The 57500-nt window shown below is 44.5% G+C and overlaps 1 protein-coding gene across 1 annotated transcript; it reads right to left on the bottom strand.

The window, feature by feature from the left end:
• Window positions 1-13142: 13142 nt before the first annotated feature.
• CD96 (CD96 molecule) lies at window positions 13143-50272 on the bottom strand. Its single transcript, XM_071572580.1, is given in 17 exon segments — window positions 13143-13396; window positions 14456-14579; window positions 15144-15200; window positions 15203-15229; window positions 18086-18159; window positions 20961-20964; window positions 21430-21504; window positions 22391-22435; window positions 25450-25626; window positions 25975-26065; window positions 28766-28822; window positions 41148-41369; window positions 42805-42914; window positions 46426-46560; window positions 46563-46808; window positions 46811-46840; window positions 50215-50272. Coding segments are annotated over 17 exon segments (1641 nt in total). The 3' UTR covers window positions 13143-13287.
• Between the last annotated feature and the right edge of the window lie 7228 nt (window positions 50273-57500).

Below are 57500 nucleotides of genomic sequence, written 5' to 3'. Positions count from 1 at the left end.
CAGCATGAGTACGCCCTGCCTCTTCTGGTTAAGATGCTGTCCAGATCTTCAAGCTGCAAAGGACATTTAGACTACGTGGGACACTACCAGCTGAAAACCAGAATGATGAGGGAATGCTCAGCACTGCAGCTTGAGACTTCAGCTAAGAACATCAATATATGATGCACAGATACTGGCCAGCAGTAACCACTACCAAAACTTCTTTATGGTCCAAAAATCCTTTGTGTGCTTTTCTAGGAAAGAAGAGCATTAAATTACCTCTTCCCTTCATCAAAACCTCAATGTCTTCATCTCCATAAAACTCTGTAATTTTCTCCTGTAATCAGTACCAAACCCTGCAATGATGATCATTAATTTCAATGGCCAGAGGGAACAAATGTTCTTTAATAATACAGTTTTATTTTTCACAGACTAAACTCACAAATTATGTAGGGTCTTGCACTTGAGACCATTCAAATGCTCCATTTCAAGCATGTGTTTAAGTGGCTGCAAAATGAATGCCTGAGAAAGCAGAAAAAACATCATATTATTAACATTTTTTAATTCTATATCAAGGTCACTTCTATTTCCATATTGCTTGTGCACTCACATAGGAATATCATTCAGCAGTGAGGATGGCCTGACTAAAGCTTTACTATGAATTTTCTCCACAGATTATATAGCCATATTTATATTGCCATATTTATGCCTTACAGGAATTTACTGAGAGCTCAGCTCTTTTGCCTTGGTGCAGAGCACAAACCAATGTCACAGGCAGCCCAGAAAATCTAGCAGCTCAAATCCCATTCCCACACTCCCAACCCTCCTGTTTTTGAATGCGTAGTCAAAAGATTAGCTGTGCAGATCAGGCTGATGCTATTTAAGTACCGAGGCATATGGTTTTCACTGTTAGTCAATTCCAAACACACAAATGTGGTTTATTTCAATTTTAACGCCTGGTTTTTGGGCTGTCATATACAGAATATAAATCTAGAACAATGAACTTTTAAAAGAGCTTTAAAGCAACTGAAAAACTAATAATATCAAGCTTTGCCTCCTTCTCCTTGCCACATTCTGAATACCCTGATACACGGCTTATTACACAGGATGCTCTGCCACTGTTAAAAAGCTTTCTGTCAATGTTTTCAAAATCTTCCATTTCAGCCCAAAATCTACTGTGCCATGTAAATTCCAAATCCTTACATGCAATTTATCAGTAGGCAATAGTTCAAATAAGTTATTGAAATGGCTTATGTGTCATCTGCATATTTTAAAGGTCATTTTGCTACTTATGAGAAGAAAACTGAAGTATTCACTCTCACAGAGAGAAGCTAATTGCTCATCATTTCATGTAAGTATACTTAGGCTCTTCCAAGCTGTTCATTACGATTTTTACCCTGATGGCAGTGGAATTATTTAACATTTAAAGCCATCAGACACACTCAATCACAAAGCTCTGCAGACATCACTGCATTTAAAACACCTCTTGTTCAAGTGCAATAGACCAAAGAGTGGTGTTTATTTTTCATTGTCATAAAACCACTGTGACTATTGCAGCACTTTTTGCACTTCCTAAGTCCATTGCAAATACTTAGATGTCTGTCATATAATATACCCTTTGTAATATTGACTTCCTCCCACTTTTTCTGTCCACCACTCATAGCCTCAGTGTCAGTTCATATAAATATATGACCTGACTCTCTCTCCCTCACCTTTGTTTACCCGTTCTGTAAGCCAGTCCCTTGCATTGGTGAGTCCTGTGTTTGACAATACGGAGCTATTTAATACTTCGTTTACACCACATGAGGGTGTTTCAAGCTGTGAAAGGAAGCCAGAGTCAATCTGGAAGTCCTCCTGTTTGAAAAGGAACCAAGGAACAAACAGATACATTATTTTTCCACCGATTAAAAGTCTTATCAGGGCAACCTGGTACAGGAGACTGTGAAAGAAAAGAGATGAAACATCATAGGCTAGAAGACAGATGGAAGAGGACTTTTAAAGACATAATCGGATGTTCCCTGAAATCAAATAATCTTTACTGTGGACTTCCCTGAGCTTTGTCTTGTCCTTAAGGAATCATTTAAATATAATATGATTTTATATATTATTTCCATTAAAATATCCTTAGACAGAATTAAGTAGTATTATACCTCTGCAGATCTTTTTAGAAACTTTCCATTGGCTTTGTGCTCAAAGTTCATTGCTGAGTCAGGAAGAATTACTTACTAACGTATACAATAAATAAAATACACTTTCTCCTTTGTATCCTGCTTCTTATGTAGTTAAAGTGTACACAGATTTTTCTAGTGTTAAATGATGGGTTTAAATTCAGCAAAGGCTACACAAGGTAACTAATACCCTGTGCAAGTTAACAGGTATAATTTCTGTTCACAGCTTTGTAAAACAAACACATGGATTAAAACAAAGCTATAGCACTTCTCAAGGCTTTCAACTCAGTTGCAGTGAGGAAAACACCTCCCTGAAAGGGATAACTTTGTAGGTCTTTATTAAGATGGGCTGTTTCCCTAGGAAATCCCAGGTGACAAAGCCTATTATCAACAACTGCTGTCTAATAAGCCTGGCTCTGGGATGGCCAGGCAGCGTGTTCTCTCCCACAGTCCTGTGTTCTCCCACAGCCTGCTCCCAGGCACTGCCACACCTCTGCCTGCATGCCAATGACTGGAACACACTGTGCAAACTATAGAGGTGCTTCTTAAATAAACATGCCAGGCCTAATTAATTTACAGGACCAAAAGGTTCCTTATAAAATAAGCCATTGCAATGCTGTTTAAAAAAAGACGTGATTCAGAATGAGGCAAAAGGTAATTCAGGAGGCTTAAGACTGGTGGGACAGCTGTGCCAGGGGCAGGGCATTCTCTCAGCTCACAGCTGTCTCCTCCACTGTCAGAGCACCTGTCTGCTCTGTACACCCTATGGGCTTGGGGTTGGCAGCCTTTCCCAATCCTCCATCACCAGGGCCCAGCACCACCTTCATGCAACCAGGAAGAACACAAACTGGGGAGCACTGAAAAAGTCACTCACTCCACTGAAGTTCCCAGGCCCTGGCAGTGACTTCACAAGGGACATTAGTAACTGAAAACAAATCCTGAAAACAAATTCCTTGCTTTTGTCATTTTTTACTTCACCCTGCAACACTCACCATCTCCTGAGAAACAGATGAAAAAAACCACTTGTGCATAAAACCACCTTGGCTGCTTAGCTTTCCAGTGTGTTGCTGTTACAGCTATGTAAGGCATATATTAAAGACAACATACAGCAGATCCAACTAATTTCACAGTATTACTTTACATGTTATAGATCACCTCAGATTCTAACTCAGGTCTGCTTTACAGGTTTCATTCTGTCATGGATTTGCATTTAGCAATGTGACATTGTGGTTTTGGCTGGGGTAGAGTTCATTCTCTTCATAGTAGCTGGTATGAGGCTGTGTTTTGGATTTATGATGGAAATGGTGTTGACAACACAGAGATGTTTCAGTACTTACACAATGTCAAGGACTTTTCTGCCTCTCACCTCCACCACACCAATGACTGACTGAGCGGGCACAAGAAGCTGGGAGGGGACACAGTTGGGACAGCAACCCCAACGGACCACAGAGATATCCTACACCACATGGCATCATGTTTGGCATATAAAGATGGGAAAGAAGAAGGAAGAGCGGAACATTCCAAGTGACAGCCTTTCCAATTCACCATTATGCATAATGGAGCCTGGCTTTCCCGGAGATGACTGCCATGGGAAATGGTGAATGAATTCCTTTTTTTGCTTTGCTTGTGTGCAGCTTTTGCTTTCCCTATTAAAGTGTCTTTAATGAGTTTTCTCACATTTACTCCCTCAGTTCTCTCCCCATCCCACTGGTTGAAGTGAGCTGCCAGCTGGGGTTAAACCATAACAAACATTCAAGACTCTCTTAAAATTTTTTTCTATACCCATACAGCAAGCTTTGAACATTTTGTTCTTACAGAAAATCTTTTATCTAGCATTCCCATAGCCATCTTCAAGCATCTGGTAACTTGATCTGGGCCAAATTATTCCAGGTTTGCAGAAACCAAGTCAAAGCTCAATGATTCCAGCCGCTGCCAAAAATAATCACAGAATCATAGAACAGTTTGGGTTGGAAGGGATCCCTAAGTTAGCATATAGTTCTGACTCCTCTTTTATGGACATGGATACCTTCCACTAGATTAGTTGCTCAAATCCCCATCCAGCCTGGCCTTGAACACTTCCAGGAATGGGGTAGCAAGTTTGCTGTGGCTAGTGTTTCATTTGGGTTTTTTAACTCTTTAAAGCAGGTGTTAATTTTGAACCTAATCACAATCCTTGAGTAAACTGCATGTTACATTCTTATCCTGGTGAGGAGCGAATGGAGTAAAACAGAAGAAATATAAACTATCCCACACTAAATTTAGCTGCAGAAAACCATGAAGATGAGGCTGGAGGGGGTGGGCATTTCCTGTTTCAGGTCCCACTCTGACGGCTGCCCTTTCCCCTCTTCCCTCTCTGACGCCTGCAGGAGAGGGCAGGGACCCTCCTTGTCGCCGCTCCTCCGCCCCGGGCAGGCAGGGGGACATCCTTGCACACCCGCGCTGTTCCCGGCGGAACGGGACTGGGACGGGACGGGACGGGTGCGAAGGGACCTCGCTCCCCGGCGGCCGCGGTGCTGTGGCCCCACCTGGTGGTCAGCAGCGGGATCGCAGCTGCGGTGCCCGGCGATGTGTGCCCAGCGCGGGAGGCTCTGTGGAAAAATCCCGGAGAGGCTGGAAACGCTCCTCAGCCAGGCAGAGTCCGCAGGGGATCGTGAGCTTGCTGACTCCCATTTGCGGAAGGTACCAGCAGCAGCATCCTTCAGGGATGGGCAGGCCGGGAGCGGCGGCACCCGTGAGCACTGCTCAGGGGCAGAGAGAACATCTCCGGCCAGAAGCAACCTTGGGAATTATAATATCCGAGATAATAACATAACCTCCTTCGACAGCTATGCTACAGACAGTCATCCTCGTCTAACGGCAGGGAGGAAAGTCCTGGCTCTTCACACTCCATAGAATATTGTTATCCTTCAGGGTTTTATTTCTTTGCTTTTTGTTTTGTCTTTTGCTTGTTTGTTCATGGCTTTTTTTCAGTTTCTTTTTTTAAGTACAAAAAGCTGCCTTCTTTTGCAGTGATAGATTGTATGACATAAGTTAAACTCCGTGGCTTCTACAACCCCACACAGACAAGAAACGCTAAAATTAAGATTGAGCCTTCCATGCATGCAAGGTCGGTGTAGTTTTCTAGGAAAGAAAGTGTTTTCTGTTCAAGACAGGTGATAGATTTAGATCTGCTTGTACTATAAGGTAAATACTATAACAAAATATTCCAAAAATGTGTGGTGGATCATTCTTTTCAGTAAATCATTCATTTAATCTAAAGTCGCAGGAAATACAGTGCTCTGAACCCTGACACTCAACCAGTGTTTAGCAGTAAATAAAGCAAATCCCATTCCTGAATCAGAATATGAATTTTAAGCCTGTCATGATTGAATTTTAGAAGATTTGTATTAATTACAGAAATACATTGTGCTAACAATACATTTTCAAACAACCTTAAAGGGACAGTTTCTTGACTGCCTGAAGGTATTGTATGATGACACAGCTGCCAAAAGCACTGCTCTTACTGCAGTTCTGGTGCCTTGCATTAGTGATCATACAGCTACTGACCTGGCTGAGAATTGTGTAGTGGAAGCTGAGGGTGATCCCACCCTCTGCACCATAATTTATTCATTAGTGTCAATGCAAGGAGATGTGTAGCATGTGTAGGACGGGGGTAAGGCTAGATCATCTCTTCCACAGGCTTAAGTCACCTGGGAAACTTCCCCTGAGGTCTTGAAAAATATGAAGATAGCAAATGACAGAAACTCATTAAGACAAAATGAGAAGAAAACTATATTACTTCCTCCCCCCCCCCCCCCCCCCCCCCCATGGGTACTAAAAATATAATTCCACAAAAGCAGACTCAAATTTGAGTATTGTTTCAAATGCATGGCACCTCCAAAATTACTAGAATTTTCTATTATCTTTAGGTTCCTTATTCACTTCAGTCCTTAAGGCTCTGGCCCACAGGTGGCCTGTGCATGAACCCAAAACTTTTTTTGTGACTTCACCAGTGGCAACTGAGGCTTCCTCACAACCCCTTTACCAGGTCTATGCCATGTCATTTTATCCCACCCTGTGCTTCAACCCTGTGCTGAGAGATGCAGATACTTTCTTTCTGTGTATAGTGCTGATTATTTTTTGTTTGGTTTCACAATGATAGAAAGTTATATGTTGGCCATGTTAGTCCACAGTAAAAAAAATAAGTTGTAACAACAACTAAAGTAGATATCAAAAAGCTTGTTTTAAGCCACTGGTTCCCATGTAACCATGGTATCCATATGGTGGAGCTGTCATCTTCTCTTTACACTCAGTTAAAGAGAAGCTTAAACACTCTTCAGTCAGGCTAGAGGAGTGATGTGTTAATCTACTGCCATTAAAAAGACAGCAAACTCCCAGTTGATCACCGAATTTAAATTAAGCATGTGTAATCTCTCGGTGACACTGTATTGGTTTAAAGGTAAACCAGCAGGAGAAATGAGCCCAACTCAAAAGAGATTATAAGTCAGAGTTAGAATTTAATAAAAATATTACAATAAATGCAATGATACAAAGAGAAATTGATTTGACCCACATCACACAGATGTATAACCCAGCACCCAGGGACACAAACAGAATAATGTTTGATGGCCCCTGTGCTGAGCCCAAAGTGATCCCCTTCAGTCTAAAGTAAAAGAAAAGGAAAACCCGTTGGTGTAGATGATGGTTGCGGTCTGGTTGACAGTGGTGGTTGCAGTCCTGTTGAGGTTTTGGTCCTCCTCTGAATCCAATGAATGGTACCAGAAGTCACCAAGCCCCAAGATTATACACACTCAGGTTCAGATGGGAATGCCAAGTAACTCTCTCAGGGTGAGGAGTTTCACAATGGGTGATTTACTCTGTGAGTCAAGGGATATTTTTGGAATCCTTGATGGTAGACATGACCCCTCAGGCTAAGTCTGTAGGTGCTAATGACTCCTCAGAGGGGAGTTATCACACCTGGGTCATTGGTGTGAAGACCCTATCTCACAGGGTTCTCTAACACCCAGCTTGTAGCCTGATGGGTCTGGTGTGCTCTGGACAGCTGCTGCAAATAATCCATTATTAACAGTTTTTTAGAAATGATATAGAGGGTGTAGGATATACAGCTTTGGTTACATCCATAAGCTGATGCCGGCTGCTCTAACAAGGACATTATCCCCCTCTTACTCTATAAAATCTATGTTGTGGCCAAATTGATACCCTTTTAAACTATATACATATATATATATACACAATGAAACATTACAGACAGTTCTGACTCAAAATTAGGTCCCCTTGTGGTACACAACGTGTTTTCCCATCTTTTTCCATTATGCACCAAGTGCAACGAGGTCCTTGAGCATGTAGTGCTTGCCTTGGCCTGTTTGGGGAAGTGTGATGTAGTCAACTTGCCAGGCCTCCCCATACCTGTTATTTCAACCACCGTCCACCATACCATAGAGGCTTTACTCGCTTGGCCTGCTTGATGGCAGCACATGCCTCGCAGTCATGGATAACCTGTGAGACACTGTCCATGGTTAGATCCACCCCTTGGTCACGAGCCCATCTGTATGTCGCATCTCTGCCCTGATGACCAGAGGCATCATGGGCCCATCGAGCTAGAAAGAATTCTCCCTTGTGCTGCCAATCCAAATCTACCTGAGAGACTTTAATCCTGGCAGCTCGATCCACCTGCTCATTGTTACAATGCTCTTCGTTAGCCCGACTCTTGGGTACATGAGCATCTATGTGATGGACCTTCACACTCAGCTTCTCTACCCGGGCAGCGATGTCATGTCCTGCCACATCTCAGCCACCCAGATGGGTTTCCCTTTGCGCTGCCAGCTGGCCTTTCTCCAAAGCTCCAGCCATCCCCACAGAGCATTGGCCACCATACACGAATCAGTGTAGAAATAGAGTCTTGGCCACTTCTCTCGTTCAGCAAAATCCAAAGCCAGCTGAACAGCTTTCAGCTCTGCAACCTGACTTGACCCACCTTGTCCTTCAGTCACTTCTGTAAGTTGCTGTGTGGGACTCCATACAGCTGCTTTCCATTTCTGGTTTGTCCCTACAATGTGACAGGAGCCATCTGTGAAGAGAGCATATTGGTTTTCTTCTTCTGGTAACTGGTTATATGGTAGGTGGGGCCTCCTCAGCTCCTGTCACCTGCTCTTCTTCTTCTCCAGAAGATAGTCCGAAACTCTCATCTTTGGGCCAGTTGGTGATGATTTCCAAAATCCCAGAGCGATTCCCTATCCAAGTTCCCTGTGTGATTGGAGCAATCCACTTACTCCAAGTGGATTCCGTAGCGTGATGTGTAGAAGAAGTTTTTCCTTTGAGCATCCAGCCCAACACTGGTAGTCGGGGTGCCAGGATGAGCTGTGCCTCAGTGCCAATCACTTCTGAAGCAGCTCGAACTGCTTCATAAGCTGCCAGGATCTCTTTCTCAGTTGAGGTATAGCTGCCTTCAGATCCTTTGTATCCCCGATTCCAGAATCCCAGCTGTTGTCCTTGAGTTTCCCCAGGTACTTTCTGCCAGAGGCTCCAGGATGGGCCATTCTCCCCGGCTGCAGTGTAGAGCACGTTCTTCACATCCTGTCCTGTCCTGACTGACCCAGGGGCTACTGCATGGGTAATCTCCTGTTTAATCTGCTCAAAGGCTTGTTGTTGTTCAGGGCCCCACTGGAAATCATTTTTCTTCCGTGTCACAAGGTAGAGAGGGCTTACAATCTGACTGTACTCAGGGATATGCATCCTCCAAAAGCCCACGGTGCCTAGGAAAGTCTGAGTTTCCTTCTTGCTGGTCGGTGGGGACATAGCTGCTATTTTGTTGATCACCTCTGTTGAAATCTGGTGATGTCTGTCTTGCCACTTCACTCCAAGGAACTGAATTTCCTGAGCAGGTCCCTTGACCTTACTTCGTTTAATGGCAAAACCAGCTCTTAGGAGAATCTGGTTTATCTTCTCTCCTTTCTCAAAGACTTCCCCTGCTGTGTTCCCCCATACAATGATGTCATTGATGCACTGTAGATGTTCTGGAGCTTCACCCTTTTCCAATGCAGTCTGGATCACTCCATGGCAAATGGCGGGACTGTGTTTCCACCCCTGGGGCAGTCGATTCCAGGTGTACTGCACCCCCTTCCAGGTGAAAGCATACTGTGGCCTGCCCTCTGCTGCCAATGGAATGGAGAAAAAGGCATTGGCAATGTTGATGGTGGCATACCACTTGGCTGCCTTGGACTCCAGCTCATACTGACGCTCCAGCATGTCCGGCACAGCGGCACTCGGGGGGTGTGACCTCATTGAGGCCACGGTAATCCACTGTCAGCCTCCACTCTCCACTGGACTTCCACACTGGCCATATGGGGCTATTAAAGGGTGAGTGAGTCTTGCTGACCACCCCTTGGCTCTCCAGCTTACGAATCATCTTGTGTATGGGAGTCATGGAGTCTCAGTCGGTGTGGTGTTACTGATGATGCACTGTTGCTGTGGCCAGTGGTACCAATTGTTCTTCAACTTTCAGCAGTCCCACAGCAGAAGAGTCCTCTGAGAGGCCAGGCAAGGTGTTCAACTGTCTGATCTCTGTCTCCACAGCAGCTATGCCAAAGGCCCAACAAAGTCCTTTTGGGTGTTTGAAATACTTACTCGTCAGGTAATCTATGCCCAGCATACCCGGGGCCTCTGGACCAGTCACGATGGGATGTCTAAGCCACTCCTTCCCAGTTAGGCTGGCTTCAGCTTCCAGTACAGTCAATAGTTGGGATCCCCCAGTCACCCCAGAAACTGAGATGGATTCTTCCCCTCCATATCTTTTGGTATCAAAGTACATTGTGTGCCAGTGTCCACTAGAGCCTTGTATCTCTGTGGGTCTGATGTGCCAGGCCACCAAATCCACACAGTCCAATAGACCCAATTGTCCCTCTCCTCTACCTGGCTAGAGGCAGGGCCCCTCTAGTTCTGGTCATGGTACTCACTGCACTCTTCTTGTAAATATGACCTGGAGGTCCTTTCAAGAGGATCTGATGTAACATCATTGCTCCTGTACTGTCTGGAGTCTTGCCCATGAGAGACCAGAGCAGCATTTATCCTTGAAGAGTTTCTTGTGGTAGTTGTTCCACTTTTCAATTCATGTACCCATGCTGCTAAGGAAGAGGTGGGTTTTCCATCCCACTTACTCCTATATTCTTCATGCTTTTGGAGGTAAAACCATAGATTGCCACATGGAGTGTACCCTTTTGCTTTAGCTGGGAGACTCCTGCTCCTGACAGCAGAGATTCTTGTTTGTTCTGGTGAGTTATGGAAGATTCCTTCCTTAATTTCCTCTCTTAGCTTCTGGTGGCCCTCTTTAATCTTCTCTTTCAGGCTTCAGATGTGTTCGGCCAGTTTTGTTTCCACACATGAGGTGTGGGCTTGTAATGGGGCAGTGACAGTGTCTTCATAAATCCTGACTTTATTAACCAGTGCTCCCACCTTGTCCTCTCCCTCTCTCCACTGCAATGTTGCTAAGGAGTGAGAATACATTTCTGGCCCAAGTTGTGCAAATTTTAACCACATCTGGGATGTGCACTGGACACTGGACTTTCAGGGAATCTCTGTAATGGTTTGATCCATGGCTTCCTCAGTAACCATTGTATCTAAGGAAATTACAAGTATTCCACACGTGTCTTACACGTAGCAGGGGAGGAGGAGTTTGGTCGGGTTCTTCCTCCTTGGCCGAGGAGCTGGTGGGAGGTGTTGGAGTCTGGTCCCTCTGGTTGTTGGTGGTTCTCCTGTCCTGGATGAGATTGTTTCATGCTTGTTCCCCATCCTTGAGGTTTTTAATTGTGTTTGTCTGTTTCATTTGTTTTTTTTGGGTTTGGTTTTGTTTTCTTCTCAGTTTTCTGGTTGATCAGTCCCCTTTTCCCTTTTCCCTTTCCCCTGGGGATGGGATCCTATGTACTGTGTATATAGTGTGGTTGTAAATGTTAGAAAATATGATTTATTCTTTTTATTCAGTTTGGTTTCTTTTGAGTGTGTTTCTTTTCAGTTTTTTTTCCTTTCCTTTGCTGGGAAAGTTCTGGGAGGAGGAAGGGGGCCAGTCCAGGGTTGGTAACAGCTAGGCCAAACCTGTGACACTCTCGTCCTCTGAAAATATTATCTCCAGTATGGCTAATTCCCTTAAGCACCGGATACCTTGTTCCATTGTGTTCCACTGTCCTTCTGTACGTGGAGGTCCTCCTTACAAAGATATCTCTTTCTCACGCTTGACAACAGTCACTGCCAGATGCTGAGAGTTTCCTGCCTCTTTCCAATGCCCTGGTCAATGACCACATCTTGAGACAGGGATCCCAGCTGCCTTGCCTCACTCCCACCTAGAACTGTATCACTGGCTGCAGCGTCCCAGATTCGGAGCAGTCAGGTCAAGATGGACTCATTTGCCTGTCACACGAACTCTTTCCACAGCTCACACAGCTCTCCCAGGGATAGGGACCAGCTGATTATTTCTGTCTCTGTTTCTTCTGCTGGATGTGAAGGTCCTGGCTCTTTGTCATCATTCACTATACAAACTGATTTGGTCTTTAATTTTCTTTTCTGGACAAGGGCAACTGCTATCAGTTTTGGTTGTGCTTCTGGTTCCTCCATAATTTGCACGGACATGAATCTGGTTGATTTGTTTGCTTTTCTCTCTGGTTCAGCCGTGGTTTGGGTGGACATGGTGCCTGGGTATTTGCTTCTTTTCTCCTCCTCCTGACAGTGCTGTACCACACCAAGCAGTGTGCGGTAGGCAGTGGCCAGGGCCCATCAGGTTGCTGTGAGCTGCACACCTCTGGGACTGCCAGAGCATTTGCCTTTCACATGGCTTACTACTCTAACAGGGTCCTGCAGTTGTTCTGGAGTGAATTTCCAGATCATTTGAGGAGAGAAACTCTCCAAATACTGGCCCACGTCCTCCCACTTCCTGTGCCACTCAGCAATATCCACTCCCAGGGCAGGCCTCCAGAAACCCCCCCTAGAAGGCCCTGTTCTGACTTCAAACATGATGTAGATGGTACAGAGGAGACAAAGCAACACTAACAACAACTGTCCTTAACATCAAAAGGAAACTCAATATTCTCAAAAAATGTTTTAGCAGGTCTAAGGGGGAAGAAGGAGGGGAAAGAGTGGAAACAACCATTCCCTCCTGTTTCCCCCATAGGCTGGGTGCAATTTTTAATGAGGCTCAAGAGGTAGCAACCCAAACCAGGATAGGCAAACAAGACTGGATATACATTCACAATATACTCACTGCTTATGATGTTATGACAACATAAACATAGTATATTAATAAAGCAATTTTGATCCCTCTCCCTGGTCTTATAGAGAGCACCAAAACAGTCAAATAGTTCCCCATATGTGCAAATATGAACAGGCTCAGATACAACATCCACATAAATGAATCAAGCAACATGATGATCAGGGAGTTTCTGTATCCAAATACACAAAGGGTTAAAATCATGAAATTGTAATTCTGACTTCTCTCTCTTGCTGCATGTTGGGCACCAAAAGATGTGCTGGTTTAAAGGTAAACTGGCAGGAGAAATGAACCCAACTCAAAAGATATTATAAGTCAGAGTTACAATTTAATAGAAATATTACAATAAATGCAATGTTACAAAGAGAAATTGGTTTATCCCACAAAACCCAGATGTATAACCTAACACCCTGGGGCACGAACAGAATGATGTTCGATGGTGCCTATGCTGAGCCCTGGAAGGGAGTTATCACATCTGAGTCATTGGTGTAAAAATCCTGTCTCACAGGGTTCTCTAACACCCAGCTCATATCCTGAGGGGTCAGGTGTGCCCTGGGCAGCTGCTGCAAATGATCCAGTATTAACAGTTTGTTAGAACTGATTAGAGGGTGTAGAATAAGACAGTTTTTGGTTACACCCACACAGTAATAAGCTGGTCCAGGCTGCTCTAACTAGGACAGACACTTACAACTGTGTGAACGTAATGCATACATAGAGATAGACAAGACAAAGTAAGTGTCCTAAGGAATGCTCAGCTTCCAAGAGTAATGTCATGTAGCCACTGAATTTTATATGGGTCATTAACATCCAACTCCTGTAGTCCCTGTTCTAAAGATAGAGCCTTTTAACTGTGTCAGTCTTCTGTGTGCTACACAAGAGGTGTAGGCAATGTTACAGGTTTTCCAGTTCATGACAGGAAGGGGGAGTCCCATCAGACTCCACCATGGAGGTGTACTTTATTGGAGGTGGTGGTGGCTTGAAAGAGGGAGGTCTGTTCACACTGAAATAGAAGAGAAAAAATGCACTCTCAGGCAAAAACTGCATAAAAGACTGTTGTAAAATGATCACAGGAGGAGGTAGATTGACACTAAGTCATTATAAGAGCACCTGATATTAGCTCTTACATACTGCAACTTCCCTGATTCTGTTTTATAACCCCAGCACGCCTCCTGTTATTCATTTGGCTTTCTCAGCTCACATCTCACAATTTTACTTTATTCATGTTTTAAAAGAACAGAACATGGTTCTGATGAACCATTCAAAACCCTTGCAGAGACCTTTTGCTCACAGTACTCTCTGAAGGTATATTTAAGGACTTGTAACTTTTTTTTTGGCAGTTTATAGGCCAAGATAATTAAAAGTCCCATCCCAAATCAGTGAAAAAAATAAGTCCTGTTTTTCCCTTCAACATACAAGATTTGTGGTTGTATTTCAGAAGGTTTTCTAGAATGAGAAGTGATTTATTATCATCATGAATTTTCCAACATTTTAGTAATGTTAGATAAAAAATAATTGTCTCTTAGATAACTACTTTTACCAGTAGATCTCTGAGTGCTTAGTAGGGAATTAAACTTTGGTAATAATTACAAATTTGATGCTTCTTTGACTGGGATTAAATTTCAGGTAGCCTACTTTCACATATATTATTCACAATTCAAATAGAGCTGCCCTAGAAGTACAATTTTATTAAAACATGTCCTCAAGTAACCATGGAAAATGAGAGAGCAAAAGCAGCTGGCAGGAAGGCTAATAGAAGTTGGGGTCTCTGGGGACAAAAATTGACTGTTATTCTTCCCTTACACCCTCCAGCTGCACTGCAGCTCTTTTCTTAAAGTTTATTTTAAAGATAACCCACAGAACAGATGAAAGGACTGAGAATACTCCACTTTTCATATTGCTGTATGAAGAAAAATAGCATTAGCAATCCATGTACTTAAAGGCCTCATGTGCTCTGAGTTGTCTCAAATGAAAAGATGTAAATCCAAACAGCTAGGTTAGAGTTTATGCTGTCCTCTGTGCCACACCTCCCATCTCTGTGGCTCCCCTCACTTCTACTTACATTTCTTTCTGGTACTGACACCATTTCCTGATGCCCATAGCTACTAGAGAACTGCAGAAGAGGAGCAGGACAGCTATGACTGTTGGCCAGGGGAATTGACTGGCTTTTGTGTTCCTCTCATCACCTGTAGGGACACACCAATCAGAGCTCATCCAAATGTCCTCAGAGAGGAGAGAAATCTGTGTTTGCTGCCTGCAGCTACCTGCTGTCCCCCAGCACAGTACTTGGTGTCACCATAGCCCCAAATTACCACTGCACTGCCAGGTTCTCAGGCTGAGGATCCAAAACTCTGAACATTACAGCTCTTATTTATAGACTTAACCCACTTTTGTTCCAGCTGTGTTTGTGAGCTGGTTTCAGCCACCCATCAGTTCACATTATGAGATCATTCAGGCACAGTCCAGCAAGTGTTTCTTCCAAAACTGTCTTTCTTGTTCCCTCGTGAGCCTCTCTGCAAAGAGGAAGCTTGTCACAGTGGAGTTGGGCCCAGCTGCCCACCACAGCTCTCCTTCCCAAGGGTTTATTTTTCACACCACTTGACACAAAATGCTGACAAAATGTCTAGCAAAGGGCTCAGATGCTTTTTGGGATGAGCTCTTGTTGGTGGCACAGCATCCCTGCCCAATTACAGCTGCCTCTCCCCATGCAATAGCATGTTGAAAGAAGAGGATATGTAGGATAATCTCACCAGTACTGTTGAGCAGGCTGCTGGTAGTAAAGAAAACTTTCCCTCTGGTAACAGCAGTTGGTCTGTGATGCTGTAGGACAGGTTACCTAAAAAGGTTTGGGCACAGAACACTTTTAGTAATTTATTCAGATTTTTAAAATGAAGATTATCTTTAGAACCCACTATTGTTCACCCTGCTGAAAACTGGAAATCAAATTCCAGGATCAGGGTGTCAAAATTCCCTTAGTAAAATGCCTACCTTTTTGGCCTAAAACCTTGTGTTAGATAAAAAATGTGCTTTTATCAAATTAAAGAATATTAGAAGAAAAGGAAGGAAGGGAGGGAGGGAGGGAGGGAGGGAGGGAGGGAGGGAGGGAGGGAGGGAGGGAGGGAGGGAGGAAGGAAGGAAGGAAGGAAGGAAGGAAGGAAGGAAGGAAGGAAGGAAGGAAGGAAGGAAGGAAGGAAGGAAGGAAGGAAGGAAGGAAGGAAGGAAGGAAGGAAGGAAGGAAGGAAGGAAGGAAGGAAGGAAGGAAGGAAGGAAGGAAGGAAGGAAGGAAGGAAGGAAGGAAGGAAGGAAGGAAGGAAGGAAGGAAGGAAGGAAGGAAGGAAGGAAGGAAGGAAGGAAGGAAGGAAGGAAGGAAGGAAGTCTATTAGAAAACACCTGTTAAATTGTTACAGCAAGGCAGCATTGAGCAGTACAGCAGTCTGGGAGAATGATAAGCTTTTACCTCTTTGATGGTAATGAAAACCCAAAAGATATTAAGTGGCTTAGCAGCAACATAAGGAGCCTGGCTTTGCTGCAACTGAACAAAACCTCCGTCTCCTCTGTCAAGTACTGTGTCTGAACCACAAAAATAATCTATTAGCTGTTCATAGACAGTGTTTTGCCCTGCCTAATTCAGCTAAGCTACCTATGTTTAAATCAGTGCTGCCTGAGGATACATTTCTGGTTTTTCTAGCCACCTCTATGTTTGCAGCTTCTGAAATAATACCTAAAATATGCAACTAGACAATGGCACAGCATTTCAAGAGCTTTCATGTCAATTACTATGTGCCACTGTTGCATTCTCAGAGGAGTGTGTGGTGTTCCTGAGGCTTTGTGGGGATTCAGTGGGGGAATCTTTCAAATCTGTACAAAAAGAAATAATGTCCTTCAATTATCTTACAAGCCTGTACTTGTGACTGCTTCATTAGGTTCAGCTGTGGCTATTTTGTACTGTCTGCCTTTCTGTGATGCAAGCAACAAACAAAATAATAGAAGAACCTGAAAACCTCTGGTATAATTGCTGATTTACAAATCCAAGAAAAAACTCCACTGTTAAATGACGTGACCAAAACACCAGATAGAACCAGGAAAATCTTTTTCTTATTAGATGCTGGCTTTGATTGAAATTGAACACTTAAGTGTATGTGTGTGTGTGTATATATATGTATGTATGTGTGCATGCAGTAAAAAGGCCTATGAAAATCTGTCCAAATTTAGGACACTCTAAAAAGTCACTGAGAGTTTTGGATATTAATTCAATTATTTTCTTCTTGCTTATGAGGTGTTTAATTTTATGTGAATAAGCATGACAGATCTGATATTTTATGAATTTATATTAAAAAAAAAAGGACATACACTTAGAGATTCCATATCACTGTGCTCTGTACAGAACACTGATAAGCACTACTTATTCTTTTTCATGAAATGGCTTGTATTAGAGCCTCAGAGGAACAAAATGATAATGGTCATTGCTCTTGTAGGAGCGCAGTGATCCTCAAGAGGGCCCAGCTGTACACACTGGCGTGCCTCAGCAGGCTCACTGGTGCCTATGTGCTCTGAAATTGCCCTCAATTACAGCTACTGGACTGAGGACCCTTCAAGGCCATTATCTCTTAGCTGGTGGTCAGGCAGGCACAGGTGTCGGGAAGCAATGGCAGGAGAATGGTGCGATGCATGGTATCTCCTGCAAATATTAATGTAATTCAGCATGCTTTTATCAAAAATTACCACCAGCAAGCTGCTAAAGAGTGGAATTGTAAAGCATTAGAAGTTGTCACAAGGTTGTGGTCTAAATGAGTGGTTGCGGGTTGTACGTGGGTAAATAAGCACTGGAATGCTACCAGAAATATGTTCGAAAAATGGAAAGCGGCTGCTGCATTTGCACTTCAGCCAAAAGACGACTCCCATGCACATGCAAAAGCACGCTGACAGCTCCTGCCTGTTCGAAAATCACAAAGAGAAATCAAGATGATAAAAAAGAAAATCACTTTGGGCTTTGTGCTGCTGAGCAGAGATTTTCAAAAGGGAAAAATGTTCACCTTAAGGGTTTTTTTGTTAATTTATTGATCTTTAATAAGGCTACCTTTCAGTGTTCTATTAGCCAGCCTTTATTGCTCCACATTATCTCATTACTAGTTTCCAATTTTATTTAGCTTCTCTGGCAATTTATTTCATCTATAAACTATTTTCAGTCCTTACTGCATTTGCCCAGCAACTCTCTCAATCGTAATATTGTTTAAATAAATATATCTAATAAAAACAGGATACTTAAAGTTTTTTTCATTCCTCTTCTGCTGCTGAAAATCCTTGGCAGTTTGAAAACTCAAACCTTTATCTTCTAACTTGGTGAAACTCAGCTGTGAGGTATTGAAAAGCTGATACAGATTACTCCACCTGACTTTTGGCTTCTCCTCAGACATAACTTTTCCATGTTTAGTAATAATTTTTGTGTGGCAGTGTGATAGCTATCAACTAGCAGCTGAAAATAAGCACCACAGAGCTAATGCTCTCGGCAAAGGCATCACAAACTGAGGACCTGAATACCTGATGCTCTGCGTTTTGCAAGATGCTCTGGATTACTGTAGATTTGCAACCCAATACTCGCTAAGGCAGTGCCACATTTTCACTTTGCGGCCCCCACAGCTGGCTTCATAACTCCTCTGTTACAGTCCTACAAAGCGATACATCATCTACTCACATGCTGTTGTCAAACTGTCAATGAATGCTGTGGTGCTTGTATAGCCTTTTGTCTCTGCATTAAAAGTCAGTGTTCTGCTGAAAAACACACAAGCTTGTAAAAATTGCTGTAGGGAAGTCATATAGCTTGTTTTTTATTTTCCTTGTCTTTCTTCCCTGTTTCCTGATTAAATGAGGTCAAACAATTGTAGCCCACTACTTGAGGTGTTGGCTTCCCTCAGACAAGCATTACACAACTCCATGTCTGGTTTGAAAGCCTATCACAAGCTAGAACCTCTACTGTGACAGACAAATAAACTTTAACAAAACAGTCAGGTAGAATTCAGTAACTTCAAGTGCACTGGCTTGTTTTGTCCTGAAGCCAGTGCAGTGATGATCAAACGTACATAAATCAGAATTTAGACAGGATGTCACCAGCTCCAGTGGAACAAAACTGTTTTCCCCATGAGCAAAGGGAAGTTTTGAAGAAGTTAGTATATGGGAGTCAAACCTGCAATGTCTAGTTCCAAAAGCCAATTTATTTAACATTTTCCTTTAAGCTTTTTCTTTTTTTAAAGTGCTAAGACTTCTGAAGCTCAGCTAGCTATTTATCTGATTTTTAAACAGAGGTGGCTAGCAAGTAGATGTCTATTTTTTCAAGAGAAGTATTTCACATTTGCTAAAAAGAGCCATCTTTTTTAACAACTGTCTCATTTTTGGAAAAAAATATCATTAAGCCATCTGAACAAACCTGAGAAGGTGAAATGCAGCTGTAACACATCACTCAAAGCCTGAGCATCTCTGGACTGAGACACAGAGCTATCATGGAAGCTAAGCAAAAACAAGGCTCCAGTTTTAACAGCCTTTGTTTTGTTTCATGTGCTCCGGTTTTTGTCCCTATATGTCTGCTCTTCCCTTGAATCCGTTCCCAGCTGCCTTAGATTTTCATTAAAAACTTGCAGCATAACAGGAACTGAACCAAACCAGCAAACTAAAACAGAAGCCTTGGACTTGGCCTCCTGACTCAGCTGCAACCCAGATGATTTGCTCAAAAAGCTGATGGTGGCACCAGTGTGAGAACCAGCAGTGAGCCAGAGAGGAAAAGCACTAACCTAAGGTTGGCAAACTGTGACTGCCACGTGCTAGGAGCATTGTTTAAAAGGCAGTTGTTTCCTGGGCTATTTAAAGAAGAGAAATGGTTCAGCTCCATCTTGCATTATGACTTTCACCTCATACCTTCTCAGTCAGCGAAGATGCATAACTCATCAAGTAGCATCCTCTCTGTTCACATTATATATTTATAGACTGTTGTTAAACTTTTTGTTGAGACAGAAAGGCTTTCAGTCCACTTGAACAAGCAACTTTACTGTTCCGCTGTCAGACAGGCAAGTGTCTCTGCTTTGAGAATGGGGACAGCAGCATGAGAAGCAGCAAACTTTAATTTCAGTGCCACTGCAGCATGTGTTCCTACCTTGGCATGTATCAGTGTAGCCTCTTTGTGTCCAGGGCTTTATGTTGAGTGATTCAGCTCCCAAAATGAAACCTTGTGTTTCCTGTCTTCCTCTAGTATTACCCCCAACACTGCCCTTCACACTGGTCTCTCATCTCTGGGTAAGTACTGCTATAGTGTAACGTTACTTTAAGTGAATGATCAAATTACACAGCCCAAGTAGGACAGTCAATGCCCCACAGGCTCATGAAAGTTAGCCTGTTTGTCCTAGTTGAGCAGGAGGGACCAGTTGACACTGTGTGGGGGTGATCAAAGCTGTGTATTCTACCCCCTCTATTCATTCCCCAAGGACAATGGGCCATTAGCAGCAGCTGCCCAGGGAATCATTATCACCTTCACACCCAGGCTGAGGGGGGCAGAGCTGCTAATGGGCCATCAACAGTTCAACAATACCCCCTGGCTCCCAGAGTTAATCACCCATTGTGTGAGTCCCCGCCCAGGGGGAGGGACTGGGTGCTCCCTGAGGGTACATACATGGTTGGTAAGAAGACCTTGGGAACTTCTGGTCAGATCCAGAGGAGCTGCAGGACCTTGACAGGAGGAGATCACCGCTCTCGCCCAGACCACAGCCCTCACCTGTACCAACAGGTTTTTCTTTTCCTTTTGCTCTGGACTTGGGGGAGCCACAGGGGTCTCAGCACAAGGGCTAACAAACCCCCTTGGGTTTGTGCCCCAGGACGCTGGGTTATACTGCTGGGTTTTTGTGAGTTGAAAGCAATTTCCCTTTTGTGTCAGTGTTTTTATTGTAATATTATTATTAAATTTTAGGTCTGACTTATAATCTCTTTCTCATGGTGAGTTCATTTCCCCTGCTGGTTCGCCTTTAAACCAGCACACTGTTACAATCAGGGTTTTTTTGTTTGGGAGAACAAGGCTGCTACAAGTACTAAGGGCCAAATCCACTCTTGCTGGTGGCTGCCTCAGTGGTGGATTATTACTGAGCTAAAGCTTTGGTGCTGTTAAGGAAAGAGAGATGGCCTTTGACAACAACTTGCCACTTTGCCTCCTCCTTGTGCTGCCTGCCATTTTGCATGTGGTGCTTTGTCTTCTATAAAGAGTGTGTGCCGTGTGTGTTTAACCAGAAGCTATGACAGCGAGCACACCTCTTGCTGCCTGTGAGGGCTGCCCCAGCACCCATCCATCTGCTGCTTAAAACCAGACAGTCCTACAGGATCAACAGCTGGGCTTCAAATGAAACTTTAAAGAAAAGAGTAGTTGCAGTCAGGCTGTGCTTCAAGAAAATGCACTCTGCTGGGACTGGTGGGAATTAGCCCTGTATTTTGAAATGAGAAAGCAGGAGGTTCTTGACTTCACCTGCTCTTGATTCAGGCTGCTGCTGCACATACTTCTTCCTGGGGAAGCAAGGTTAAACTCTTCCAAGTGTTACCCTGCTTTCCACTGGCCTCGGTGCTGCCAGCCCAAAGAAGTTACCCATTGTAAATATTTTGTTTATTGGTACTATGTGTTTGGATTTCTGTGCTTCAATGTTTGGGTTGCACTTTTTCTAGCTCTAATGTTCTTCTATTTCAGTATGATCTTTAATTAAAGAGAAGAGGTATTCTTTGTAAACAATATAATAACACTAATTAATATATACTTGTCTGTTTAGTTGTCAAAATTAATGTATATAATCCTAAACCGAGCAAATAAAATCAAGAAAGAATCTTCTTATGTATTTACTTTTGAACTGTGGTTACATTGACTGTGGTTAATGTACTTCCTAGTTTATAAAAGCACTAGGAAAAGGACTTAGGTGGTTTGTTTGCTACAAAAATTGCGAGATGGTTATTGTATTTATGTGTCTTTCTCCTATATTGTTGAAGCAATAGAGAAAACATTTTGGCTTAATTGCTTACCTGGTGTTACAGAAGCAGGAGCTACATTTGCTAGACTTGTGACATCCAGAGAGGCCAAAGATGTTGACTGGGGCTCTAAAGACAAACAGGTTACATGGTATCGTGTTTAGTCAATAAGTTCTTTAGAAAATAATATTAATAAATCACAAAAAAGCCTAGATCAAAGCTTGTGGCAGCTGTTGGGTAAATGCAGCAGAAATCCTGATGTCAGAGTTAAGGCTAAATGCTCAAAACACATCCCAAAAATTCAGGGGACACTCACAGATGGCTTATTTTATTAATGCTGACCCTTTCCTGTGGGCCAGCTGGGAGCATTGCTTATTTATGTTTTTATACACAGAGTTCAGTTTAAGTTCTGTGGGGTGAATCATGCACTTGGTGGTGGTGCTCCCCCATTTATCCAAGGCCTTTCCAGAAATGGCTCATGAAAACATGCCACAGCCATATAAGCACAGGATACCACTGGTGTGTTTTCCTCTCAGTTGCTGAAGATAGTTTTATGTAGTTATCCATATGCATATTCTGGTAAAAGAGTTAACTATCTTATATAATTAATGAATGGAAGATGATGCGCTGCTGTTGGATCAAGGAGAAGTGGTGGCTTTAACTTTTCTATCACATGCACCTCTCTGTCATAATAGAACATATTTATTTATAGTTGTATAGGCATATTATTCTGTTTTATAAAAATGCATAATAATGTGTAATATTCAGCACGCCATTTTACATGCTGTCCTAATGTGATAGTTTTAGCAAGATTTCTGTCAGATCTCTGCTTGGGTAACTTCACAGCTCACAAATTCCCATCCATCAAGACACAGGTACCATCAGTACCAGAACACACTGACCTTTCCCTGGCACACCCCTGTCTCTGTGTATATGACATTTAACCAGAGGTGAAGCAGAGATCCTACATATATTAAATAAGTAATAAAGAAGGCTTCTATTTTTTCCTCCTTACCTGAGGCAGTCATGATAGCTGATATAAGTGTTGAATTACCAAGGTCTATAACAAATCAAAGTAAACAGCACAAAAAAGTTGTTTATTCTGCTTTAGGAAAGTGGGTGATTGAAAGGTTCAAGGGTGAGAAAATACATCACACTAAATTTCCAAAGAATCTTTCAATGCAAAACTTAGCAACGTGGTCTGGAGAGAAACATGAGGTAATTGTGCTGTGAAATCCCAGGGAAAAAAAGTTTTTGGGGAAAAAACTTTGTAGCCCCTGGCACCCCAACTTAAAAAGCACAAGTGAATCTCATGGGTTTATTCTGTACAAAACAGTGCACCTTATTAGCACAGATGTTGAAATAACATGTATTTATGGGGCTAGCACCTGGACCGTTCCATCTATGAGACACTTCAGAGGTTGCTACGCTTGCAGGAAATTTCAGAGACACCTTGCACTGAAAAGTGCTCATTGAGTCCTCAGAGAAGAGGAGCCAGAGTTATTCCTTACAATTAAAGAACTGTTAACCACCCAGGCAAGTACAGCATCCTGCCAAAGCAATATTTACATCCTGAGTAAGAGGTGTCTCACCATTTTTTTTTCCCCCAGCGAGAAGAGGCAAAGTACTCCTTGAGTAGGTTAGGAGGATGGATTATGTCTCCCAAAAGGGCTCCATGAAGGATATGATCTATGAAAGCTCATACACCCCATTAGAAAAACATATCTGGGAAGGCAGCCGTGTCTGGTTGGGCATGTGTGGAGGGCACCAGGTGAGAGCGACCCCCTGCAGATCAGATCTTAGCATAGGTAGATAACCATCAACTCTCCAGCTGCTTTTCTGTGCAAGCATTTGTACGTCCTTTGACTGTTGCTCTTCCATTTGCATTTCATCTTAGCGTTGTCTGCACTGGCAGGACTTTTGCAATAGCTGACCAACATAAAGGACTTCTTACCAAAGATTCAGCAGGTCTGAAAACCAGGTCAGTGGCCTCGTTGAGGTGTGCCCAGCTCCCAGTAAGTTTCTGCGGAGTGTGCAAGCAAAAGCAGGGTTGCTTTGCAGAGGCCATCTGAGGATAAAGTCTCTATCTCAGGGACCCCCTCTACCTGGGATGCCTTCCTGGTGTGCAGTGGGGTATTGGCTGAACCCCCAAGGCCTGCCACAACCTGCATTTACAGAGGATTTTAGACAGAAACCAACACTTCTTTTCATGCCATCTGTCTACAGCATTTCTCTGACATGCTCACAAACTCCACTGTTAAAGTGCAGCTGCCTCCCATGCAAAGCAGAACAAACTGTTTCAGGAGAGATTTTTCCAAAGGGCTTTAGCCAAGGTGTGGAAGGAATATATATATGTCTGAGAAAAGCTGATAATAAGACAAACTTGCAGGGGCAGAGCACAGATTTACCAAAATTACACAAATTAAGAAACATCCTATCAGTTCTTTAATTAGGCAAAAGTGTTAAAAATCTTGGCTGTGTACTTAAGCAGAAGGTGGAACTATTTAGCAGGGCTGTTATTTTTAATTACTAGTTCAGTGATGAAAGATCTGTATTTAATGCCAGCTGAAGCATCAGAAGTAACATTAAATGCCCCTCAAAGCTGGAGTTTAATTATGATAGATCTTAATTATGATAGATTAGATCACAAAAATATCTGTTTATTGTATTTTCTCTGAAGTCATAGCTGCAGAAAGGGATCTCTTGTTACACAGTTAGGGTAGCAAGTGTTACAACAGCTTTAGGAATTTATAGACACACCTCTAACACAACTCAGGTTATTTTATTCTTCTCTAGTTTATCCTACCTTCTGAAACTGTGGTGCTAAAAGCTTCAGAGGAGGATTCATTAGGGTGAAGCAAAAAAAAAAAAAGATGAAAGTAGTTCTTAAAAGTAGTTATAAGGGCTGAAATTTAGTTTGGGCTTCTGTCATACTGTGCACCTTTGCAGAAGGCATGGCTGAGAATTAGTGTCATTCTTTCCTTTCTGTCACATCTAAATACATCAATGTTTTTATAGGTAGTGGATCTGTCTTAGCATTAGCATAACCTGCAGGCAAGAACTTAGACTTCTTTAACAGACAGATCTCCAATTTGAAGATATTTCTACAAAACTACAAATTGGGTGAAATGAGTTATTTTGGAGAAAATTATTTATCTTCCTTCCCTCTGAAGATAGGTTTCCAGAGGAGTCAGATCTGGCTTTTGATGCAGTCTTACTTTGTGGAAAAACATACCAATAAGATATCCACAGACACAAGTGAACACAACTGAGCTGCAAGCAGTTGCCACAATATATGACATCCCACTAGATGCTTCTAAGGGGTCAGCAGCTCAGTCCTATTGTCTGTGCAGCAAGGAGCATACATAATAATAATAACAACAACAATAATAACAATAACAACAATAATAAAAACATGTCATATGCATTTGCACCTGAAGAGGAGACATGCACAAGAGAGTCCTAAAGGAAATCTGTCTACCCATATCACCAGCCACCCTGCATCCTCAGAAGTGCTGAAAATCTCTGTACTGCTGAGTTTCCCACTTTCACTGAAAAAGCAAGGCAGTATTTATCCCAACTTCCCTAATCATGTAGCTAATTCTTATAGTATAGATTATAGAGGAGTTTCTTCATCATTCAAAATCGTTCAACTTTTTGCAAGTTTCACCGAAGATGTATAACATAGCCCTGATCTGAGTGTTTGGATTTCCAGGGAGCTATATTGCACACATGCAGTCTTTCTGCCAGAAGTGCTTAGTGGGAAACACGTGATTACTGATCATCTTACTGATGCCATGTGGCTATGCTAGTTTACTTTGGGGTATGGGAAGTACAGCAAGATACTGCCTAAACAAACAAGCATCTTCTGTTTGCACAGGAGCTTCTTAGCTCATTTAGAGGCTTAAACAAAGACTTGAGCTAAAAAACCTGCCAGAAAGTTCAAGCTGTGTGATGGATTTGTACAATAAATCTTCCATACTCTTGGCATTTCTTCAGTACTTTAAATAACAGCAAATGTATGTGTTTAGTGTTCTTAACATCTCAGATGGGTCTTATCTATGCGAAACCTACCAAATGAAACAAATATTTCTTCTGATGAAATATTCAATGTTTCATACCCAAGGGAGGGAAACACACATGCACACGAGAATGTCTTATGTGTCTCATGGTTCTCTTGCATCATCAGCATTGATCTCAGCTGATAGAAACCTTCACTGTCTTGCAAGTCTTCTTGTACAACAGAAATTTCTTAGGAAAAGAAAAGAAAAAGACCCTCTCATTACACTCCAAACTATAAATCAAAGCTGTGAAAAATACCGGTACTGAAAAACAGGCTTATATAGATGCAGGTTTCTTTGCTGAGACACTATCAAAGATTTGTCAAGAACAATGTGATTATGCCAAACCATGGTTCCCATTGCTGGCCAATGCAGCAGTCTATGGTTGCAGCCATTTGCCAGCTGCTCCTTTTAAGGACACCTGATACTCTCCCCTTCACCTGCAAGCTCCCTGTGGCAGGAATGAATGAGCAACCATCACTTTTCTTGTGAACCACTACTACAGCTGCACCATTGTCCTGTTGACAGGCTGTTTTACCTCCAGGCTGATCCGCCAGGTTCACTCTGTCCATGTACCACATGAGGGTTGGCTTGGGAAACATCTTCCGCATGACACAGATCATGCTGGACTATGGGGCAGTAACAGGCAGCTATTAGATTACCCTCCAACATTCCTCACTCTGCTAGCTTCCAAACTCCCTTATGGACAGTGCTTGTTAACTCACAGTCCTGCTCTAGAAAGAAGCACTTGCTTCCTCTTTATTGTGTTTCTTGCCCACTCCCATCATTTTCCTGGCTGTGGGCACTATTGAATGAGAGCCCAGGGACACCCCCACTGCCCTGGGTGACAGAGTTTCAACTCCCTCTAGCCCTGTGCTGTGGCTGGAGAGATGTAGGGAGATGCTCACTGTCCTGCCCTTAGTGACAAACACCTACCTGAAAAAACATCGGAGTAGTTAGTGTGCACAGTGTCTGTGTGTAGAATAAGACACCTTCTAAATGCCATTGTCATAGGTTCACCTAGGCAGGCCTAAATTTGAGTTTTTGAAGTTCAGACTAGGCCTGGAGCTGTCAGCTGATCTAAGCTGGCCTAAGCTGACAGCTGACTCCTCCTAGGCAATAGAGTTTTATTCCATACCATATTACAACATCATTTTCCATGGAAGTAGAATCAGTGTGTGGGAGTGGTTTGGTCAGTCACCCCACAGCATTCTTGCCAAGAGGAGACACACAGGGAGAGATGGGGAGGACCAGGCCCAGCAGTTGTTTTGGGAAGTAAAATGTTTGCTGTGGGTTCTTCTCTCTCTACTCGAGTCTGGCTTTCTGGGGACTGAGTCTTCTAAGATAATTTGGGGTTAAAATAGTGACATTTTTGTGTGTGTATTGAGAAGTAAAGAATTGTTCCTTGTTGCTTTTAACTTGTGTGAGTGTGTATTTATACTTTCTTCTAGTTGTCTCTTTCTTTCTGTAAAATATATGTAGTTTTAGCACAGATGTGGCCTTAAGGTTTTTTTTATCCTTCCCCTTTCTTTTCCTCCCTTTCCTCGGTGTTGGGAGGGAGGCTCTGAACCTCTGTCTTGGAGGGTTGGCAGTTTGCCAGCTCAAACCAAGACAGCCATGTTCATCCTTAGGCAGATGAAGAGACAAATCCCATGGAAAAGACTGACTAGCACAGTGATATGTTGAATATACAAAATTAGATACCTTTGTAGTAGGTACAATATACAAGAGGTTTCAAGAAATTTATGCTTTAGATGCAGTAGTCTTGGCTCTATGCCAATTGCTTCAAAAATCTTTGTTTGTGCTCCATGTAATTTCTCATCAAGCAATAGATGGGAAGAACCTCAAAATCAAGCTGGATGAAGATTTGGGCACTAGCAAGGTGGGAGGTCTCATCCTCATACTGCCTGGATTTTCCCAATTTTATTTATTTAGCAGAACACTGCTAAGTACTAACCACTCTTAGAAGAGAAATTGACATGTTCTTTTAAACATAAAAAAGAAAAAAGCCTGTGCTACTTGCTGCACAAGGTGCACTTGCTCATGCTTGCGAAGAATGTGGTTCCCACATTTAGTTGAAAGAAAGCTCGATGTATTGCAGCCAGTAGAAGTCAATCATTCAGTCCAAAGACTGAAAATACCTAGCTGAAACTCTTTCCCTGCCATGGTAAGTAGAATCTGGACTTACAGTGTCATTGCTTTCCTGTATTTTCTCTTCATTATTCCCTTATTTTTCAGGCACTTTTAGGTCATAATATTTTTATAAATGCTTCCTATGAAGAAATAGAAACCTGATATTCTCACTACATTTAAGCCCACCAAGAAAAGGAAGAAAAGAGAAGTAAAGGAGTTGGTGTTTATTTGGAGGTGATGAACTGACAGAGAAGATTCTGTTGTCTAGTCCCATGATGGCAGCACCATCTGTTCAACAGGACATTGCAGATAAAAACCTGCAATGTCCAATACCACACATGGAAATAGGTCACCAGAAAAATTACACCAGTTTTGCAGAGCTAACTGACTCATGGCTTGTCTGAAGCAGGTGGATATGGTTAATACAAGGTTCTGCCTGCTCACAAGCTCTATTTCCAAGGAAAATCTTTATCTGGGATGCTCACAGATCAAAAGCTTCAACTTGGAGGAAGCAAAGCAGCCTAGCTTGTAGCCAGAGTGGCTTGCTACTCAGTCATATAGGTCACAAATATACTTTATGCCAAGTATGGCCCCTGCAGATCTGTAGACCTTTAGGTTTTGCCGCTACCAAGAATGTGATAAAACAGAGAGCCCAAAACACATGGATAACTGCCCATCTCTGGGGACTCAAATCCAGTTGCTCTATTGGCATTTGACTGCCCCAGATGAAATACCCTTGCAGTGTGATATACACAATGACCACCTTTTCATCAACGTGTTAGGCTACATTGGTGGTCCAAGCACTGCTCTCACACCATGTGCCCTTCCCTGTCCTAGGGTGACTGTGGGCAGTGTGGAGAGGGCAGCTCAAGAATATTGGGTGGTAGCTGGCAGATGGTGAGGGAAAGGGAGAATTGCAGCCCCCTGCAACCTTGATCTGTCCTGGAGTCTTTCCTAGGGCTAACACTAAACTAGATTTTGCCCATACAACAGAGAGGCCCTTAGCTAGCTCAAGTTTGTGCACACTGCTGTTCACTGCTGTGAGGATGGAAGTTGCTCATTGCCGTACCCACTGCCCTGTGACCTTGGTCAGTTTGGAGGTCCCACCCATCTCTGATTCAGCTCAGCTTTCCTGGCTGTGCTGGAGTGTCATGGTGGCAGTCACAGGCCTCACTCTTTGCTCCAAAATTGCTCACCTTCTGTGAGGTGCCAACAGAGCCCTCCTGCCAGCTGACAGAGATCTCTGGGTAAGCTGGAAAGCAAACATGGATGTATTAGTGAAATGGACACCAAAGATCACAGTAACAGTTTCTAATAAGCCTTGTTTCATAAAAAGGGTGGAAATTAAATCAAACCTTCACCCACACATCTTGCAAGATAAAAGCTTGCACAGCTGCAATTTGAGGACAAGCAAGTGGTTTACAAGCATATATCAGCAGATACTACCACAGGATTCATGATGTACGTCACTGCCTATCTGAACTGCTCTGGAGTGGCTTTGATGGGGAAGCAAGCAAACAAGCTGGGGAAACCATCCTGCAGTCAAGGCTCTGGCAGCAGAGCCACCCTTACCAGGACTGATGAAAGGAAACATAGCCCAACTGTTGATTCCCCTGTGTCATTGCCGGTTGAAGTAATCTCCAAAGGCTTTAGCTATCCCCCAAAATGATTGATTTTGGTTACAAGCCACCCACATGTGTCAGTGTCACACCACAGATGCTTCCTGCCTTACCAGGAAGCCCAGAGCTCACCTTCACATCAGAGCAGCAGGTTGTGGATGACCACATCCACATGAAATGGAAAAAGTGTTTTATCTTGTTTTTGCAGCATTTTGGTTCTGTGTGTAACTGACTATAAGTTAAAGCCATCAGGTACTACAAGCCTCTCTAAGCTGGTATTTCTAAAGTAACCATTGGGATCCCTGCTTTGGAATAATATTAACTGACTCATTAAATAAGGTCTGTTGAAACTGTGTTAATATATAACAAATCTCAAAAACCTCATATAAATTGTGCTTCTGACCTTTTCTGAGCCTTGAAACTGCACTGGAAATAAGTGCTGTCCCTGGATTAGTTAGGACATTTGTGTTTCTTTCTCTTTCCAACTTAAATCTCACTTTATTCTACACCATTAAGACAGTTTTCTCTTTTTTCTTACCCCATTAACTGATGTGTGGTCACCTCACTTCATTACATTCCCCTCTGATATGAACAAGTGTCTCTGTTGTTTTATACAGCTCATCCACTAAAGACTCTCCTGTCTTTTTTTTTAATTATTTTTATTTTTTTAAATTTCCACTTTTTTGCTTAATGTTACTGATGGATTATGACTGGTCATGACATAGATCTGATTATCATGGCCTTATGGTTTTCTGGACTTGGGGTACTTCTGGATGAAATTTTTTTCTTCTTGGTTTTGGTCTTTACTGGCTTGGCTGGTTGGTTGGTTGGTTTGGTTTTGGGGTGTTTGTTAGATTCTTCCTATCAGAAAATGAATGTTTCAAGATTTCATTCTTGTTTCTGCCTTGTCAAAACTGTACAGATGGTAGTGGAGCTGGCAAAATACAAGCATACTTTTTCAAAGGTAAGAAAAATTCTGGTCAACTGGATCTTCTGATCTCAGCAAAAAGTTGGCTGGGAGACTAAGTGATGTCCAGTCTAGTGCATGCTCTTCCTTTTTTTTTTTTGATGAGAATGGGCACACTTCTCCGCACCTGTATTATATACTCTCCTCTGCTTTCTCAGAAGATAAGTTTGCTGGGTAACTCTCCTGCATAACTGCATGATCTAATAGATGTTTTCTAATTAACATCTTAGCCTCTGTTAACATTTTGTCATTCACTCGTCTTGCTAGGATATTTACCAATATTTTGGATCTATTGGAAAATCAACATTTAGTTCCGTAGTTTCTGCTGCTGAGCTTTTACTATTACAAAAAGGAGAAACCAATATTTGGCAAAGTTACACTTGAAAAGGTCATATGTTTTTGGAGAGGCTTGTATCTAAAAGAACTCTGCTCTAGAAAAGAAATGTTTTAAAGTATTGCAGTCCAAAAGTATCCCCTTAGAAAAAGCTCTCTTGTTTGTTCATCTTCAAGTTGAGTCTTTACTCAACTTATGAAGACCCTCAACTTCATTTAGACACTTTCTCATGCCTTCCCCATCCTCTCCTACCCAGCTCTCCAATGTGAGACACTTCGCCACCCCTCAGACTTCATCTGTCTCTGCTGTGTTCAGCCCCACCTGAAGCGTTTGTCAGTGATCCTGCACAAGGAATTTTCCACAGGAAACATCAACTCCTTCTCCTCTTCCTCCTTGTCGTACTCCTCGTCCTCCTCCTCCTCGTCCACGTCCTCGTCGTCCTCCTCCTCCTCATCCTACTCTTCCTCCTTGTCCTCGTTCCCCTCCTCCTTGTCCTCTTCCTGCTCTTTCTCGTCCTCCTCCTAGTCCTCGACTGCGTCCTCATCCTCGTCCTCCTCCTCGTCCTCCTCCTGCTCTTCCTCGTCCTCATCCTCCTCCTCATCCCCCTCGTCCTCCTCCACCTCATCCTTGTCCTCCTCATCTTCGTCATCCTCCTCCTCCTCCTCCACGTCTTCCTCGTCTTCCTCCTGGTCTTCCTCCTCCTCCTTCTCTTCCTCCACCTCCTCCTCCTCCACTTTCTCCTCCTCCTTCTCCTCCTCATCTTCCTCCTCCTCTCCTCATCTTCATCCTCCTCCTCCTCATCTTCATCCTCCTCCTCCTCTTCCTCGTCCTCCTCCTCCACTTCCTCCTCCTCCTCCATCTCCACCTCTTCATCAGCTTCATCCTCCTCCTCCTCTTCCTTGTCCTCCTCCTCTTCCTCATGATACTCATCCTCGTCCTCGCCCTCGTCCTCCTCCTCTTCCTCCTCCTCTTCTTCGTCCTCCTCTTCTTCCTCCTCCTCCTCCTGCTCCTCCTCGTCTTCTTCCTCCTCCTCCTCCTCCTCAGCTTCCTCCTCCTCCTTCTCCTCCTTCTCTTCCTCCTCCTCTTCCTCCTCCTCTTCGGCCTGCTCGTCTTCCTCCTCGTCATCCTCCTTCTCCTTCTTTTCCTCCTCGTCTTCCTCCTCCTCCTCCTCGTGTTCCTCCACCTCCTCCTCGGCTTCATCCTCCTCCTCCTCTTCCTCATGATACTCATCCTTGTCCTCATCCTCGTCCTCGTCCTCGTCCTCCTCCTCCTCCTCCTCCTCCTCCTCCACCTTCCCCTCCTCCTCCTCCTCCTCCTTGTCATTATCTTCATCCTCCTCATCCTCGTCCTCGTCCTCGTCCTCCTCCTCCTCCTCCTCCTCCTCCTCCACCTTCCCCTCCTCCTCCTCCTCCTCCTTGTCATTATCTTCATCCTCCTCATCCTCCTCCTCCTCATCTTCCTCCACCTCCTCCTCATCTTCAGCCTCCTCCTCCTCTTCCTCGTCCTCCTCCTCCGCTTCCTCCTCCTCCTCCATCTCCACCTCTTCATCAGCTTCATCCTCCTCCTCTTCCTCGTTCTCCTCCTCTTCCTCATGATACTCATCCTCATCCTCACCCTCGTCCTCCTCCTCTTCCTCGTCTTCATCCTCCTCCTCCTCCTCCTCCTCGTCTTCATCCTCGTCCCCTCCTCCGCTTCCTCCTCCTCCTCCTCCTCCTCCTCCTCCTCCTCCTCTGCCTCCTATTCATTATCTTCATCCTCCTCCTCCTCCTCCTCCTTTTCCTCCTCCTCCTCCTCTTCCTCCTTCTCCTCCTCCTCCTCCTCATCTTCTTCCTCCTCCTCCTCCTCCTCCTCCTCGTCTTCTTCCTCCTCCTCCTCCTCGTCTTTATCTTCCTTTTCCTCCTCCTCCTCCTCCTCCTCCTTTTCCTCCTCCTCCTCCTCCTCCTCCTGTTCTCCTTCCGCCTCCTCATCCTCGTCTTCGTCCTCCTCCTCCTCCTCGTGTTCCTACACTTCCTCCTCGTCTTCCTCCTTATCCTTCTCGTCCTCGTCTTCCTCTTCCTTCTCATCCTCCTATTCCTCCTCCTCCTTATCCTCATCTTCTTCCTCCTCGTCCTCGTCCTCGTCGTCCTCCTCCTCCTTTTCCTCCTCCTCCTCCTCCAGTTTTCCTTCCGCCTCCTCATCCTCGTCTTCTTCCTCCTCCTCCTCCTCGTCTTTATCTTCCTTTTCCTCCTCCTCCTCCTCCTCCTTTTCCTCCTCCTCCTCCTCCTCCTCCTGTTCTCCTTCCGCCTCCTCATCCTCGTCTTCGTCCTCCTCCTCGTGTTCCTACACTTCCTCCTCGTCTTCCTCCTTATCCTTCTCGTCCTCGTCTTCCTCTTCCTTCTCATCCTCCTATTCCTCCTCCTCCTTGTCCTCATTTTCTTCCTCCTCGTCCTCGTCCTCGTCGTCCTCCTCCTCCTTTTCCTCCTCCTCCTCCTCCAGTTTTCCTTCCGCCTCCTCATCCTCGTCTTCGTCGTCCTCGTCTTCCGCCTCCTCCTCTGCGTCTTCCTCGTAATATTTCTCATCCTCGTCTTCCTCTTCCTTCTCATCCTCCTATTCCTCCTCCTCCTTGTCCTCATCTTCTTCCTCCTCGTCCTCGTCCTCGTCGTCCTCCTCCTCCTTTTCCTCCTCCTCCTCCTCCAGTTTTCCTTCCGCCTCCTCATCCTCGTCTTCGTCGTCCTCGTCGTCCTCGTCTTCCGCCTCCTCCTCTGCGTCTTCCTCGTAATATTTCTCGTCCTCGTCTTCCTCTTCCTTCTCATCCTCCTATTCCTCCTCCTCCTTGTCCTCATCTTCTTCCTCCTCGTCCTCGTCCTCGTCGTCCTCCTCCTCCTTTTCCTCCTCCTCCTCCTCCAGTTTTCCTTCCGCCTCCTCATCCTCGTCTTCGTCGTCCTCATCTTCCGCCTCCTCCTCTGCGTCTTCCTCGTAATATTTCTCATCCTCGTCTCCTCTTACTTCTCCTTCTCCTCCTCCTCTTCATCCTCCTCGTCTTCCTCTTCCTCCTCCTCCTCTTCCTCCTTATCCTTCTCGTCCTCGTCTTCCTCCTCCTCCTCCTCCTCCTCCTCCTCCTCCTCCTCCTCTTCTTCTTCCTCCTCCTCCTCCTCCTTCTCTTCTTCCTCCTCGTTTTCCTCCTTCTCCTCCTCCTCGTCTTCCTCCTTATCCTTATCATCCTCATCTTCCTCTTCCTCCTCGTCTTCCTCCTCTTCCTCCTTGTCCTCTTCTTCTTCCTCCTCCTCCTCGTCTTCCTCATGTACTCATCCTCATCCTCCTCCTCCTCCTCATCTTCCTCCTCCTCCTCATCCTGCTCCTCCTTCTCCTCCTCTTCCTCCTCCTCCTCCTCATCCTCCTTGTCCTCTTCTTCTTCCTCCTCCTCCTCCTCTTCCTCCTCGCCTTCCTCATGATGCTCATCCTCGTCCTCGTCCTTTTCCTCCTCCTCCTCATCTTCGTCATCCTCCTCATCCTGCTCCTCCTTCTCCTCCTCTTCCTCCTCCTCCTCCTCTTCCTCCTTGTCCTCTTCTTCTTCCTCCTCCTCCTCGTCTTCCTCATGTACTCATCCTCATCCTCCTCCTCCTCCTCATCTTCCTCCTCCTCCTCATCCTGCTCCTCCTTCTCCTCCTCTTCCTCCTCCTCCTCCTCATCCTCCTTGTCCTCTTCTTCTTCCTCCTCCTCCTCCTCGTCTTCGTCCTCATCCTCCTACTCCTCGTCCTTTTCCTCCTCCTCCTCCTCCTCCTCCTCCTCGTCTTCGTCCTCCTCGTCTTCCTCATGATGCTCATCCTCGTCCTCGTCCTTTTCCTCCTCCTCCTCATCTTCGTCATCCTCCTCCTCCTCCTCCACATCTTCCTCGTCTTCCTCCTGGTCTTCCTCCTCCTCCTTCTCTTCCTCCACCTCCTCCTCCTCGTCTTCCTCCTCCTCTCCTCATCTTCATCCTCCTCCTCCTCATCTTCATCCTCCTCCTCCTCTTCCTCGTCCTCCTCCTCCGCTTCCTCCTCCTCCTCCATCTCCACCTCTTCATCAGCTTCATCCTCCTCCTCCTCTTCCTTGTCCTCCTCCTCTTCCTCATGATACTCATCCTCGTCCTCGCCCTCGTCCTCCTCCTCTTCCTCCTCCTCTTCTTCGTCCTCCTCTTCTTCCTCCTCCTCCTCCTGCTCCTCCTCCTCCTTTTCCTCCTCCTTTTCGTCCTCGACTTCCTCTTCCTCCTTTTCCTCCTCCTCCTCCTCCTCCTCCTCCTCCTCGTCTTCTTCCTCCTCCTTCTCCTCGTCTTTATCTTCCTTTTCCTCCTCCTCCTCCTTTTCCTCCTCCTCCTCCTCCTCCTCCTGTTCTCCTTCTGCCTCCTCATCCTCGTCTTCGTCCTCCTCCTCCTCCTCGTGTTCCTACACTTCCTCTTCGTCTTCCTCCTTATCCTTCTCGTCCTCGTCTTCCTCTTCCTTCTCATCCTCCTATTCCTCCTCCTCCTTGTCCTCATCTTCTTCCTCCTCGTCCTCGTCCTCGTCGTCCTCCTCCTCCTCCTCCTTTTCCTCCTCCTCCTCCTCCAGTTTTCCTTCCGCCTCCTCATCCTCGTCTTCCGCCTCCTCCTCTGCGTCTTCCTCGTAATATTTCTCGTCCTCGTCTCCTCTTACTTCTCCTCCTCCTCCTCCTCTTCCTCCTCCTCCTCCTCCTTCTCCTCCTCCTCCTCCTCTTCTTCGTCCTCCTCCTCTTCCTCCTGATGCTGATCCTCGTCCTCGTCCTTGTCCTTGTCCTCGTCCTTGTCCTCCTCCTCATCCTCTTCATCCTCCTCCACTTCTTCTTCCTCCTCCTCCTCTATGTCCTCCTCCTCGTCTTCTTTCTCCTCCTCCTCCTCGTCCTCCTCCTCGTCCTCCTCCTCCTCCTCGGCTTCATCCTCCTCCTCCTCTTCTTCCTCCTCCTCCTCCTCTTCCTCTTCCTCCTCCTCCTCGTCCTTTTCCTCCTCCTCCTCGTCCTCTTCATCCTCCTCCACTTCTTCTTCCTCCTCCTCCTCTATGTCCTCCTCCTCGTCTTCTTTCTCCTCCTCCTCCTCGTCCTCCTCCTCGTCCTCCTCCTCCTCCTCGGCTTCATCCTCCTCCTCCTCTTCTTCCTCCTCCTCCTCCTCTTCCTCTTCCTCCTCCTCCTCGTCCTTTTCCTCCTCCTCCTCGTCCTCTTCATCCTCCTCCACTTCTTCTTCCTCCTCCTCCTCTTCTTCCTCCTCCTCCTCCTCTTCCTCTTCCTCCTCCTCCTCGTCCTTTTCCTCCTCCTCCTCGTCCTTTTCCTCCTCCTCCTCGTCCTCTTCATCCTCCTCCACTTCTTCTTCCTCCTCCTCTTCCTCCTCCTCCTCCTTGTCCTCCTCCTTGTCTTCTTTCTCCTCCTCCTCCTCCTCCTCTTCCTCTTCCTCCTCCTCGTCCTTTTCCTCCTCCTCCTCCTCCTCTTCCTCCTCCTCCTCCTCCTCCTCCTTCTCCTCGTCCTCTTTCTCCTCCTTCTCCTCCGCTGCTTCCTCCTTCTCGTCCTCCCCCTCCTTCTCCTCCTCGGCTTCATCCTCCTCCTCCTCTTCTTCATCCTCCTCCTCTTCCTCATGATGCTCATCCTCGTCCTCGTCCTCCTCCTCCTCGTCCTTTTCCTCCTCCTCCTTGTCCTCTTCATCCTCCTCCACTTCGTCTTCCTCCTCCTCCTCCTCCTTGTCCTCCTCCTTGTCTTCTTTCTCCTCCTCCTCCTCTTCCTCTTCCTCCTCCTCCTCGTCCTTTTCCTCCTCCTCCTCGTCCTCTTCATCCTCCTCCTCCTTTTCCTCCTCTTCTTCGTCCTCCTCTTCTTCCTCCTCCTCCTCCTGCTCCTCCTCCTCCTTTTCCTCCTCCTTCTCGTCCTCGACTTCCTCTTCCTCCTATTCCTCCTCCTCCTTGTCCTCATCTTCTTCCTCCTCGTCCTCGTCCTCGTCATCGTCCTCCTCCTCCTCCTTTTCCTCCTCCTCCTCCTCCAGTTTTCCTTCCGCCTCCTCATCCTCGTCTTCCGCCTCCTCCTCTGCGTCTTCCTCGTAATATTTCTCGTCCTCGTCTCCTCTTACTTCTCCTCCTCCTCCTCCTCTTCCTCCTCCTCCTCCTCCTCCTTCTCCTCCTCCTCCTCCTCGTCCTTTTCCTCCTCCTCCTCTTCTTCGTCCTCCTCCTCTTCCTCCTGATGCTGATCCTCGTCCTCGTCCTCGTCCTTGTCCTCGTCCTTGTCCTCCTCCTCCTCCTCCTCATCCTCTTCATCCTCCTCCACTTCTTCTTCCTCCTCCTCCTCTTTGTCCTCCTCCTCGTCTTCTTTCTCCTCCTCCTCCTCGTCCTCCTCCTCCTCCTCCTCGGCTTCATCCTCCTCCACTTCTTCTTCCTCCTCCTCTTCCTCCTCCTCCTCCTCCTCCTCCTCCTCTTCCTCTTCTTACTCCTCCTCCTCCTCCACTTCTTCTTCCTCCTCCTCCTCTTCCTCCTCCTCCTCGTCATCTTCATCCTCCTCCTCCTCCTCCTCCTCCTAGTCTTTGTCCTCCTTGTCCCCCTCCTCCTCCTCCTCCTCTTCCTCTTCCTCCTCGTCCTTTTCCTCCTCCTCCTCATCCTCTTCATCCTCCTCCACTTCTTCTTCCTCCTCCTCTTCCTCCTCCTCCTCCTCCTCCTCTTCCTCCTCCTCCTCCTCCTTCTCCTTGTCCTCTTTCTCCTCCTTCTCCTCCGCTTCCTCCTCCTCGTCCTCCCCCTCCTTCTCCTCCTCGGCTTCATCCTCCTCCTCCTCTTCTTCATCCTCCTCCTCTTCCTCCTCCTCCTCCTCCTCCTCCTCCTCTTCCTCTTCTTACTCCTCCTCCTCCTCCTCTTCCTCTTCCTCCTCGTCCTTTTCCTCCTCCTCCTCATCCTCTTCATCCTCCTCCACTTCTTCTTCCTCCTCCTCTTCCTCCTCCTCCTCCTCCTCCTCTTCCTCCTCCTCCTCCTCCTTCTCCTTGTCCTCTTTCTCCTCCTTCTCCTCCGCTTCCTCCTCCTCGTCCTCCTCCTCCTCGTCCTCCCCCTCCTTCTCCTCCTCGGCTTCATCCTCCTCCTCCTCTTCTTCATCCTCCTCCTCTTCCTCATGATGCTCATCCTCGTCCTCGTCCTCTTCCTCCTCCTCCTCGTCCTCGTCTTCCTCCACCTCCTCCTCCTCCTCCACTTCGTCTTCCTCCTCCTCCTCCTCCTTGTCCTCCTCCTTGTCTTCTTTCTCCTCCTCCTCCTCCTCCTCCTCTTCCTCTTCCTCCTCCTCCTCGTCCTTTTCCTCCTCCTCCTCCTTCTCCTCCTCCTCCTCCTCCTCCTCCTCCTCCTCCACTTCGTCTTCCTCCTCCTCCTCCTCCACTTCATCTTCCTCCTCCTCCTCCTCCTCCTCCTCCACTTCGTCTTCCTCCTCCTCCTCCTCCTCCTCCTTCTCGTCTTCCTCCACCTCCTCTTCTTTCTCCTCCTCCTTCTCCTCCTCGTCCTCCTCCTCCTCCTCGTCTTCTTCCTCGTCCCCCTCCTCCTCCTCCTCCTCCACTTCGTCTTCCTCCTCCTCCTCGTCCTCCTCCTCCTCCTTGTCTTCTTCCTCGTCCCCCTCCTCCTCGTCCCCCTCCTCCCCCTCCACCTCCACCTCCTCCTCCTCCTCCTCCAGATCAGAACATCTCCCCAGGTTTCAGCTGGGCTTTGTTCTTTAGCTGTGTCCTTGCTAATGGCCACGACAACAGATATAACCATCATAATGTTTTGTTGATATTTTGCACACATACTATCTCTTGATTCTTTCCCAGCCATTTGAGGCTGGATCTGAGTGCTAAGATATCAATTTTCATTTCTTCACTCCCTGGTCAGCACAATGAAGAAAGAGGTGCTGTCATCTGAAAAGGCTCTTTGCCCCCAAATGTTTCCTAGATTATTCTGGCCACTGTCTCTGCCTGTTCTGCCCTGCCAGTACAGCACAGGGGTGTGTTGGCACAGAGGAGGCTCCAAACCCTCCGCTTTTGATCTTCTATCCTGTTGCAGCACAAGAGAGGTAAATGGACAAAGGATGGTATGATGTAACTGATGCCTAAGAATGTGATTTAATGTAATTTTAGGAGGTTTTAGAATCATATATTCTCTGCTAAGTTGCCCTGATCTTAAGTCTGAATACTAAAGTGCCTTTCTCACGAGCTGGCAGGCCCTGTCAAGGCCGAGCTGTTTTGAGCAGACACGTTCAAGATAACAGAAGACAAACAACAGGAGAAGGCCTAACTGCCCCCTACCATGACGAAGGGGACAGATAGGCAGGACTTTTGGGTGTGCATTAGAGAGAAATGGGAACTTCTGATTGGATGTCCGTGAGGGGCATAAAACCCTGTGACTTCCTGACCATAGGGTCAGACCTGGGGTCAAACTCCCTGGGTTTGAACATGGAAGGTCCTTCTAATAAATCCCTATATCTTTCTCCATTAACTCGTCTGCAGTGTGTCTCTGTTCACAGGGATATGCAATCCAAGGCATCATAATCATAAGCAACATGACTTCAGTGAATAGTAACAGAAAAGAGTGAGACAAGGTGCAAAATAGTTATTTCACCTGTAAAGTCTCAGATATGAAAGGGCTAGGAGCACAAACACACTTCATCCAAGCTGTGGACTCTACTTGTCTGAGGTCTGACAGACTTTCCTAAGTACCCACCACAAACCTTAGGGCTCTCAGGGAGCCCCTGCACCTGGCTCTACTCTCAGGACCAGTGCAAGAGAGGCTGATGGCACAGCACCCTGGTCCAAGGCCAGTCAGCACTTACTGGGAAATACACAGACTGTTCACCACCAAGGGCCACAGTTGCCTTCTCTTTGTTGCCTCTCTACCCTGTTGTACTTAATATGCTGATGTGGGTGCATGCACACCTCATGGTAATTCTGGGAAAAAGCTAAATAAAGCAACCTCTTAGGCTAACAGACACACAAATCAAGGTGAGAGCATCAGCAGTGATGGAGAGGAAGAGGAGTTCAAGTATGTTCGTATGCTTGAATGATTACCCAGGTAACACTGTTGCTATTTGACAAATGTTGATTTTTTAAAATAAGACCCATGTCTGAATAATGTAAACACGAGAGGAGATTTCAGATCATTAACTTCAATTTTTAAATGTTTTAAATCAGTGACCAACAGTTCTCAGGCACAGTTTACCTTCTTTTTTTTTCTGCCCCCTGTTGAACCTTTCTTTGAATTTAGAGCATCAGCCTTGCATGGCTGTGCCACCCTCAAGCCGTGGGCTTCCTTAGGCAATCAGCTACAATCAAAGGACTGTTGACAGACCTACTGTTTAACACCCATTCATTTTAGGAGCTTTGAAAGTATGTTTTTCAGATCACCTAATCTATAAACAGAAAATAAAGACTGGTTTTCAAGTGGGCAGCATTTTTCTGACGCAGTTGTACCTCAGCAATTGCTTAGAGTAGTTCCTAAGCTACTAGAAAGGGAACAGAGCAAGAAACTAAAGATGAGGAAGGCTTCCAGCATACAATGCCCGTCCATATGTTTGCAGTACACAGCCTCCACCACTCCTGACCTGTTTGAGACCCTTCAGACAGTACCCTCAGTTTTAGAGCCGGAGCATTTGGCAGCAGTTGAACATCACGTGCCTTTGAGGATGTGACTTTGCAACAACAGTAGTTCCAAACTGCTTACTAGCCTTTGGCCATGTTTTTTTAACCACAAGGCAGTATAATCATTTGGGGCACAGAGATCTTGATGACCAAGGTGCTTCTCTGTAGACCGCAAAGTCCCAGCAGAAGGCTACACATCAGAATAAGATACTGGCCACGTGCACGCCAGTGGGGATGGTATATGTGCAATGAATCTACTATTTTTTTGTATCAAAAATTGAAGGAATGGCCTCAAATTCTTCTAAGAACTACAGGGCTCTTTACTAACACTATACCTCATTGCAGCTAAAAAAATTGCAATGCAAATATGTTTATTTTTTAAAAAAAACCCAGTATGTTTCAAAAGCTATTTGCCTCAGAACCAGACAAGAGTGCTACTTTTTGTCTTGGTTTGAGATAAGCAACGGCCAACCCCCCCAAGTACAGAGAGAAAAGCCTCCCTCCTAACACCAAGGAAAGGGAGGAAAAGAGAGGGGACAGGAAAAAAACACTTCAAACTAAGTTTATACTAAAACTACATATATTGTTACAGAAAGGAAGAGACTATTAGAAGAGAGTACAAATATACACTCACACAAGTCTGCAACAACACGTTCCCCAATTCTTAATGAACACATTACTTAAGAAAGAACTTATTCCCCAGGATGACAAACTCAAGCAGAAAGGAGAGACCCAGAACAACACATTTTACTTTCCTGAGATACCTGGTGAGCCAGTGGTGGGCCTGGTCCTCTCCATCCCCCCTTGGACAGCATCATGCGTCCTCCCAAGAGGAAGGCTGAGAAGCGACTGCCTTAACCACTCCCACACTGGTTCCTACTTCCCTGGAGATGATGTCATAATGTGGTATGGAATACAAAATTACTGGCTAGACGAGGTCAGCTGTTAGCTCAGCCCAGCTCAAGTCAGCTGACAGCTTCGGCCTAGCCCAGACTTCAGAGCCCAAATTTCGCCCACCTGGGTGAACCCATAACACTTTTCCAAGTGCAAGGAAGCAGGCCACTGGCTTAAGCCCCTTTCCAAATACTCTCACAATGGTGCTGCTTTTCTGGACTCTCTCTGGGTGGTACAGCACATGACAGGAAAAGACCCTGCTGTCATCAGTGATTTTGGTGGGGAAAATCTTTAGAGCATTATTCAAGCCCAGGAAGACTCTTTGCCTGTACAGTGCACTGCCGTTCCTGTACAAGGCAGGACAGGAGGGCTCCTTGGTCACAAGTTCCTCTTTCCTGCCATTTTCGCCCTGTGAAAAGAAAATCCCGCAAGATTGTGAAGACTGGACACACATAGAGAAAAGTATTTTTGTAAGCAAACTCTATTCCCACTATGAAAACCTTCCTTTTCATCCTTAGCATTGTAAAGGGTCATTGCAACATTTTTTTTTCCTAAATACATTGTCTTCTAGAATTTCAAAGCCAAGATTGGTCATCATCTTACCAACAAAGTATGGAGTAAATAGCTGTGTTTGATGAGTCCTGATCTCTATATCCTGTTGACTGGGCAACAGAGCTGCTTTCTCGCTGCACCAGTCTTTAAGTTATGCTGAACATCCCACATTTATTAAATATGACTGAAATTTCAAGAACAAACTTTGCTCTTCTAGAATTTTAAATAACAAGAATCAGATAATACAAACCAAAAATCTTCTCCTCTTATTGTCTGTCTGGCAGCCACCCCTAGATATAGGCACAGCCTGTACATCCTGGACGCCTGTCCCAGTACGTATTTGAAAGCTTTACTCTGTGTGACACATGGCAATCCAGATATGCCATTGTACTGACCTCTGGAGTTTTTTCCCTTTCCTCTGCTACTTTGTAGAGTGAACTAGGAAAACTAAAAATTAGTAAGGACAAGGATGTTCCATTGAAATCTTAATATTAAGAATGACTTGCACAGAGGATATACATATAGATAATGAACTAGGGCAAAAGGTTAAAAACCCTAAAATATTTGAAAATCACCTTTTAGAAAACCCTCAGCTCCTCAGTGAGAACAGATATAAATAAACAGGCAAAGCTCAAGGACGCTGCTTGCTGATACTTATCTTTATACGTTGAAATTAATGTTAAAAGGTTACATTAAAACATGCTGGTAAATATTTATCCAGAGATTGAGATAAAGTACAAAAATGTAGCAAGCTTTGTATCTCACAGCAAATTGCTTTAAAACAGTTTTTCATGCGGTTAACTTGATAACTGGATTTGCATGTCTTCAGTTGGCATCTGTGACACAGAGGTTAACAAAACCAAAACCACTAGTGAGTGCCTCTTTTTCTATCTCAAAGCAGCCTGATTATCTTACTGCTCGACACAGTAACCACATGTTTTTCAAACACTACAGAAAAAATCCTTGAGAAATCCAACATAAATATTTTACTTCTGTTATATTTGCCATTTTCCATGGCCCTGCTCTGTGTGTGTGCTCCTGAAAAATTAAGAAAAAAAACTTAAAAAAGATGGAATTTTCCCTCTTTGTTTCTTTAACAGCTATTATTTGTGGTGTGTTTGTTGCAAACCCATGTTTTTATTTTTTCCCTTTTTTATCACAGTCCAGTGAGGCTGATACATTTTTTTTAGCAGGTTCTGCAGGACACAGTAAAGTAGAACAATTCTATTTCAATCTGCAAAAATACGCTGTAGTTCTTTCTGAACTTTATACCTGAGATGAAAAATACTCACCACTGGCCATTTCAAAGGATAAGTGGACAAATTTTCCGAGGCTGTGTCCTTAAGGCATGGAATTTCTAAAGTCTGGTTTAACCACACTTTCTTCAGGTAGTGCTGCTCCTCTTTTATCATTGCAACAACAACGAAAAGCCCAAGAAGAAAACTCAGAAACATGATGTTCATTGTGCTTTGAAAACCAATGCTGACTAGTCTTACTAGTCAGCATGAACATGCACTTTTTTATTAGAAGGGAGCTGTAATTTTCAATCATTACCACATTTGTTAAGTGAAAGCCATGCATCTCATTCTAGATGTAGTTTCATGACTCAGTTCACAGTTTTACCTGATTTTTTTGGCAATTCTTATAAAAGCTTTTCTTAACTGCAAGCTCAAGATGCCTCCTTTTGGAGCTGAGGATAATTTGAAGCTTCAATTTTTCTTTTACAGTTTTTTCCCCCTGTGGAAACCTTCACATCAATTTTGTGCACCTGTATTTCCTTTTCTCTGAAAATATCTGCAGACCTTTTTTTTTCACTAAGCAAGGTATTCAGCATGTCAGTCAGGTTAGGATTAACCCCTTTTCCCAGTGTTAGTGCTCCTTTTGTTATTCTACAACCTTCCCACTACCAGAAACAGAAAACTTGTTACTCTTTCCTTTCTTATCCATTTGAAAAGGCATTTCAGCATCTCCTGCTGTACCCATTCCCAGTCCAGGGCTCCAGTCCAGCTGTGGGAGGGTAGAATGGTGCGCTGGAAAGAGCATAGCTGTGGTTCAGAAGTCATGTCTGCATGCAAGTGTGCATTTAAACAGGAAGAGCAGTGGTGATGGGCTGGAGGTGCTACAGGTGGTTTGATCAGCACCGGCCTCTCTGAGTCCCAGCTGTGCAGTGGGCAGTAGTGCAGTGCAGACTGCCATGCCATCCTCCCTGCTGTGACCTGCAGGCTCTTCCCTCCAGGCAGGCACCAGCACACACTGTAGGGAGACTCTTAAGCTTCGCTCCCCTGCTAGCTCTGGCTTGCATGTTGAGATATAATAGATATGTAATTTTTTATTTTTTATTTTGAGGGAAGTGAGAATATCTACCCGTCCCAGACTGCCACGTTATTTGTCAGTGGGGACATGCCAGTGACTGTAACTTCCTTTGTATCTGGCACCCAAGCACAGAACAATGATGCCAGGACACAGTCTGCACCATGGGGACATGAAGAAAGACAGCACTGAGACTTGTGATCAGGAGACCCAGCAGCAGAAGCAGCTTTCCTACATGGCCCACCAGAGAGAAAAAGCTCAGGAGCTACTCTTGCAGCAGGACACAGAGTGCAGATGCCCTAAAGGGGCTGGATAATACAGGAAGGATAAAGAAAGGACAAAAGCAAACCTATAGCTTCTTCAGGAAGAAAGCTGCAGAGACTTTTTTGGACAATCTACCATGTAAAAGTGCCAGGCAGCATACAAGTACAGAGATCAGTAGTCATCTCAGGAGTTCAACCTGCAAACAGTCTCTGCCTGTTCTCACAGTCACGTGTCCCAGCTGCTTATTCTCTCCCACCACCCCATCCCTTATTCCCGTCTCCATTAACAGTCTGTTGGCTAAAGCCCTCTGTGTTTGTCTGTCCTATCCAGGCCTGCTGCTCTGCAGGCTTTTTGCAGCATCTACAAGCTGAATCCACCTGGTTTCACATCAGTTTAATATAGTTGGAAACTAATCAATGACTATCACCCTTATCCAGCCCACTCATACACTGGATTAAGGTTGTTTTGGCTCCTTTTCACTGAACATGGTTCATTGCAAAAGATCAGGTTACCTAAAAATACAAACCTGCACAAGGTAACAAACCGAATTTTTTAGTTCTTTCTAGCAAGCAGTTACCAGTAGCACAGCTTGCTGCCTCATGTAACTACTGAAAAAAAACACAATGATGCTGATATGAAGAAGAGCTGCCCACACTTAACATGTAGACAGCAATAACAGTGTTGAACATTCCTGTATCAACAAAGGGCACTGGGAAGAGAAAAGGAGCAGTGCCTGATTAGCAGCGTTACTGTCTGAAGGAAGAGACAGAAAATCATCATATGAAGAACAGAAGCATAGCAGGGTTTCACAGGGTTACCAGCACTGTTTGTACCTCAGTGCACTCCCCTTGATCCAGCTGCTGTGCCCTGTAAAGCACAGGAAAACTCCCAAAAGGGAGCCTATCCTAACACATCCCCATAGAGCAGGTAGTGTGGCAGCTCTGTCTTTGGTACAGTTATCCAGCGTGTACTGTTTGAACACACCCAGCCTCTATGGCTTGCGCAGAGGTGCTGGGTCTCGTTTTGCCTCTGTGAATTTATCAGGGTAGGAAGGTGCTGCAGAGTTGACCAAGGTTTCCCTCCAGGATAACAGCGCAAAATACCTGAAGCCACTGCCATGCAGGGGCCATCCGTGAGCCAGGTGGCAGCTTGAGATAAACGTGACTGAATATGAGTCTTGCACAGACCTTTGCCTTCTGAAATACCAGCGGGATCCAACATGGGAACCAACGTCCCTTCTGCCACCAATATGGCCTCATAATGAAGGTAAAAGGGCAGTGGGAGCACAGCTGCCCTTTGCTACCCCTGACATAACCTGCACCTACCCTGCTCCTAACCTTTGAATATCTTCTCTGTCTATGACCCAGGGCAAAAGCAGAGTGAGCATGTTGGCCTTGCAGCTCTAAACTGAAACATGCCAGGCTTGTTGCATTTACTTCAATCCTGCTTGGGCTGTTAGCAGAAACTTGGGTCAGGGAGAGGTTTCTGGGGTCATCAAATCCGGTCCCCCATGTGCACAACAGCAAGCTTGCTCAATGTCCCTGCCCAGTTCCAACTTCACAGCAGTCTGGATTTTGCCCTCACTGCTGACATTAAATAGCTGTTCCAGTGTTGCTGCACTAACAATTGCCACTGTTTTTTAATTTGTAGTCAAATCTAGTACCACCTATTTAAATACATTTGCTCCTTTGACAGGATAATTTAAATATCCTTCCTAGAGTTCACACTCCCTTGAGGCTTACTTACCAAGAACAGTCATGCTGCTTTCCAGCTTTCTTTTGGCTGACAGAAACAGCCAAATCTAAGTTCCTGTGATTGTCCTAAGCAATCCTCTGCTTTGTTCCAGTGTGTTTTTGACAGTGGGGATACACACCCATCCATTGAGCTAACAACCAGCATGCCCTGCAGATGCCAGCCCTCAGTCTCAACCAGATAATGATATTTTCTCTTTCTGGTACCCAGTGCTGCACATCCATAGCAGCAGCACAGCAGGGTTTGGAGATCCAGCATCCTTGGTCCTTGCATATGCTGAGCTGCTCATCTAGTGTTCTCTGCAGTAAGTTTCTCCAAAATAAAAATGTGGAAACTTCCCATATCATCACCATTTTTGCCTTACTATCTAAATTCATATTCCTCCTAACAAATAAGATCTCCCAATCATGAGATGGATAACAACTAAAGAGTTCCTGGTAAATAGGAAACTGTACCAGTGACATTCAGTGGTACCACTGAGAACTCTAAACAAGTCACCATCACTGACCAAAAAATGTTCATCTACCCTGATATATCCCCCTCCACCCCTGTTAGGATAAAACAACATGTCATTCATCATCACTTACCTTCTGCCTTGACAATAAGTTGAATTTTTGCAGCCTTTGTCCCATATGGGTAAGTAGAAAAACTGCACTCATACTTCCCACTAAGGGAGATGGTAACATTTTTCAGATGCAGAGCCCACTGATTGCATTCAGATGGGTATTTAAATTGGTGGAGCACAAAGACCCTGTGACATCCTGGCGGCAGCACTTCCTCGTGCTGAAGGACACCGAAAAGTTGTAAGGAGCCTCAGAAAATTTGAAGTAATGTGTGCCGTAAATCGGGTGATAAACAGCTATTTTGGTAGACTGGCTGTCATTAGTCTTGGACCACTGTGTCTGTATTATGTAGGTGGTGTGTGGTTTTGGAAAGATGCACATCAGGGTCATGTCAGTACTTGGCAGAGCTCCGTTTCGGTAACAATGTCCAAAGACTGGCCTTAAAAGCAAACAGGATCATTTTCAGTCCAAGTAATATTTAAACAAAGCTTTTCCTAAGCAGACAACTATCAAGACCCTACAACTGTAACCACAGGTTTTACAGAGAGGAGTTTTACAGTGAATCTCCACCAGTACAGACTGCAGAGAGGGAACTGGAAAAGCAAACACATATGTTTCTAGAAGAGGGCAGGGAGCTCCTGTCACGCTTGTGGGTGAGAAATGGGAGCTCAGAGGGCTTCGGTGAAAATGGAAATCTTTTTGCAAGAACAAATTAGTTATCCCTGTTGGCTAATTCTGTCCTGAAATGACCCTCCTGCCCATTGCCATTGCCTTTTCTGCTAAGGCAGAGAAAGCTGTTCCTTTATCTCCATGTTATTAAACATCTTCTGCATGTCCTAAATGAATGTCTGGCTCAGTGTCAGAGCAAGTTGCTCTGGTATGTATGGTTTCTTCCTCAATTAATTTCATAAAGCAGGTGGCAGCCCTTAGTGTGCCATATAAAGGAGTAATGGATTGATGAAATGAAAGGGCTTTCAATGGGAGCCTGTACTACTTGGTTTACCTGCTGCTGTAGTAAAACTGATTTATCTCCCTTTCTCCCTCCTATCAGTAAGAGTCCCTAAACCCCTGTATGCAGGGTACTGACAACTCAAGGAGAAGAAGAACTTATGTATGGGGGAGTCACAGTGAGACAAATAATAAATCACACCCACAGAGCCATATACAAAAATCCCCTTTTCCAAAAAGGCTTGCAGGTCCACAGAAAAAAATGAGTTGAGCAGTTGCTCTTAGATATAGACTTGTCACCCCCATCTACATTGGATTTTGTCCTCTGTGTATGTCATAACATCAATGTATATTTGCTTTGGAATTTGCCCTGCAGTCCCACTTGGCCCATTGCTGGCTCCCCACAACAGCGAGTGCCCACTGCTCACCTTCTTTATTAAAAAAAAGAGTGGGTACCCATTTCTTTGCTTTGACATTTGCTCTGCCATGTGGTACAGGGCTCTGGGGTGCCTAAGCCAAGGGGTGACCTGTCAGAGGTCAGGCAACCTTGATGGTGTCTGCAGTATGCCCCATACTCTGCCACCTCAGCCAGGAGCAAGGCAGGGACCCACTGCATCCTCAGCTCTGATTTAGCAGGGAAAAGAAAGAAGGGCAGAGTGTCACATCCCCACAGAGGTGGCTGAGATTTGGTACCTATCCACTGAAGAGTGACATGGACACGTAGAGACTAGGTGCATGGAGAACAAAGCTACTGAATAGTCATGGCCAGCACTAATCTCTATTGTTTCATTGGTGCACATGTTTTGTTCATCTTTTAATTGTATTCTGAGACATGGGATGATGTAAGGGGAGTAAACAAAAATCAGCCTGAATGGCAAGCATTGCAAGAAAAATTACTGACAACTATTTTTATCAGTCCAAGGGGATTATTATAGGAAATGCTCACTGATTTCACTGCAAGTTTTGCATCAGTAAAAGTTAAACAGAAAGCAATTAGCAATCTTATGATCAGAGTACCAGGGAAAAGACACATAACAAGCTTTCTCTCAAATTCATGCTGGTGCTGTATTAGGTCAAAAATTGAGTAAAGAATCCCTATGAATAATCACTTGAGTAGTTTATATGAAGATGAAAAAGTTATATATGTAGAAACAACACTTTCATTTGTGTTTGTTAGGAGCTTAGTATGTTAAGTTATTTTAACTGAAACCCTTTCATGCAAAAATGTTCTTAAATTTTTGTTAGCATCTCAATATAAGCAGTCTCATTTTATGTCAAATGCTGTCCATTATTTCATGCTTGTACTCCAATTTAAATTTGTTAGAGTAACTCCCACACATTTAGGTGTCTGATGTCTACAGAGGACATGATGATGTCCACTTTCACCTTTGAGTGCCTTCAGTGAGGATTTCATCCTCATGGGAAAAAAAAACACCGAAGTCCCATTTTTCTCTAATCAGTATTGTTTTCCTATGTGCATGTCTTGAGGCTTCTATTTCTTTATTGATTTGAGAACTTCTATTTTCTATGACTATAGGTATGAATTATTTTTCCTTCTTTTTAAAATCCAGTTTGCCTCAGGGATGACGAAAACAGGAATAGGCGATGCAAGATGCTGAGATACAGTCAGATACATGCAGTTTTCCCTTTCTTAGCTGGAAAAATTTGTATCCTACAAAATTGTTCTTCCTAGCTGATAATAAATATTCCTGCATTCAGCATGATCAGAATTTTGGGGGTGATAAGTGGAAGGCGTTGAGAACATCAGGGTTTTTCTTGGGTTTCCTAGGATTTTTCTTGGTTTGAACTCCCTCTGACAGGGATGGAACCCTCATTCTACTTTTCTGACAGTTTTACTCTAATGACAAACTTATTTCTCAGGCCTTTAACACAGCATATAGGGCTGTGTGGGGAAGGAAGATGGAAGAATCTGTTAAAAGTTTTGCAGCTATACAACTTCCCTTGCCCTGCAGTGTTTCAGTTCTTCCTCTTTCTGCATACACAGGTGTCTTGGGTTGAGCTTGTAAAATACCAACTGCCCAACACAGAGTCAAAGCCTCCCTTCTCCTCCAGCAAGAAAAGGGAGAAAGGGAAAAAAACCCTAGAAACTCAAGCCAGTTTATACTTAAACTAACTATATATATTTCTATGGAAAAGAGAAAATGAAAAGAAACTACAATATAACACACACTTACACAAGTTAGATATAACAAAAAATAACTCCTCACTCCCCATCGAACACAAATCTCACCATTCTAATTACAAATCACTCTGGAGACCTCAACTCCCAAGAGACAGACCCAAGCAGAGAGAAAGACTAAGAACAAACATTTTGCTTTCCTAAGATAATATGGTGGTGGGCTGGTGCTGGGCTCTGACAGGGATGGAACCCTCATTCTACTTTTCTGACAGTTTTACTCTAATGACAAACTTATTTCTCAGGCCTTTAACACAGCACATAGGGCTGTGTGGGGAAGGAAGAGGGAAGAATCCGTTTAAAGGGTTGCAGCTATACAACTTACCCTTGCCTTGAAGTGTTTCAGTTCTTCCTTTCTGCATGTACAGGTATGTGTGTGAGAGAGAGAGTATTTTTTATTTTCTCATTGAAAGCAGTTTTCAATTTGGCCCCTTTGAGATGAGCACACATTGCTCTAAATATAAGTGAGCTCATCTCAGGGACTATTCTGGCAAGTTAGGCATTTTAAATTAAGTGATCTGCTAGTCAGCACAGCCATTTCTAGCTGCACACTGTAACTAGGGTGATTAAAAAGTTGTCACAAAACAGTAAATCATACACTAAGCCCAGCTTGCCCTTCCCCACCCTCCATCATAAACTGAGTCAAGGTGTCCCACTGATGCTCCTACCTGTGATGCTGAGAACTGAGAGGAAACAAAAGAGAGAGGAGAGCCACATTTTTTCCATCTTCACTTGATGAAGATCTAGTAAATATGTAGCTCTCTTGGTGCTCCTATTAGGGCCTCAGAAAAGGAAGTTGAAATGGTCTGCTCCATGCAGACAGGCAGATGTGGAACACAGTCACTTAGCATGACTTCAAAGAAATGCTTCATTAAATGTGAAAGCCTCAGTTTCCTGCCAGAGTGATAAAACTAGTACATCTTGTGAACCGGTGTCCTGGGCTGAGCTGGCAAAATGCCAGCTGTCCAGGACAGGGTGAAAAGGGTTCCTCCTCCCCCCAACCAGCCAAGGGGAAAAGAAGAGGGAGAGAGGAAAAAAAAAACTTCCAAAGCCAGGTCTATGCTGAAACTAACTACATGTATTTATACAGAAAAGAGAAAATTAAGAAGAAACTACAATATAACACACACTTACACAAGTTATGTATAACAAGAAATAACTTCCCACTTCCCAGTAAACACAAATTCTACCATTTTAACTACAAATCATTCTAGAGAAGTTGGTTCTTCAGAGACAGACTTAAGCAGAGAGAAAAGCTAAGAACAAACATTTTACTTCCCTCAGATAACATGATGTTAAGCCGGTGCTCTGGGCTTGGGCCTCCCCATCCCTCCTGAGACAGCAGAGTGTCTTGCTGGCACCACAGCTGTGAAGCAACTGCCCAGCCACACCCACACACCAGCTCTTACCCCTTTTGAGATGATGCAATATGGTATGGAATACAATATTATTGGCTAGAAGAAGTCAGGTGTTAGCTAGCTCAGCCCAGCTCAAATCAGCTGACAATCCTAGGCCTAGCTGAACTTTAAAACCTAAGTTTAGGCCCACCTGGCTAAACCCATAACAACCGGTTAAGCTGAAAATGTTGTCTACATTGCAAACCCATGTTGTGGACCAATATTTTCCTTTGTTCTTTCAGATAAACTCAGAATAAGCAGTTTACTGGTTTACATGCTTTCAAAAACATGCCAGGCATCTAAAGCTGATTATGTAATTTTTGGAGATATGATTTAGGGGTCATCATGGTGATGCTAGGTTAATGGTTGGACCTGATGATCTTGAAGGCCTCTTCCAACCTTGACAATTCTGTATTTTCTGTGTACTATATGGTAGCTAGCATAGAAAAAAAAAACCTGAAACTTTTTTCATCAGTTTAATTTCCGTACTCTGTTAGTATATCTCAAATATACTATTTCTAGACTCTACACTATCTTTAAAAACCCCAGCAAAATAACAAAACCAATCCCCCTAAATTAAAATAGAGTGAATTGAGAGTTTTCTAGATTCACCTGTTTTCCTTTTGTTCCTGAGAAGACCATTAATTATTTTCTGCAAGATGAAGAATTACAGTATCACACATGACAACATCCCTTAGTGTGGTTAGTCCTGTACTGTCCTTCAGCTGTTAGCTTTGGTAATGGCAGCACCCTCAGGCAGGAGAGTGTGGTTCCTACCAGTCCTGTCACCTCTCTTTATTGCAGGTCACCTGTACATCCTTCTGAACTGCCCTCAAAGCACACAGAATTTCCATGAGGTAGGCACACACCTACCAGCAAAGCATCTCATTGCAGGCAAGTCCTATGCAAATTGTATCTACTGCTGGCAGCTTTTCTAAAAGAAACAGGTTTGAGTCCTTGCTTATCATACTTGTTTCCCCCAAACTAAAAAGAGCAGGGCAGGACACCTCATATACAAAGTGTGGATATATGTTATTCGCTGGCCCTCCCCGCGGTGGGATGGGTATTTGGCAGTACAGCTGTGAAGAAGGCTTGTTGCCCCCGACAGCTCCATTCTTGGGGGACCAAGGACAACTAACGCTTTAGACTTTGGGAGAGAGCTGATTACAGCCCATCCATGAGGACAGAGAAGGCAAGTGTCACAGTCCCTTCAACAGGAACTTCTCTCTACAAGCAGTGCCCTCTCTTAGGTGGCTGGTCCTTCCTTTGGTGGTCTGGGTCCTGACATGTCTTTGCGTGACTGTCAACATTCGCTCACCCTGAAGCTCCCCATAGCTCCAGAATGCAAGGTACAAAGTGAAAAAGAGAGTCCTCATTAGTCATTTTCCTATTTTGTGCACTACTAGATGTAAACAATACCTATAGCACCTCCTTCCCTAGTTTGTGCACACACAACTTTTTGGTATGGGCTAAGGGCTACAGCTGGAACAGTCAATAGTGCTAGAGAGGCTACAGTCAGGGCTCCCTACGTCTTGGAGGATAAATGCTTCTGCACAGTTCCTTGTTTCTTTGCATTGCTCCTCTACCTGAGGAAATGCACTAAAAACAATTGTAGGAAATGCACTGGGTGCCCTGGTTACTGCTAAAGGAATTGTCCCTGGGGAGGAAATCTCTGCTTGCCATTCAGAAACCTGATAGAGAAAATCTGTCCCAGATGATCAAAAAGCCTTGAAGTTAAGGACTAGCAGAATAGTCAAGCCATTGTAATTGAGGGAGCAAAAATATTGAAGAGCTATGTTCTGGTTTCCACTTCAGAGCAGAGACCACAAAGAACCCAGAGATTACCTGCAGATACTAGAGTCCATGAAAACTGGATTTCAGTCTAGAATTGGGGCTTTCCTTCATGATTGTAATTACCTTAGCTTCTCTTGCTGACCAGGTCATGTAATGTAGCATGAGAGAATGTATTTTGTGTAACATCGAGAAAAAAATTTTAAATGAGCCTTTTTATTGATCTGAAATATACATTGCAATTTGACAAGACAGCCCAAGTGCTCTGTGGCATATTCAATAGCCACAGAAATCCCTGAGCAGCTTGTTCAACGTACTATATCACTATATCTTGTCCTTGGAATTTGTTCCCCCCCCTCTAAAACAACATTCTAAAAATATCCTGCTGCCATGTTACATTGCATTGACTGAATGCAGCCACCCAGCACTGTTGCTGTGCTTGGTGATGAAAGACAGATAAGAACAAAACCTCTCAACTTGAGGGATTTTTGTTCAGTTCAGAGTTGTGTTTTGCCCCAATTCCTACCTTAAGCCCAGATCCTGAAATAGTAATTCACCCTGCTGCTGACATTCATGTGCATGAACAGCTAAGCCCTGCCTCTGCCTACAACATCAAAAACCACTTCTGAGACACATCACTTATTTCAGTCTGCTAGGAGGGAGACATCTCTTCCCTGGAGAGGGGTCCCGCTCACAACAGGGCAAATTATTATGAGAGCTTCTTCCCCCATTACTCCTTTTCTGAGAAATTTCTCACTGGTAGCTTTGTAGTTGCAGTTGGATGTCACACACCAGGTTATGGATGGCAGGGAGAAGAGGTGGTACCGAAACATGCCCAAGAACACTGGACCTTGTTGGTAGCTGGAATGATGATATCTTTGTATTTGGCTTTTCTTTAGTGAGGCAGCTACAGGGATGATTGTCTCAGCACTGGGATGTGCAGACTTTTCATGCTGTTCTGGAAATCACTGCAAGGCTGGGAGGTTTTAGAGGAAAAGAAGCTTTACCCAAGCAAGAGGCATACCTTGTCAGTGGATCCGTGAACCACAGTGTTTTCATTTGGGCTGGACAAGCAGTTGACCTGGATGTTAGTCCTCTGGGCTCCAGGTGGTGGCAGGAGCCGATGGGCTCTGAATATCATCCAGGATGAGTCCCCAACAGTGCACTGCAGCACGGGTTCTGCCCACAGCTCAGGGACACCTTGTGCAGCATTAATTTTTTTCCCCTTGTGTGGGAGTAGGGGATGGCCATGGGGGATCCTGTAATTATTTTCTGCAGATCTGTTTACCACTGGAGGAGACAATCCTCTTTCCTTGGCAATCACCCTATTATGTGTCGAGCTCACAAACCCCTTCACTGCAATACAATTTTTCTGCCTCAATTACAGTAAGCTGCAGCTAAGGAAGAAGCAGAGCTGCAGTCAGTCCCACAGAAAAAGAAATCTTGAACTCAGGGACAAATTCAATTATTCACAAAGAGAGCCTTTTCAGAAATGCTAGTGCAGGAGCTCTTTCTGCCAGAGGCGAGGATGATTACCCTTGCAGACTGGTGTCCTCTAAACATTGCTTAAAGAAAGCACTGGTCCCTGGTGAAAAAGACATGGAGACTTTGAAGCAGGAATTTCATTAAAGAGTAAACTAACCTTTCAGGTTCACTTGGCACTTGGCACAGAAACTCCCACTTCATCACTGTATTTTGGTTTTGAACATTTTGAAACTTGCGCTAATGACTCCGTAGCTGGTGGGCACCTTTCACCACAGCACCTCGCAGGGGGTTGGATGAGTGGGTGGCATGGGCTGACGGGGTGGGTGAGTGCACCACTGTGGGAGACAGGACACTGAGGTGCTTTTCCTGTGCTTTTCCTGAGTCTCCCCTTCCCACCCATAGCTCTGCTGCCTCTCTCCTACTTGCACCACTGCCTCTTGTTTGTTGGGGAGGAGAGAGAAGAAGGATTCTGACTCTGCTTTCTTCCTTGTACTCCTCCTCCCTCATGGCTGCACACCTACATTCTGTGTTTGACATAATGGCAGCCCTGGTTCCAGATGGGGTGTTGAAGCAGAGTGGTGAGGCACACACTCTTTCCTCTCAACAATTTCTTCATCTGAGAGATGTTTAAAAATCTGAGTGGACTTTTGTTCACTGCTCCCTCACTGACAGTTCCAAGTACGGGCAAAACCCAAGAACAGTTCAGCCCTAGATGCCTCCCTGCTCCATCCTTCTAATTAGTTTTTCTAATTAGAAGGTCTATCTTACAGGTTAGTAACTCTAACTCACAGAGAAAGAGAGCATGCATTTGGGGATAAATGGAGGAGAATGAGCTCACTTCACCTTCTCTGCTATTCCAGCCAAAGGTTCCTGTGGTCCTCTGTTCCCATTTCATGACATTTCTGATCACTGATGGTCTATCAGGGTAAGCTGTTTGAGCATTTAGTTCTGCAAAGTGCAAGTTACTGAAAAAATAGAGTATAAAAAATGCAACCAATGAACAAAACAAAACAAATATAAAGCACATTGACCTAACAACTACACATCAATGTAAAACCACTGTGTGAAAACCAGCAAGCCATTTCCAACAAAATTAAAGACTCTACAGAGGCATTATTTTAAAAATTAACTGGAAGGCTCTTGCGAGACCAGTCCTAAGTTCTTTGGTCACTTTCTCTTTTCCAGATACAGCACAAGCTGTGCTTTCCCCCTATTTTGCACAACAACAGCTAAAGACTTTTTACTTGTACATCTCATCTTCTATTTTCTGTAAGAAAATGTTTCAACATAGGTTAATAACCGTTTAACAAAATGCAATGGCACCTATAGCTTTGAAGAAAAGGCTTTTTTTTAAAAAAAAGAGTACCCTGCTGACAGTGCTGGGAAACATCTGATCATGTTAGACTACAAGGTTAAGGTTTTCACTGAAGCTTCCCAGAAGGGTCACGTCATCCCCTGGTCACTTTGGCAGCAGTTTCAGAGACAGTGCTTGGAACAGGTTTTGTAGATCACACCAGCAAGATAGAGCACTCTGCCTGAGAAAGGGCTGTTTGTAGACACAGCTTGTGGGCCTTTATCTTGTGGTCTGCATGACAAGGGAGTTATTAAGACAAGCAATAGACCACTTGGTCAGTACTGAAAAGTTCACATCCAAAATGGTATAAACCTAGATGGGTTGTATAGCTCATTTTACTGTACAGACGATCTCCAATGGATTTTGTTCCCTGAATAATTTAAATTCTTCCATACTCTTGTGTGCAAGTACCTTCTTGAAGACACAGATGTCTGGCCAGAGCTCAACACAGCAGACTGGTAAGAATTCACCACTAAAGAAATACATCAAATAGAAAATATTAAAGGTGTGAAAGTTAACTCCAGCTACAGTAGCAGTGACAATTAGAGGACAGCAGCTGCCTTTTCATTATTAAAAAAATCAAATCATTTACAGAGATAGAAGGCCAAGTTACAGTGACATTGAGAACCATAACTTGGATATTTTCATTTTTGCTTGGTATTTTTTAGAGCATAAAATTTTGAAAGCATGATATTAATGAATTTGTTTGCATGCAGTATCTTTGTAGGCCTGTAAATACCTTTGATGCTATCAGAATGTCAGAAGCAACTATGGGAAAGTGAGATATTTATCCCACCACATCTATCATCTATTAAATTGTCCACTACACCCTGTCTTTTAGAAAAGGTGGTGATGGACAAATGCGAAAAGCAAAGCAGAGGTGGTTTCTCATGTTGAGCCTGACTCTGCAGAGAAGAACGTATATCTCAGGGGAGCCTGTTTGGACTCTTGAGGTGCTTTAGCCTGGAGCCTTGCAGAGCTGGACCCCTCTCCCAAGTCCTGGAAAGAGGGAAAGTCATTTCCAGAAGGTAACACAAAGCTGAGTGCACCTTAGATGAGCACAGCACAGGACAGGTGCATTCCTGAATCTGGGTAACTCAACAGAGTTAACAGCCTGCAATTAGATGGGATAAATACGGCATAGGAGTAGCTAGAGGGCAAAATGGAGAGTAGGAAACTTCTTGGACATTTCTGCATAATGTTACTTTCCACTCCATAAGCAGATTAACTTGTAATTACTTCAGTCCTGAAACCTTTTGGTTCACTCTGTGTTTGAAGGCATAATGTGAGCCTGCCCTAAGGAGCCTGCAAGGAGGTGTTAGTGCTGCAACATGCACTGAACACCAATCTTCTTCCAGAACGCTCTTGAGCAAGTAGTTGAAGAAAAGGATGGAGAATTGAGATTTATTTTTAACAGAAAATACCTCTTTCAACATTCAATATGACTTTATAAAGTTTCAGCCACTGCTAAAATTAAGAAAGTCTTCCAGTTCTTAGCTTGTTTGTAAGGGTCACTGCCCATGTAAAATAGATGTTCAGTTTCTAGAGGAGTCTGTCACCTGCCAAAACAAATAGGAAGAGCCTGCACTGCTGTCTTCTGTTTAAGTGAAACTTCATATCCAAGTTAGTGAGGATTTAAAAGAGTCACCATTCGCACATTACTTTGTATAGAGTGGAGGAGGGACAATTAAGTTATAAAAATCATCCCCGAGTGTCACTTGGACTGAAGTTTTGGTTATGAACAAAAAGGAGGTTAGTATTCATCTCCTCTAGCCCTCCTCCCAGTTTGACCCCTTGTCCTCAGTACTATTTCCATTCTAGTCACTGATGTGTTACCTAGCCATTCCCAGGAGTTTGCTTGTGACCACTGACACACAGGTTGTACTTGACTGAACACTGCTCTTCCTCAGCCTGAAATGAGGTTATG

This window comes from Pithys albifrons, chromosome 1 (assembly GCF_047495875.1).
Source record: "Pithys albifrons albifrons isolate INPA30051 chromosome 1, PitAlb_v1, whole genome shotgun sequence".
Taxonomy (NCBI): domain Eukaryota; kingdom Metazoa; phylum Chordata; class Aves; order Passeriformes; family Thamnophilidae; genus Pithys; species Pithys albifrons.
This window is presented reverse-complemented; position numbering and strand designations above follow the sequence as displayed.